Source organism: Sminthopsis crassicaudata, chromosome 6, assembly GCF_048593235.1.
Source record: "Sminthopsis crassicaudata isolate SCR6 chromosome 6, ASM4859323v1, whole genome shotgun sequence".
NCBI lineage: Eukaryota > Metazoa > Chordata > Mammalia > Dasyuromorphia > Dasyuridae > Sminthopsis > Sminthopsis crassicaudata.
Window position 1 is genome coordinate 186767474 of NC_133622.1, and position 60948 is coordinate 186828421.

Here is a 60948-nt window from a genome sequence, read left to right on the forward strand (position 1 = left end):
AGAGATTGAACCATTCCAAATTTGTGCAAGGACAGAAGGATTACCTTGGAGAGCACAACTTAAGTTGCTTTTTGTTTACAAACAAACAGATCCCAAGTTAAATTGGTTAGCTAGCTGATGTCCTAGGACTAGTTGTATGTATAATAATATTCCCTTTCTGCCATGCATTTAAGCATGTGTGGTACGGCGAATCCTAACTCTAAATGACTTCTCAAAGGTCTCTCAAAGTGAAGGATAGAAGCTTTATTCAGGCATCTCATGAGAACTAGACATCATTTTTTACTGGGGTTCTCCAGTAAAAAGGTCACTCCTTCAGAAGTCAGAGGAGATTATATAGTCACAAGCCATAAGAAATCATGACAACCCCCCTTCCCCTTATCCAGTCCATTCTCAATTAATGCCTGGAAGTAGCATGGACTTGTTAAATTTTGACCTGAATTTTATGATGGTCAGTTTCACAAGTTTTACAACTGTTTTACTTTATCCAATATGAGCAAATTCCTCAGGTAAACTGAATCCAAGTTATTAGTTCAATCTACCTTAGTTAATGATTTTATAGAAAACCATATAATCTCCTCCTAAAGAGATTTGTCTAGAAGTGAGTAATACATTAAACTAGATAACCCAGGAGAGACTTGGTTTATCTCGGGATTCCTCAACAAGGAGATTACCCAGTTTACAGATCCCTTAGGATGTCTCCAGTTCATTAGTTAGTTAGCTTCTTCTAAGAACTTAAGTAAAGGTCCAGGAGATCAACTATTTCTACTGCAAGAACAAGTCTTTTGTTCTCCTTCCCAGAGCCTTGATGATTAACAGACCCTTGAAATTGGGTCTGGAATTATCAAGTGAGAGGTCCTCATTTTCCTGGTTACACTCGAGTTTAAGTCATTGAGAAATGGGACTTGACAAAATAGGAAATAAGGTGGATTTGAAAATAGAATCAATTATTAAATGATAATTTAATAATTTTAATTTCCTTAAGGAAGTAAAGTTTTGATAAGACATGATCTGACCCTCATGGAGCTTACAATCCACTTAAGAGACATAGTAACTATTAAGAGATAGAGATAATTAAAACAAGTTAGAGAAAAAGGTGAAGTTAGAGGGGAAAAAATGATTACTGACTTGGGTATTAGGAAGATAGTTCATAGATAGGGAATCTGGTATTTAGGAACTCATCCCAGGCATATGGAATTGTGTAAACAAAAGAAGTAGGAAAGTACAGAATATATAAAAGGGATGGCAAGTACCGCAATTTGGTTGAAGCATGAAGTATCAGAAGGGAAGTATAATGTGAAATAAAGTTAGAAATGATGAGGACCTGGGTAGCTAAGTGAGCCTTAGCAGAGAAAGTCTGAAGCAATGATGGGATTATAATAGTCCCTGAGGATGTCGTTGTCCCTACTCTGGCCTTTACCAATAGAGTCTGGGATGCTCTGCCACAGGTCAGACACAAATAGTCCCTATGAACATTTGGGGTGGGCTCTCTAACTTTGTTTCTTCTGAGATAACTCAATACAGCTTTGTTCATGGACCACAGCACCTTCTCTGATGAGGGCAAGCCTTGCTGGGCAGTCCTGGGTCAGTGTTTCCTGTATCATACAATCAATTCTCAAGTTCTTAAGAGCGTTCTCCATTGTCCAGAACCCAGGCAAGCATGGCATCATGACATTGATATACTATACTGAGCAACCACATTTTGACACAATTTTCCATAAGTCCCTGTGTGGTATAGAATGCTTGACTGATAATAGATTTATCCTCTTCAAGCTGAATATTTGCTTCAACAAATACAGCAATCCCAAGGCAAAAAGACTACTCAAAGAATTAATATCAACAGAGTGGAGCGCTTCTCTGAGAGGGAACAGTTTGTTGCCAACTTGGAAGGTAAGTTGAGCCAACACACAGCTGGCAACAATGGCACAAAAAGGAGTGGGCAGTTTTCAGAGATTTGGTGTATAGCACTGCATTTGCTCATCTGGGTCAGAACACTCGCAAACAAGTTTGATGAAAATGATGAGGAAATTCAGAAGTTCTAAATGAAAAATGAGAACTTCACAGCAGGATGGTTCATCCATCCCTAAGAAGGTAGCATTCAATTCCATCAAAAGGGCAATTGGAACAGAGAGAGGCAAGATTCTTAACTCAGTAAGCAGGCAGAGGAAATTCAGTTTTATGCTGATTGTAACAATCCAAATCGGTTTTATGATGCATTGAAGGCTATTTATGAGGCCAAAATCCCTGAGGATGGCAGGAAGGACTCTCATGGAATGTGTGTTCTTAAGTGGGTCTTTTTGTTCAAATGGAATTTCATTACAGTCCCACCTGAGGTGGAGGTCATTAGAAACCCCATCTTACTGTATCCCTCAGAAAGCCAAGTTCTGATATAAGCCCTCCTTGTCCCCCAATCTCCACCCCCCACCCCGGGGTTATATTTCCCCTATTAAAAAATCCATTCATGGTATAGATTTTCTCTCAGTCCCTTTTAGGGTTAGCCAGCCATGGTTTTCTGTCTCATGGTGCCTTTCTTCTCCCACTCCTCACCGCCACTGCCTCATGTTTTTTCCGTGTCATAGCTAACTCTTTTAGGATGTTAAATTCCTTTTAGGATTAGTCCCCTGGTAAATAGTATAATCCCCTTCTCCAAGTCTGCTAAACTCCTCTATGGATTTAGCCTGCTAGTCAATGGTGTACTCCCACTTCATAGCATTTTCCTTTCAATGGTGTCTTTCTTCTGGTTAATTGTAAATAACACTAGGGAACTTGTCTTTCCCCTTGTTAATTGTTAAAACCCCTTTCCTTGCTAACTCCTTATTAATTCACATAATAAACAGCAAAACTTGATCAATGATGGACAGAATCAGCTACACCCAGAAAAGGAACACTGGGAAATGAGTGTAAACTGTGAGCTTTTTTTGTTTTTCTCCCCAGGTTATTTTTACTTTCCGAATTCAATTCTTCCTTTGCAACAACAACAACAACAACAACAAAACTCGGTTCTGCACGTTGTACCTAGGATATACTATAACATATTTAATATGTATGGAAATGCCTGCCATCTAGGGGAGAGGGGAGGGAAGTAGGGGAAAATTTGGAACAGAAGGGAGTACAAGGGATAATGTTGTAAAAAAAAGTTATAATTATAAAATTAATAAAAAAATAAAATAAGCAGCAAAACTTTGTAATCTGTGATAGATATCTTTTTATGGTTGCTCCATGTCATAAACTAAATTTCTGGCATGCTATTTTTATATAATATTCTTTTTATAATCAATTGCTTTACGGAAACTATTTCATGTTTACCACTCCTGATCCCTATTTTCATCAAAATATGAAGGGCTTTGAACGCCGCACTAAACTTGAATCCTTAGGTAATAGAAAATTGTTAAAAGATTTCGAATAAAGGAATGGTAGGATAAGACTTATGTATAAAAAAGATGAGTTTGGCTTTGTGTAAAATATAGATGAAGAGCATCAAGATAAAAAGATCTGATAGAATACTATTTGAAATTATACTACAAAAGCCATAATCATCAAAACAGTTTGGCACTGGGTAAAAAAAGGTTGATCAGTAGAACATATAATATATAGAAATATATAGAAAAAGCTTAGTGTTTCATAAACCTAAAGATCCCATCTACTGAGACAAAAACTCATTATGTAACAAAAACTACCGGGAAAACTCAAAAGCAGTCTGGAAAAACTAAATATCTCACATACAAGCTCCAGAAGGGCCCGTGATTTGGGCAGAAACAATAACATCATAAACAGATTAGAGGAACCTGAAAAACTGCCTGTCAGATCTGTGGATCATTGTCTACTAGGGGACAGAAGTTCAGGTTGGTAAAATGGACAGTTTTTGTTACAGAGAACTAAAAAAATTTTTGTAAAGGCAAAACTAATTCAGCTAAGGTTAAAAAAGAAGCAAGAAACTGAGGGGGGAAAATATTTGCCTCAAATTTCTCTGACAAAAAAGAAAATGACAGATAAATCCTGGAAGGTCTGGCAGAAAACAACTTTTTTAATGCATGCACTGGTGGTAAGACTAAAGCAATTTGAAACTCTGCCTCCAAAGGTATTAAACTACTGTTATTTGGCCTATACCCCAAAGAGATAGGAGAAAGAGGAACAAGAATATTTATAACTTTTTGTAGTGGCAAAGAATTGAAAATAGAAAGAGTGCCCTCCAGTTGGAAAACAGCTGAACAAATTGTGCTATGTGAATGTGATGTAATACTTTTATGCTATGTGAAATGATGAAGGGGGTAGTTTTAGAGAAATCTGGGAGGACTTGTATGGATTGATGCAAAGTAAAATGAGCAGAATCAGGAGAACAATTTATACAACATCAATATGAAGAGAAAGACAGCTTTTGAAATACTGATAAACACAGTGACCAACCACAACTTCAGAGAATTCATAGCGGAAGCATACTACTCGCTGCCAGTTAGACAGATGTTGGACTTGAGCTGCAGATTGAAGAATAATTTTCTAGACATGGCTAATACAGGAATATATTTTCTTTGACTATACATGTTTGTAAGATGTTTTGTTTTTCTTGCTTTCTCAATAGAGTATTGGAGGGAAGTGGGAAAGAAAGAATATAGACCTAAAAATAAAATAAAATTGAATTTTAAAAATTAGATAAGAAGAAAAAAAAAGAAGTATATTTCAATAGCATGATGAAGAAATGTAAGAAAACATGGAAGACTTGCTAAATGGGATAGCCATTGACAGAGACCATATCATAACTTTAGAGATGAGAGGGATTATAAATGTGGAATCATCTAACCCTTTCATTTTGCCTACAGGGAAATGGGCCTAGAAGGATAAGGTAATTTGTCCAAGAAAACAGCAGAACCAGGATTGGAATTCAGTTCTGTTCCCATTGCTGCACATTATCACCTTGCTTTGGGATCTTTGCAAAGCCGTCCCAAAGAAAACTATTACTTTCACAGAATCTTTTTATCTGCACTCAGATCAAGAACAACTCACCACAGCAACAAAATCAAGAAAGGCAAACGGTTTTACTAAAGGATCAGAAGTTTTAAAATGAAGAAAACATTTCATGCAAGAAAATACAAGTCCAGAAACCTATAAATCTCCCTTTGGAAACCTGCTTCCTTAAAGAAAAATAACCAGTGATGTCAGAAAGAATAACCTAGTTGTGGGGTAAAGATGATAAGTTCCATATTGAACATATTAAGGATAATGTCCTGGCAATATTCCGAGATGAAAATGAAATTGGAAATATGGGTCTTGTGATAACAGATGACATTTATGTCACCTTATGGTTTACAAACAATTTATATACATTATTTCATTTGATACTAACAATAATCCTGTGAGATAGTACATGCCATAAGCAATATTCTCATTTTACAAATGAGGAAATTGGAAAAAGAGAAATTAAGTAGGCTGCCCATCATTACACAGTCAGTAAGCCCAAGAGGTGGGATTTAAATCCTGTGCATTCTGACTCTACCGGGAGACTTATGTCAGGATTACAGTTATAGATTAAAGTATCACGTGACTATGGGAGCAAGTGAGATAATCACCAAAAATGAAGATTAAGAGAGCCAAGAACAGAACTTGGGAAAAACATCCATTTCAGCTATTTGGGATAAGGACAAACAGAAGAGACATCAGCAAAGTGGAAAGAAAATCAAGAAAGTGCTTGAAGGAGAGGAGATCATTAATGTCAAATCCAAAAGCAAGCTTAAAGATAATAAACACTGAAAAAAGATTAAACTCTTGAATGATCGTGGATCTCTGCATGTGCAGGGTTTTGGAGCTTCAACACATAATACCATATGTAAAGAAGAGCTCACTGTATTCTAAAAGAATCCCTTTTCAATTTGAACTCTGTACCTTATCCATGACAATGGTAAAAACACCTTTGGTGAGCGCCCAGATCTCTGTTTTATGTCTGAATACTAATAATCAGTGGGTCATCAAACATAACTACCTTTGTAACATCTTTCAAGGAATTTTGTAAAATTTTATCATGTGTATTATTGACATTTTATTGGAGGAAAGTCAAATGCTCCTTTATAGTCAACAAATAAGTTCAGTGAGACCTTATATTCTCTACTATTCATTCAATTGTATGATGTCAAAGAAATTTGTCTACTGTGAAATATTACTTGCAAAAGCCTGTTTGTTCCTTTCTGTCTGGGACAGCGACCATTAACTCAAAATAATTCAAACAGACTTTTCTCTGAGCCGGAGCAGAAAGCAGTTTATTCACTTCCTGCAGAAAAGGGGCTTTGCCTTCATCAGGGTATCCTAGACAGGCAACAGAGCAGGGTTTTTATACTCTGAAAGAGTTTTTACCCCATCTTGGGCCCCAGCTGGCCCTGACTCAGTACCAAGGCTCACAGTCTGTTATGAGAATCCACTCCACCATCAGGGTACAAGATTAAAAGCAGTTTTGTGAGATTAAGCAAGGACACAAGCAAGGGGGATTTCCTGGAATTGTAGCCCCAAACTATGGCAGGGGTCAGTATCTGAGAAGGCCTCATGGCTGTCCCACTTAATCCCTCTTTTTGTGTTCATTTGAGGACTTCTCACACTAATCCCGACATAATTTTTCAACTTCTGTATCTATCTCACCTTTGGGACTTCCCCTATCTTTTCAATTTATGGGTTCACATGCCTAAATCATCATTAATTGGCTGTTATAGAGGTTATAGGACATGAATTTCCACCTCTCATTACATGGCCAATCCCTGCTCCCAAGGAGCTTACATTCTTTTGGTAGAAAATAACCTCCATCCTTGATTATTCCTTGATGTCCTTGTGAGTTTCAGTTTTCTAATTTAAGTTTCATAACTGAAAAACAAAAGCCCATTAATTTCTCACAATCCCACTTTTTTCTTTTTAATAATTTGGTTTCCATATTTTTTTCTAACCCTTCAGTCACATTTGGCTATTTTTTTTTTTTACATCCCACTTCATAAAAGTCTCTTAACCCCTGCACAGATCTCCTTACACAGGATGGATAATGAATCCCTGAATTCTCTGTGAATTCTTCTGATAGGGCTGTACTAGGAGTGAAACTTTCAATCGTACCACGTGGTCCTCCTCTTCCTTCCAATAATCTTTCTAGAGTCATTTTATTTTCCCATGCCATTTCGCTAGTAGAATCTAACTACTCTGTATTCCCTTCGCTGCTTCTCTGGGGTAACTTATCCAATAATATTTACTCACCAGAGTAGGAATGACTTGAATCCAGAACTATATTTCTAGCCTTGAATTCATCAGTTACTATCCTTGATTTAATTCTTCCTGATTCAGTCTTTCTTACTTCATCAAATACCAAGGTAAAAGGAATAGCCAATTGGGTCAGGGCACAGGTGCCCGCTCAGAGCTCTGCCTCCTGCCAAGGTCTGCTTGGGGTACACTCATCCGAGAACCTGCCAAAACTCCCCTCAATGATGTTCCAGACTCAGGTACGTGCAGCTTCAGCCCCTAGAATTTGGAATCTTTCACCCTGCCATGAGAGGCAAGCTGATAGATCTCCAGAGATAAGGGGCTGGTATAAAATATGGCAATTTTTGGGAACAGGAGGAATTTACTCTCCTGCTTTTCCATATCCAAAGGGAATGGTACTATCTGGTCATGGGGCAACCTGTAGCACAGACATAGAAACTGCTTTTTGTTCAGGCTCTTTTACAGAATACTTTACCAATTCTACCTAAGCATTGGTGCTTATCACTTGCCTTAAGTCCTTAACTTGATTCCAAATCTTCCTAAGAGATCTATACCTGTTCCACGTAGAACCAACTTAATGTTTGATTTGTATTTTGCAAATGGCTTGCCCTTGTAACAAACCAAATGTTTTTCCATCTTGGACAGGGAGTTCCATAAAAACCTTGTTCTTTATTAGGACACAATCGTACCTACCTGTCAAGGCTAGCCAAGCACAAAGTGAATTGTTTATGCAATATCCTTTCCCAGTAATATTAATCCAAATCTTAACCCAATGTTTCCAAATTAAGCTTTAAATACTATTGCAGCAGGGGATAGCATTAACCTCCCCCCTTCACAGGACTAATCGACTTCTTACAGGGAACCCACTCAGAGACTTGGTAGTTTGGGGTCCACTTACCAACCAATTCTAGTTCATTCCCACAGCAAGTCTTTTAGGGTATGAGATGATAAGCTCATCTTCTGAAACTACTTCCTGCTGAGAATGGGCATTGAGCTGGCTCATCCCACAAGGTCCCATTTGTAGGGGCTTGAGGTGATTGAAAATCTAATGGATTGAGTCAGACCCCTGAAGCTGGTCAATATATCTGTTGGTGCTGGTCATTTGAAGGTGAGTTACTCAAAGTCTAGGGGGAAACAAACCTAGGAGAATGAGAGACAGACAGTCAGAGATAGAGACAGACAGAGAGACAGAGACAGAGAGAGAGAAAGGAGGAGACAGACACAGAGAGAAAGACAGAGAAAGAGAGAGAGAAAAAGAGACAGAGAGAGAAACAGAGAAAAGAAAGAGAGAAAAACAGAAAGAGAGAGAGAGAGAGGAGATAGACAGAGACAAAGAGACAGAGAAAGAGAAAGGAGGAAACAGAGAGAAAGGAGGAGACAGACACAGAAAGAAACAGAGACCGAGAAAGAGAGAGTGTGTGTGTGTGTGTGTGTGTGTGTGTGTGTGTGTGTGTGTGTGTGTGTGTGTACAAAGAGCAGAACCCTCATTCTTGGGAGGTATGCTTATATTTTTCCCTGGGGATTCTGTAAATAGTTATCAGCTCCTGTTTAGAGACTACCTTTTATCCTAAAAGCAATTTTCGGAAAGGGGGAATCCCATCAGAATAACAGGTATTCACAAAGTCCTTCATTAACAGGTCTCATTTATCTATCAAAAGCAGGATAGTGATAGAGATTCAACCAGACTTATTCATGATTCATATGCAGGCTTGAGAAGTTCCATGGCTTGGCTCTGGGATTAGAAGCTGGACTGAAGGTGTTTAAAAACCACTCAGATTTCTATAAACTTTCCCACTGATTTAACAAAACATCCCCTAAGTTACCTCCCTCCAAGAAAACTACTTGAGCACACTAAAATCCTCTTCTCTAAACTGTACAGAAGATATTTTAGTTGCAGTTTCAATAATCAGTAAAATAACAGGTCTCACAGAGAGTTGTATCACTTGTTTTTACATTTATATAAGGCTCTTAAAGGACCTTATTTCACACAGACACAAATATCTAGCCACAGATAGATGACCAGGCCAAATACTCATTTGCTGCATTATTAGATATAATGACTACATGTTTTCAGATCTAAAATAGGAAAATATTACATACTTGATCTGTGCTTCTGGCTTCTATTAACCACTTACTCTGATTATAGAAATTTGCAGTAAGAGGAAAAAACAGGGACACGATTATAATAGCATCAAAACTGATCTTTTAGGGACTCAGTCGGAAGGCACAGTTTGACAAACAATCATGTAGGAACAATCCCCCGTTAGCCAAGTCAGCTCCCAAATGGTGGATTACTAACTTAATAATTCATCAGGTAATCATTCCCAAATTCAGGACTTAAAAGAGTATCACTTATAATCCCAAGAGATTTCAACTCAATAGCGAGTTTCACTGATCAGGTTTAAATCCTCAACTATCCATCCTATGTGCCTGTAGAGCAAGAAAGCTATAGATCATATTCCTTAAGCAAAGAAACCATGAAGAACTTTAATAAATATGAGATAATTTGCTGAATGGGTTTTGAGATGACCACTTTCAGATATTTTTCCCCAGTAGGGGAAGGGTGGGCTAAACCTTCACTTTCCCAAGTCCACTGCTCTTTCCCTTTCCTCTTCCCCCATGACCTGTGGGGTCTCTCCTAACTCTACTATACTTTCTGATCCCACTTCTCCTTATAGCTAACTCTTTTAAGGGACTAAGACCCCTCAGGACCCAGCCTGCCAGCCAAGGGCTTGTTCAACCCCATGGAGTATTTCCTTTCTCCTGGCAAATGGAGAGTTCCACTGAGGAACTTACCCATTGCACCACTGAATTATTAAAATCCCCCGCTATTTCATATTTACTATTGCTAGGATTTATTCTATCCCTCCATTTTTGGGGTCCTGGTGCCAGGCAAAACATCCTGCCCCCCTTTCTCTCCCTCTCCTTCTCCCTCTCTCTCTCTCCTTCTCCCGCTCTGTTCCTCCCTCTCTCTCTCCTCTCTCTAACAACTTATGACGTTTATAATCCCTAACAATTTTAGGTTTCAATATTACAACAATAACCCCAAATAATCTGATTAGCAATTTCATAAGTCATAGCCAAATAGGCATAACATAGCTCATCACAAAAATGGATAAGAATCTCATGTAATTTACAGAAGTATTTCCAATTTTAGCATACACACCAATTGAGGAAAAAAAATACTTTATTATACCTTGAGTTTTTAACTGGATGTTCTAAGTGAGCTACCAATTGCTTTTGCAAATTAATCTTTCTTGTCCCTTGTTTTTAAAACCCCCTTTTTAAAAATCTAAATAACTTTGGATGAAATTTCATAAAACTTATACATATTTCCAGCACAGCTAACTAAATTTCAAAGCATAGCTCATAATTTTTACAAATTACCTGATACACAATTTAGAAAGCAGCATATTTCATCTATTTAGGAGATATAAACATGTGTCCTCTTTAGGTAAATTACCAGAGAACTTTGCTTTAATAACCACTTTTTAACTTCAAATCAAATCAAATACAAATTTAAACTTCTAGTAGCAATACTACAATATTAATGCGCATATATTTCTAAAATCTTATTCCCAAATGATTGAAAGTAATTCTATCATATACCATTTAAATTTAAACACACAGTAATTTAGTAATTTTTGGAGAAAACTCTTCTTCCCCCTCAAAAACTCCATTCTGCTAGACTGCCCCAAATCTCTGAAATGGCAGTAAACTATCAAAGACTGAGAGGGAGACACGGCACCTGGGAGCAAAATGGTGATGGCTCCCATCCTCCTCCGCCTAAATTGTATATTCTTCTCCATGTGGGCTGCTGTCCCCAACCCATGTGGAGATAGACCACACCTTTTTACAGAGCCCAAAGTCCCCCGAGAAGTTGGGACTTTGGGGGCCGAGGAATGTAGGAACTCATCTAGAGAAACTGAGGCTGACTCCAGAGCATGAGACTTGGGGGGAACCTCCTGTTCTTTGGAGAGGCTGGACTGGACATAAGTCCACACGCAGCGGCCCTGGCCATTCCCAGTCCTCTCTATAGAGAGAAGCTTGAAAGCTTAAGAAAAATTCAGATTACGTTGCATCAAGATGCACAAAACAAGTGCTTTTAAATCCCAAAATGGTCATTTCTTTTACTTAGTAATTCAGCTGACTGAGAAAAACAGAGAAGACAAGACACAGACTCTCACTCACCACAAACACAAACTGCTTTTTAAATTCCTTAAGTGCTGCAGAGGAGCTTTTTTTTTTTTTTTGATTGAAAGGCTCCTTAACATTTACCTCCTCCTAGCAACAGTCTTATTTTTCCCTTTTACACCTCGGGGATTCACCAGTCTGGACCGATGCCCAAAGGGCTATCAAACTATATTAAAGGTCCCTTTGAGCCAGCAGTGCCATTGCTGGGTCTGTTCCCAAGGAAATCTCAAAGGAGGGAAAAGGACCCACATGTGCAGAAATGTTTGTGGCAGCCCTTTTTGTGATGGCAAAGAATTGGAAAAGGAGTGGGGGAAAGCTGGGGAATGGCTGAATAAGTAGAGGTTTATAAGATAATAGAATATTATTGTTGTATAAAAAATGATGAACAAGCTGATTTCAGAAAGGCCTGGGAAGATTTACTTGAACTGAGGCGGAGGGAAATAAGCAGAACCAGGAGAACATTGTATACAGTAGCAGCAAGATTGGGTGATGATCAACTATGAAAAACCTAGTTCTACTGGTTCAGTGATCCAAAGCAATCCCTATAGACTGAATGGAAAATGCCATCTGCATCCAGAGAGAGAACTGTGGAGAATGAATGTAAATCAACACATGCTTTGGAGTCCCAAAAGTGTGTTTATTCACTTAGGAATCTCGTGAGAATGTAAAATAAACCTTTCTGGCGTTCATCTGTGAGTCTGTGGAGATCTTGGTAAGGTATTTTATTTCTTACAGGGGGAGGGAGTTGATGAAAGAGTAATAAGCTCTGCTTTGGGATCTCATCTCCCTCCTTCGGCACAGGTCCCCTTTGTGTTACTTGGTCTAGTTCAGCTGCTTTCTCATCTTTTTTGTTTTTTAGTGCCGTTTTCACATGAAGATGCTAGACTCCAAACGTGGTGACTTCTATCCTTGATGAAAATTTGTTAGAAAAACCTGTACAGATCTTTTACATTTTAGTCTGGTTCCTATAGACCTTTATTATCCTCAAATGTCTGTGTAGTGTTATGTTTTAGGGAGTTATTTTACACAACTTTCTTTGTATTTGTTTTTTTCCTTTTCACTGCTTTTCACTGCGAATTGGTAGTTGTCATAATCTTCCTCCATCTTTGGAAGACTGTACAAACGAGTTTATTCTAACTCAGTGCTGATCTCTACCTGGTCAAGGAGAGCCCTTGTTTCCTGATAAAAGTGGTTTACATCAATGAAACTTTTACATAAAATCATTGTAATTAGGGTAGATTACATTCTTGGATCTATTTCTCATTTTTAAGCAATCATACTGATTTAAAAAGCCCAAGTTGAAGTTTTGATTGCACACCATGACTTTTTCTCATTTTTACTCTACTAGTTTTATAATCATTTCAGTCTTTGCTCTGACGAGTTAGTGCCATGACTACACAGATAGATGATTCAAAATGGATTCCCGCCTTAGGAATAAGTCATTCCTAGCTGTTAAAATAGAATCGATCTCATTTTTGTGATGTTATTTGATCTTTGCCATATTCAATGTCTTCTGGTACTTTTCTCTACTAAAATATTCATGATCTATAGGTAAAACTACTGTGTAATCCATAAGCCTTTGGGCTCTCTCCTTTCTTACTCTGAATCATATATTCTGATGTATTTTCTGCTGTTTTTGCTGACCCGTTTTTGTGCTGAAGTCACTGAACATCAAAGTTTGCATTTGAAAAGTCTTATTCAATTCTTTTCTTTCTCTCCTTTCATTGCATGTAGCAGTAAGATAGTTGCTGACCTTAAAGCTGCTCTCCAGATCTCATCTGGAATACTGTTAGTTTTGGGAACCATTCCATGAGGAGGATATTGATAAGCTGGAGCATGTTTGGGGGAGTACAACTAAAATTGGGGAGGTTCTTGAGTCTAATTCATCTGCGTGTTCCTTGAAGGAAAAAGGGATATTTAACATGGAGAAGAAAATACTCAGGAGAGACAGCACAGTGATTCTCAAGAAGAGGGATTAGACTTTATCTGGCCCCAGAAGAAAGAACCAGAAGCAATGAGAGGCAAGTTTGGGCTTCATGTCAGTACAATAACAACAATAATCACAACTTCCCAATGATCACAGCTATTCAGAAATAGAATGGGCTGCCAGGAGAAGTCTTCATTCTCCTTAGAGGTCTGCAAGCAGACAAGGTGGCCACTTATTAGCTCTGCTATAATGAGGATTCCTTTCTTGAGGGTTGGCAACTGACAAGTCTCAAAATCATAGATTCTAACGGAATCACAGATTTTTTTTTCAGATACAACTTTGGTCCTCATTTATAATCTGAAATTAATTACCAAAATGAATGTGACTCAATATTTCTGATATGTCCATTGTTATTATAGCACAATGTCTACAAATTATCTTAAAACGATGGGATTCTAAGTCTCATCTGCTCCCTTTTCTTCCATATTATTACAGAGGCAAAAATAGGCTGTACCAAAGCAGTGGCCATTTTATCTTTTTCTTTGTTTCATCGTTGCCATGGCCAAAGAATTCATCAAACAGCCCGCCACTGAGTCTTTCTGTGTTTAGCGACACTGCTCCTCAGAAAACAGGCACCAGCTTGTGCTGCCAGACCCTAATCCCTTTTAGCACAGAAGAGCCTGCCAGAGCTTGTGCTCCCTGGCACAGACTCCAGTAACTCGGGACCCCCTCCACAGCCCAAGGAGGACTTTGGGAGGACCCAAAACTCGGCTCTTCCCACTTAAATATGCTCTGTATCCATATCATCCCTCCCTTGCAACTTCTTTTTGGGAAGGGACTTTTTTTGTGTGTCTTCTTGGTAATTGTAGGGCCTTATTCATAGTAGACACAATAAATATTTGTAAAATGAAACCGGATTTTACTTGTCCTGTGCCTTCCATGTTTTCTTAGTTTTATCATTAATTTATTTCATATGTATTAGTTTTATCTCCCTAATTATTCTGTAGTTGAAAGCAGAAACAGTATCATCTAGTCTTGTGGCACATGATATTTTTATTTGAGCATACATTACAGTTTCAATAAATACTTCTTTTAAAAATAGTTCAATGGAAAACCAACCAATATGTTATTCATATTTTTTTCATTGTTACCTGTTTCCATCACTTTCATTTCTGAATGTGATCATTTCTGCCAAACCCTCCTTTTTTCCTAACTTCCCTGCTATAGTTAAGAACACCATCATCTTCCCAATTATCCGAGCTCACAATTTAAGTGTAATCCTTGACTTTCTCACCTCCATATCCAATCTGGTGCTAAGTTCTGTCAAGACTATCTTATAAACTTTTTTTTTAAATTAAATCTTTTGATTTACAAAACATATGCAAGGGTAACATTCTATAACATTAATTTACCTCAATTTGTATAAACAATCCCCAATTAATGAGCAACTTTTCTATATATTTCTTGGCTCACATAAGAAGTGTTTCTATGAATATTTTTATATAAATGATACCTTCCTCTATGTTTTTGACCTTTGCAGTTATATGTTTAACAGTGGGTTGTCTGGATGAAAAAGTATGGATATTTTAATCACTTTTTTAAAAAGCATAATTCCAAATTGTTTTACAAAATGGTTGAACCAATTCGGTTTGACTATCAGTGTGTTAGTATGCCTTTATTTCCTTTGCTCTTTCTACAATAACTCTTCCCATTGTTTGTAATAGTTATCAATCTGTAAGGTAAAACCATAGAATTATTTTGATATTACTGCTATTATTATTAATAATTTGGATCAATTTTTCATACAGTTGGCAATATGATCCTTTTGAAAACTGTTCAAATCCTTTGATCACTTATTTTAGTGAATGACTGAATATTGAATTGAAATATTGAAGAACTGAAGAATTATTTTGGTCATAGAGATTTGCATTAATTTTTATCTGTGATATCAGACTCTTGTGAGAGATTTAATACAAATATTTTCCCCAATGACTTCACTTCTTATTCTAGCTGTATTGATTTTGTTTGTGTTGTTTAAATGATCAAAATTATTTTCTCTTTTTTGAATTTCCTTAATTCCTTTTTGTTGTTGTTGTTGAGAACTCTCCCACTAGCCATATCTTTAAGGATAAGATAATTTCATTTTTAAAAATTTTCATGATTAGTTTTTTATTTAATTTTCATGACCTTTTATATGCAGATTGCTTATCCATTTTGAGCTGATAGTATTAGCAGGAATGCTGGTTGAAACCCAATTTCTGCCAGACTTCTCTCTAGTTTTCCCAGAAGTTCAATATAAAATAGGGAATTCTTTCTCAAATAATTTGTTTATTAAATATAATTTAGCTTTATTAAACATTGGGTTATTAAGTTTGATTCTGACTTATCTAATCTGTCAAGAAATTCTTCATGATAGATGGATTGGAAAATAAGCTACATGATATTTTTCATTTTGATATGCAACTGTAATTTTCTAGAATAACAATCTTGTTCGTATTAACTCATATTTCATAATATTTTACAGTTACAAAATTTGTATATATAAAATCACATGCAAGTCTTACAACTGCCTTATGACACGGGTACACCAGACACTATTATCCCTATTTTAAATAGGGAAGATCATAGGCTCCTCCCTCCAGAATTGTAAGGGATATCCAAGGCTATCTAACTGAATTCTCTCCTTTTGTAGATGAGAAAAATGAACTATATTCTAACTTCAAATTCCTTGTTCCCTTGTGCTCTCATTTTGCCAACCCCTCACCCTAAATTAATTCTTTCTTTTTTTCCCTCTTTTTAAAAATTATTATATATTATTATTATATTATATTTTTTATTATTATTTTTGTTTACAAGATGTATCCATGGGTAATTTTTCAGCATTGACAATTGCAAAACCTTTTGTTCCAACTTTTCCCCTCCTTCCTCCCACCCCTTCCCCCAGATGGCAGGTTGACCAATACATGTTAAATATGTTAAAGTAAAATAAATTAATTCTTTCTTAGTACTTTGTATTTTTCTAAATGCATGTAAAGATAGTTTTCAACATTCATTTTTGTAAGATTTTGAGTTCCAAATTTTTCCTCCCTCACTCTTACCTCCCTCTCCCCAAGACAGTAAGCAATCTGATATAGGTTATACATGCACAATCATTTTAAACATATTTCCCTATTTATCATGTTGTGAAAGAAAAATCAGCCCAAAAGGGAATAAACCACTGCTCTGGCCTGATTCCAAAGACCAATGGATCAGTAGACCAGCTGTGAGATCACCAATGTAATTAAGGAAGACAAACTGTAGAGCCCCCAAACCTTTGCATATCAGATGGGACTTGGTCAGGTTCACCTAGCACAGTCAAGAAGCCTGCAGCACCACTAGCCCCATCACAGACAAACCCATCGCCCTACAGAGAAGCTTGGGACAATCTTCCATGTGCCCTAGAAGCAGACTTCAACCTTTAAAAATGAACAAACAAGTAAAAAGAGCTCTGACCATAGAGAACTACTATGGAGATAGGGAAGATCAGAATATAAACCCTGAGGACACTAAAGGCAAAATGCCTTCAGGTGAAGCTTCCAAGGTGAACATGAACTGGGCTTCAGCTCAAAAGGCTTCTCTGGAAAGAGTTCAAAAAGGATCTTAAAAGAGAAAATAAAATAGGGAAAAGAAATGAGAGTTGTGCAGGAGAGTTATGATAGTTTGAAGGAAAAAGCCAAAGTGTGACTGACAGGAATAGTTCCTTAAAAAACAAATCTGGTGAAATGGGAAAATAAAGCAACTCCTTACAAAATAGATCTGGCAAAATGGGAAAAAAATTCACTGAACAAAACAACTCCTTAAAAAGTACAATTGACCAAATGCAAAAGGAGGTTTAAAAAAAAAGCTAACTGAAGAAATAATTCACTAAAAATTAGAATTGGATACATGCAAGTAAATGACTCAATGAGACATCAAGATTCGGTCAAACAAAAAGGAAAAAAAAAAGAAAAAATAGAAAATGTAAAATATCACATTAAAAAAAAAACAACTGACCTAGAAAACAGATCCAATCTAAGAACTATTAGACTACCCAAAAGCCACAATGGAAAAAAACAAAACAAAAAATGAACCTGGACAACATTTTTCATGAAATTATCAAGAAAAACTGCCTTGACAGCCTAGAACCAAAGGGTAAAATCGTCATTGAAAGAATCTACTGATCTCCTCCTAAAAGAGTTAAGTCTATTATAATTGATCATCACATAATCTTGCTATTTCAGGGTACAGTGTTCTGGTTCTTCCCCCTTCACTCAGTATCAGTTCAAGTAAGTCTTTTCAGGCTTTTCTGAAATCAGCCTTATTTCTTATAATCATTTCTTACAGAACAATACTATTCTATTACATTCATATACAATCACTTATTCAACCATTCCCCAACTTGATGGGTATCCGCTCAATTTCAGAATTAATCCTTAATTAATTAAATCTACCTTCTCTTTTACTCAAGTACTGCTGAACAGAACTAGAAATCACACTAGATAAACAACAAATTTGTGTAAATCAATCTCAACTCATTGAGACAAGGTAATTCCTAACTGATTTTCTAATCCACTCATTATAGCACCCTTTCCCTCTACTCATAATTATGATCTTTACCTCCTACTTTATAGAGAAAAATCAAAGCTATTTACTGTCTCTCTGTCTCCTCTTGACATCACCTCCTACTGTTATGTCTTTTATTCCAGTCTCTGAGGAAGAGGTGACTTATCACCAAGGCTAGTTTCTCTTCTTTTATCTCTGTAGACTGCCCCACCATCATCCTTCCTCTCTTTTCACTCTTCAGTCTCTCCCTATATTGATATATTATTCAGGTCTCCTATATCCTTAAAAAAAAAAAAAAAGCTTTATTAGCTCCTACCATTCTCATCCTATATTTCACAGCCAGTCTTTTAAAAAGCTTCTAGGTTTTTTGCCTTCACTTCCTCTCCTCACACTCTCTTCTAAATCTCATGCAATCTGATTTCTGACTTCATCACTCCATCAAAATTGCAATTTCAAATCCCAATGACTTCATTGAGACACAAAAGCTTTGAGGCTTATATCACAACTCCCTCTAACAAGTTGAGTCCTCAGAAAGCAGCTGCTAAAAGTTCCCTCACTCTAGCAGTCTTAAAGAAATTAAGTAATTAGCCAAACTTACCTTTTAGAAAGGGACATCTGCTAAAGTGGAATGGGAAGAAGAGTTGCACCAAACATTCCCCTAACTTGAAAACTCTTGATTCACTCTTCCTATAATGAACAAATTTAGGGAGCACAGGTGGGAAATGGGTAATTCACACTTCCTGATCCCTGGAAGTTCTCCTTAAACATGATGCAACTTTTCTGTTGGACTCCTTGCGGAGTCTTGAATCTGCCTTTCCTCATTGTGTCTAGTTTGACCTGGACTCCTCAAGCAGACTCTACCACAAGCCATTGATATCCTGGGATAATTTCTCATCAGAAATCCCAATTCTCCACTCTTCCAAAGTTCATAAGGGTCTTCCCCTAGTCCAGGTGGGATGGGGAAAGCCCAAGTGCTCTCCTCAAGTGATTCCTTCCACTAAATTGCCAATCTCTCTAATGCCCAATTCCAAGCCAGCTGGATGGCTTTATAAAGCCCCACAGCCATGACCGCTTCAGTCAATCCAAATATATTTCCTGTGGGATATCACTGATTTCATCCAATGGCCTTCAAAGATTTGTCATTTGAACAAGGATTTTTTGGTACCTCTTCTAAAGTCTTTGATTCATTGAATCAGTAAGCTTTCTTGCTTGGTTAAAGTATCAAAGCATTGCATACTTCTGTTACTTTAAGTGGGATGGAGTGAATGGGTGATTAGTTCATTGAATCAATTGATTCTCACCCTCACAAATTAATTACCAAATCTAGATTCCCCCCCCCCCCCAGTCCTCTTCCTTCTTGACTTCTCTAAGGCATTTGATGCTGTTTTATCATCTCCTTATAGATATTCTCTCCTCTCTGTGTTTTTTTTTTCATTATATCCTCTCTTGCTTCTTTCTCTTCCTTCCTGTTTGACTATTCCCTATCAGTCATTTTTTGCTGTTTGATCACTCTCCCTGTCATATTCACTAAATGGAGTATTCCTTCCCACCAAGGCTCTGTCTAATTCCTTCTTTTTTTCTTTCCCTCTCCATTTTCTCTCTTGGTGACTTTCTGGAAATCGGTGAGATCACCAAGAGAGAAAACATTTTACACACACACTTTTCTATGGTATAGGGTATTTTCTATTACATAATAATATAATATTTTATATATAATGTTTTCTTTTTTGGTAACCTTCCTAGTTTGCATGAGAAAGAGGTTGACAGAGGAGCGGGGTATGAGAAACCTACACCCTCTCCTAAATTATAATCCCACACCCTGGCCCTCTCCTACCTTTCCAGCTTTCTTATACATTAATTAAATATACTCAATGGTCTAATCCCATTGACCTACTAGTTCTTCACACATCACACATCATATCCCATTTGCACTGGCTGTCCTAGAATGTGTCTAGAATATTTTCCCTCCTCACCTTACTTTTTTTTTATTATTTTATTTATTTATAATTTTTTGACGGTATATATGCATGAGTAATTTTTTTTATAACATTATCCCTTGTATTCATTTTTCCACATTTTCCCCTCCCTCCCTCTACTCCCTCCCCTTGATGACAGGCAATCCCATACATTTTACATGTGTTACAGTATAACCTAGATACAATATATGTGTGTAAATCCCATTTTCTTGTTGCACATTAAGTATTGGATTCCGAAGGTATAAGTAACCTGGGTAGATAGACAGTAGTGCTAATAGTTTACATTCACTTCCCAGTGTTCCTTCTCTGGGAGTAGTTGTTTCTGTTTATCATTGATCAACTGGAACTCACTTTACTTCTTAGAACTCATGATTTCTTTCAAGAATCAGCTCAAGTATCTCCTCCTGAAGTCTTTCCCAGCTTTCCTCTCCTAGATGAGGGTGCTCTCTCCCTAAACGCCAAATATACTGAATATGTGTTTTTATATACTCATATACACACATGTCTCGCCTGTTAGATGTAAGCTCCTTGACGGCAGTGATTTTTTGCTTCCATCTTTGTATTTTCTTGCACCTAGTAGTTGCTTAATGGGCTGTTTGGCTTATTGATAAGTAAATTACTTAGGGTCACTGGATAATAACCTTATCTCTTCCAAAAATTCTAGCTGAATTTGTGCCTACCCTGCCTTTTTCTCTGAGGCACTACTTGCAAATGTTTTGATGTCATCTTTTTTTTTTTTTTTTTTCTGAGTTGATATCTTGAGCTTCCCAGCTACCTATGCTACCTGCTTCCCTTTTTCTATTTATTCTTCTAGTCTGCTTCCCAACTTTGAACTCTGGTTACAAAATCAAAAGCATTATAGATTTAGAACACTGTAATTATCTGGAAATTTGGAATGCAGGGCTGCAACGATCCCTCCTTCTACAGGTAGTGTTCACCTGTGTGGCTACTTAGTATCACAGAGGTAAAGACCAGACTTTCTTGAAGGACAACCAGTGTTGTAGAGATAGCTGACCAGATTCCCTGACATCCACCTACATCCTTCAAGGGTAACATGTTTTCTTGACACAAGATTAGAACAGTAATGAGCAGGAAAGTTGAACTTTTAAAGTGGTCTGTCCATGGCAAAATTTGATGTATGCCTCCTGGTCTGAACTTTTGAAGTTTCTGACGAGGGTTTTGGTTTGACCAACAGTAGAAAGCTGCTGAATGTTAGGGGAACGTTATTTCATATAATTTGGATGTACAAGTAAGACATCTATACAAATGGAAAGGGAGTGAGGGGAGCAACTAACACTTCAACCTTACTCATTAAAACTGTTCAAAGCAAGAAAATTTTACCAAGAGAGGGAGAAACACACACATACAAAGACACAGAGAGAGAGAGGATACATTTTACAAAAGAGGAAAATAAAAAGAGAGGAAATTAGAGGAAGAACACATTAAGGGAGGGTTTAGTCCTAAAGCAAACTCTTAGAATGTACAAAAATATCTATTAGTCTTTTAGAAGTATCAAAGAATGGGATTCTAAGATGTCCATAAATTAGGGAATGGATGAACAAGTTATAAAATATAAATGTGCTCAAAGAATTGATGAAGGAGAAACCAGGAAAGATTTTTATAAATTGATACAGTATGAAAAGAACCTAAAGAATAATTTATATTTTGATAAGAAATTGATAAAAGATATACAAAATTATGGGTTCTTATCGATGTAATAATAAATATTGATTCCAGAGAACTTACGATGAACCGTGGTCTCCAGAGATGAAGTACTCAGACTACAGAATGAGACAATATGTTTTGGACATGACCAATACAGAAATGGGACAGTTAGGCGGCACAGAGAATCTCATTTTCCTGGGTTCAAATCTGGCCTCAGACACTCACTAGATATGTTCCTTAATCCTGCTTGCCCAGTTTTCTCATCTGAAAAATGAGCTGGAGAAGGAAATGGTAAACCCCTCCAGTATTTTTGCCAAGAAAACCCCAAATGGGGTCATGAAGAATTTGATATGATTGAAATGATTGAACAACAAAATATGAAAATCTACTTTAACTATACACGCTTGTATTGGGCTTTGTTGTTCTTTTGTTCTCAATCAGGAAAGGGCAGAGTAGAAGGATGAAAAGTTAGATTTTTGTGCTGATTGAAACAAAATATAATTTAAATAAAAATAAAATGTGATCTATTATTATAGTTTGTTTCCTAACAAAGGACTTCTGTGGGTTTAGTAGGAAACTTTAGGGAGCCTTTCTTTTGAATAACTCCCTTATGACAAGGGATCATTAGACACAAAAAGAGGCCTTTAAAAGAACTTCCAGCCATCTTCAAGATCTCATGTGACAGGAGATCGTAGGGTAGACCTCTGTCATTATGTGCAGGCCGGGGATTCTGCGAGCCTTAAGGGTAGGTAGGCCATTTGTCATCTTGAAGAGAGATTCTCTCTCCTCATGTGCATTGTTAGCAATTGCCATAGGAAACTCCTAACATTTTTAGGGGGGGTTCTGTTGTTCTCCCAAAGGAGTCGTTTTAACTCATTAAGCTAGCGTGGTAACCCAGCGTATTTCAAAGTTTTCCTGTGAGCAATCTCACGGAACACTTAGTTTGAATGTACTTTACAGCATACACAAGAGCAAGCTGACCTTGGCAAGTTGAAGTTAGCATTCATTAAGCTTCCCTTTAAGACAGCCATAGGGCAAAGCCATAAACTTCCATCCCACTGAGAGACCAAAGGCAGGGGCTGTGACTGGGGCTGTGTGAGGTCTCTGGGTTAGTTAACATCTCTGAGCCTCAGTTTCCCTGCCTAGAACAAATAACAAGCACCTTTGTGTGCAGCATTGTCCTCAATGTAAGAGCACTTAGAGGAAATATAAATAAAATTGTATTGTACAAATATAAATATATGTGTATAAATATATATATATATATGTGTATAAATATATATATATATATATATGTGTATAAATAAATAAATATATATATATATATATATATATATATATATATAATTTAACAAAGATGGGCTGCTTTTTGGGGGATGAGTCTCCATCAGAAACTTTTCTAACCCTAAATGCTTCATTCCTCCTCTGCTTATTCCAAATCTGGGATTACAACTGCAACAAGGCTTCCTGCCAAGACAGTAGGTGCATAGGAGTGTGATCTGAGGGGCACAAAAGGCCCTTTTTCTTTTAAAAATGTGCCTCCCACTGGCTCTTCACCTTCCATTATCATGAAGAGTTGAGGGGGGGGCTGAATGGTATTTTCTAGTGTTTTCCCCCATATAATTGTGAATGTGGCAAGTAACAGTGTGTTGCCTGTGAGACTTCACTCTAGGTTAATCAAACTCCTTGGGGAAATTGTCCCCTGGAGACCAAATTTCCTTTGCTCACTTTCATCCCATTACTCCATTATGCCCCAAGGGACTCACTCAGGAACAAATTTTGCTTTTTATTTTGAGTCTGGTTTCTTTCATTCCTCACAGATGGTTCCTTTCTAAGTAACTATCATGTGGAACTCAAGACTAATTCTTTTGGGCCTGAATGAATATATGGGCCCTGGTAATAAGTCCAGCTGGTTGAATTTATGAAGGGGGAGAATTTATTTCTTTGGATTTGGCTGCTGACCCCTTGATAAGTAGTAACGTAACTGACATTGGGTCTTTCGCTCCTCTTCCATCCTTCCTTCGGCTCTTTCTCCCTCTCGGTCTGTAGCATCAAGTAACCCAACCCTCAGACTCATCCAAGCATTCTCCGGGAAAAGATCTGAAACTCATTCATGGAAGGGAGCATGACTGTAAGTTTAATAAGCTCCAAGGGACATGGCATTTAATAAGCGAAAAGACCTCTGTGGGATCAACTCGAAAATACCAGGTTTAGGAATCAGAAGATCCGAGTTGAAAGCCCAGCTTTGCCGCTGGTCAGCTGTAGGCCCTTGGCAAGTCCTTCAGTTTCTTTAAATAAATGGACTCCTTTCTACTTGAAATGGTAATAAAAACTTAATGATTGCAGAATCTGAAACAAAAGCAACAGTTTTTGTTAACTACATTTCAGGTATTTCAATAGGCTAAGAGGGCAAACATCTCCAGGGGAGCAGGATTTCTAATGCTACTGTATTGGTGGATATCTACTTAAAAGATGGGGAGACACAGGCCTTCCATGGCTTACCTGATTCATAGTACTACATGGGTCCCCTAAGACCTCTCATTCCCTATGACATCACTTTTTCCTGACCCCAGATCCTTTAAGTGAATTGTTCTGAATACACATTCTACAGAGACTTATACACAAGTCAGGATTATCCACAAGAATCCCACAGGATGAGAATGGATGAATTTCACCCTGCATGGATGGAGAAAATGGACAAAGCAGTGAAGAAAAGTCTTTAGTTGCCAGAAGGATTGGAAGTCATTTAGTCCTCCTGAACTTAAGAATCACCCTACAAAATCCCTGACAGGTGGTCATTCAACTTTTGCTTAAAAACTTCCAGTCATGAGGAAATGACTACTTCCTAAGGCAATCCATTCTCCATTTGGATAGCTCAATTTCTAGGAAGTGTTTTTCTTAAATCATCCTAAATCTGTCTCCCTGCAGCTGTCAATCGTTGTATTAGTTTGGCCCAACAGAACAAATCTATTCTTTCTTCCACATGACGGCCCTTCATATATTGAAAAGAGGTGTCATGTTCTATTTAAAATAGATATCATCTCCCTCTCTTCCCCAGTGCTCAGAAAATACAATTCTAACATTTAGGGAAGGATCCAACAAATTCAACTTTTTTTTTTCATTGCTATACTTCAAGAAAAAAAGCCAATTTCTATTTTCTGTTCTTTTCATCGAGTTCTTCCTTCATAATCATATTTTTCCTTCCTCCTCTCTGCCCATCCAAACTGGGTCTAGTCTTTTTCTGTTAGGGATCTCTTGATTATCTCAACCTCCTGTGATAAACTGATTCTCACAACTATAGCACACAAACACTAGGCCACATAATATAGTATTTAAACTCATAGAATTTTAGAGTTGTAAGTGACTTTAAAGTTTAAATCCTGCAACAAATGAAATATTAGAATATTCTTTAAGTAATTATATATTTCATGTTTTTATAGACCACAATTTTCACATTTTAAAAATAATTTTTACATAGTGATTAAATCTGTGTTACTCATCTCTACAAAAAATTCCTTAAGGATATGGACCGTACCTTATGTATGAATTCCTTCTCTTTCCTTGCATCGAACACAGAACTACATTTGTATTAATAACATATTACAAAACACTTCAAAGTTTACATATTCTTTCCTTGAAATCATTAGTTAGTGCAAATATTATTATCTTCATGTTACAAATGAAAAAGCTGAGGTTCAGAGAGGGGAAAGTGACCTAGGTGATTGTGACTTAGTGGTAGCAGAACCAGGTCATAAATCATCAATGAACACTTCATGATTGATGTTTACCATAAAGAAGATTGTATTTACTTGATTACTGAAAAGCATTTATTATGGAGTTCCTACTTTATTAGGACCCTATTCTATGAAAGCCTACAGAGAATATACGGAGAAGGAAAGAGTGCACCTCACTCAGGGAGGCAGGGTCAAGGAGAAGAAGACTTGAACTTGTTGGAAGGAAAAGCAGGAGCCAGAGGAGATGGAGAGCTCAGAGATGGGGGAAGAGAAAAAGAATGACAGATATTCATCCTCCAGCTAAATTCTAGAAGAAGCCAGAAGAGGATGTGACCCAGAGGAGACACAGGTAGAGACATTCACCTGGACAAGAAGAGATTATTCAAGCTCCAAGGAGTGAAAGGGGAGGAGAGTGAGAGAGAGGGTTGGTAAAAATTTTTAAAAATCAGCTGAGAATACAACAAAATGACTAGGGATGGAATGGAACTTAACAACTGTGAACCCTCGGGAATTCAAAGCAACATTTGAAAAACAGATGATTTCTATTGCTTTGATTAAAAGCTTTTTGGGGAAAAATATTTATTATCAGAGGACGCTGAGAAATATAAAGTGCTCAGAAATTTACTAGCACACACATACCTCATGTGCAATGAAGGGATCTAGAGCACTCGTTCATAACCTGTGGGGCTGCAGTTATTGAGAAGGAGCTTTAATCCATGAGCAGCAAAACAGCACCAGCCATCTCCTTAAATGGCTGTAAACTGAACGTTTTACAGTCAATTATCATTTATGAAGTAGCTACTGGGTGCCAGACACTAGGTCCAGACACATCCCCATCAGGATACAAAGAAAGGCAAAAAACAGTCCCTGCTTTCAAGCAACTCTCAGTCTAAGGGAAGACACAATATGTAAAAGAACAATCAAACAGAAGGTTTATAAGATAAATTGGGGGAATTCTCAGGAAGAAGGCACTAAAATGAAAAAATAGAAGGTGGGACTTCACCTGGGACTTAAACCAAGTCAGGGAAGCTAGGAGGCAAAGGAGGGAAACTTCCAAGCAAGGGGGACAATTTGTGAAAACACTTGGTTTGGGACAGAGAGCATCAAGGAGGCCGAAAAGCTAGGAAGGGCCCAGGTTGTGAAGAGCTTCAAAAACCAGAGGGTTTTAGATTTGATCTTGGGGATCAATGGGGAGTCCCTGGAGGGAGGTGATATGGTCAGATCTGGGTTTCAGGGAGATCACTCTGGCAGCTGAGGAAGGATGGATTTAGGAGACAAGAGACCAACTAAGTTTTTTGCAATGCAGTCCGGCATGAGGGGATGACGGCCTACTTCAGCTTGGTGGCAGGTCAAAGGAGAGAGGAGATATATTACTATTTCAAAATATGTTGATGTTATTGTGAGTAATAAAATACAAATTTACTTTAAAATGTTAATAAACATGTGGTAGATTTATCTATAGTATTTTCTTAATCGATGGATACTAGTAATATCATCTACTATTATGTAGGAGTATGAAATTTGTTTTTATATTTTATACATTTCTCTGGAGTTTAGTTTATTACTGAGGATTAGTAATATAATGCTTTGTTCTTTCTCTCTGGCTGTTATTAAGTTTCATTATCAGGAAAATGTAAATAATCCCTTCAAAGGACTTGTGAGGATCAGATAAGATGATGAAGCTATTACTTTTATCCTCATCATGCTTATTTAGGCAATAGAAATGCCTAGCCCCTAAAATGGATGATAAAAAGCACACACAAAAATAGTTTGATTCATCTCTGTTTATGAGTTATATATTAAGTCACCTCTAAAGATCAATAGGAAAGAAACCAAACATGACCAAGTCTGGCCTTAAAAAATCCTTGGGGGAGGAAAAGAAAATCAAAATAAAATTATAATTCCAGATAATGAACTGATTCAACATCTGTAGTTACTATTTTCCTATTGGTACTTTTTAAAAAGTGTTTTTTAAGATGTGTGCAGTGGTCTGTGTGGCCATTGTGTTGTGTCTATGTCACTAAGATCAGTATGAGAAAAGAGAGAGCATTTAGTCCAGTTATCCTAATCTACAACTCATGTGACTGTTCACTCCTGTGCAGTCTTGTTAGGTTATCTCTTTGTTGTTTACTTCAAGCTAGGAAAGTGTATATTAACTTGCTGAAGGCTCTGGTGGCAAAGGCAATCTTAAGGATAAAAATAGTATCTAAATATTATGACAAAAAAATTGATCATATTCCACAACCTACCAGAGTTATCTCAAAATACGGTGAATTTTTTTTTTTTTTTTTTTTTTTTTTACCTTGGTGAGTTACCTATAATGGAATATGCAAGTAGAGGTTGGATGGTGTAGAGGGAATTCTTATATTGAATGAGAGAACTCTCTTCTAACTTAAAGTCCATGATTAGTCATCATGCTCTAATGCATCGAGCTAACCAAATATACCAAAATATATAGTACAAAGGCTAAAAACACCTCTTATGCAAAGCCAATATGTTTAAAGCTGCTATTCTATCGATAACCAAATCATCAGATCAATTGAGATAAAGCTAGAGCACTTTTTAAAACTATGTCAACTACAATGATTATTTTGTCATTATGCCAATTACTGAATAGTCTTTTAGTGGGGTTTTCTGTTTGGGGGGCCCTTTAATTAAAGAAACTTGAGATCACTGAAGATAGTTGCATTAGTGCAATTCTGCTGCGAAGATCTTTTTGCTGCTGTTGGGGGGAGAAGGGAGGTTGCTAATTAAAATCCAACCTTTCTTTGGATGATAATCCTTTTCACTTGTTCAGGACTTCACAAAGCCCTTGGGTTTACCAGAGTGGGCTCCCTCCTCATCTTAATAGATAAACTCTATGAGCTGCTGTAGGGAAAGGAATTTATATCTGGCTGATGGGTTCTCTGGAGATGACTCTCTATGTACTTTGTTAAGACTGATCTTCAGAGGGAGATAGCCGACAAAGACTTTCCTAGTTGGTAGAATTACTGGAGCCATTGTTCCCTACAAATCACCTCTGAGAATTCAGGGGTCCCTTTTTTCTCCATGAGGTAGAATTACTGGAGCCATTGTTCCCTACAAATCACCTCTGAGAATTCAGGGGTCCCTTTTTTCTCCATGAGGTAGAATTACTGGAGCCATTGTTCCCCACAAATCACCTCTGAGAATTCAGGGGTCCCCTTTTTTCTCCATGAGGTAGAATTACTGGAGCCATTGTTCCCCACAAATCACCTCTGAGAATTCAGGGGTCCCCTTTTTTTCTCCATGAGGTAGAATTACTGGAGCCATTGTTCCCCACAAATCACCTCTGAGAATTCAGGGGTCCCCTTTTTTTCTCCATGAGGTAGAATTACTGGAGCCATTGTTCCCCACAAATCACCTTTGAGAATTCAGGGGTCCCCTTTTTTCCTCCATGAGATATCAGAACAGAATTTGAATGGAGATGTATCCTCTGGGCCCTGTCAAATGTGCATGGAGAAATTGGATTAGGAATGAGGAGACCAGGGTTCCAGTTGTGGGTTAGTCATTAACTGTGGCACCCTGATTAAGACATTTCCCCCTCTCTGGACTTTACTTTCATTATCAGGAAAATGTAAATAATCCCTTCAAAGGACTGCTGTGAGAGTCAGATGAGATGATGGATGCTGCTATTTTTATCATCATTATGCTTATTTAGTCAATAGAAATGCCTAGGCCCTAAAGTAGTGGATAAAAAGCACACACAAAGTAGTTCAGTTCATCTCTCTTTATGAGTTATATATGTTAAAGGCTATTTTCTTAATAATATACAAGACAATAATTGGGGAGATACCTGATGTTTCTTCTTCAGAAGATGAGATTTGATTTTTTTCCCCTTTGACTTATATACATTTTTTTTAAATTTGGGGGGCAGCTAGATGGTGCAAATCTGACCTCAGACACTTAACACTTCCTAGCTATGGGACCCTTGGCAAGTCACTTGACCCCAATTGCCTCAAGAAAAAAAATTCAAGACAGCTTAGTTGGTAATGTCATTCATTGCTTATTTTTCAAAGTGAACTAGTTCATTTAATAATGAAAAAAATTTTATACATTTGTTATCAAAATCAACTTCAAGTATTAACAATTACTACATATGTATATATGTGCACATATATATGTACATATATATGTGAGGTTGGTACTTTTTAATGCTAATTTGTTTGGGCATGAACATGGATTTCCATGATCAAGATTAAGGCCCATCGATACTGAGTTTCAAAGCAAGTACACTGGGTGCCCTACACTGGGACCTCCTACAGTGGGGTTTTAGGATAGGACACTCCTTTTGGACAAAACAAGAAACAGAAGCGTATTTACGCCCCATTCCCAAGATGACTTCTCACGGCAGATCCGAGGTCAGCACAGTTGGATCCGTGACAAATTTGCCCGAGCCTCTACTCTCAGAATGACCCAGAAAGAGCACAGTAAGAATTCAGTTCCTGCAAGCTACAAGTCTCTTGAACTTTGAAAATACAAAAATAATTAAGACAATTAACCCTAGGTGAAATGTAATGCGTCAGTGTTCCAGGAGTTGGATGGTGTGAATCTCCTCCACAGTTTATTTAAGTACCTAGTCTTCAAGAGTAGCTATAGCTGAAAATCCATCATCCCTGGTGAACCTGGCGATGAGACAAAGAGTTATACAGCCTCCTCCTTTGCCCTGCCCGCAGTGTGGGGCCGGCCTCGGCTGGGGGATTGATGATTTTCTGCTTCCTGATCATAGTCCTATTTCTTGTGCTGGTTCAGCTTTCTCTTTCCCTTTTTTTCTGAAATATTCTGTCTGTCACATCCTGTGAAGGGGCAACGTAAAGCAGGAGAGGATCCGTCCATGGCGGGATCGGGCCGGCAGCACAATCTGGTGAGACCCTAGCTAGACGTTGGACTTGGAGATGATCTTTTCCAGCAGGTTCATCATGCGCTCCTGAAGCTGGAGGCTCTGAACCTGGATGATGTTCTGTTGATCAAGGATTCGCCGAACCTCCCGGCAGGTTTCTTCCATCGCCCGACTGAGTTTCTTTTGCTCCTCCAACATCGATTCCATCAGTTTGAGTTTTTTCTTTTGAAAATGGCAACTCTGTACTTTCCTTTTTTTGACTGGTCTTTCTTCTGATCTGAAATAAGGGGAAAAATAAAAACTAGTGAAATGTTTTCTCTTCTAAGGGATTAAGTCATTTGGGATTTGATCATTCATTCAGTTCAGTTCAACTCAAAAAACTACTATATTAAGAACTTACTATTTACAAGGTAAAGTGTCAGATGGGGGAGCTGCTAAGATAAAAAAATAGAAGAAGTCCTCACCCTCCAGGTGTTCACATACTATATAAGGGGAATATAGTAGTACACAAGCAATTGCAAAGTATACAAAGAGCAATAGAAATTTGCTTTAAGACCGAAAATGAGCTCAATAACAAGAAGAACCAGGAAAGATGGCAATTGAGCTCTGCTTTGAAAAAAAGTAGGTATCTTACAAAGTAAAAATGAATACAAAATACAAAAGATTTTGGGGGAAACTTAGGAAAAGCCATAAGGGAAGAAGATTGAATACTATATGTAGGAAACATCTATCTGGCCAGTTTGACTGGAATAGGCAAGAAAGGGGAATGACATAAAATTAGTCTGGAAAAGGGAGGTGAAAGCCAGATTGTGGAAGCCTTTAATTTCTTGATTAAGGAGTTTGTTTGTTTTAACTTAGAAGTAATGGGAAGCGAGTAATCATTTTTGAATGGGGGCATTAATGTGGTTAGAACTATTTAGAAACGATGGAGAGTATTTGGAGAAGAAAGAAGGCTCATTAGAAGACTATTTCAATGGTAAAAGGTAATGGGCATCTGAACCAGAATAGAGACAATAAGTAGAGATGAGAGTAGAAATCAAGAGATGTTGTGGAGTTATGGTTGACAAGACTTGGCGACTGAGGAGATATGAATAAGGGAAGGGAAGGGAAGTGTCAGGGAGCCTTCCAAACTTATGGTTGTCTCCTCAAAAGAAATGGAGACATTTGAAGGAGAGCGACTTTGAGAATGAGTTCTATTTTGGACATGTTAAATGTCAGACTGAAGAATTTGTATTTTGTCCTAAAAGCAATAGCTCCTGGAGATTTTAAAGTAGATGGTTTAAAGTACAAGATTTCATGGACTCAGGATGGCTCCATTAGAATCAGGCCATAACCCCAGAAAGGATTTGGCCATTGAGTTCTTTCTACCACTGCTTTAACTTTTAAAGTTTTAATGAAAGACTGCCCCCATTTTAAGAAAATTTGATATGAGGAACTAGATTTACAAATAATATGAAAATTGGAAATTATCAATATTTCCACAGAGTTTTCTTTGCAAAGGATTCATGGCAAAGTTTCTTTAGTGAGAACAATAGTTTAGAGCTAGAAGGAACCTTAAGATTTTTTTACTGAATTTAAAGTGATTCCCACTGCAAAAAATCATTTTCACAGAACTTTTCAGGACATCTGTTAAATAAAGTAACCACAATGGACAGCACAATAGAGAAGTGCTGTTTCTCTTTGGAGATTATAAGACATATGAACTGGAAGGAGCTAGCAGGGTGAGGGACTGTGCAGGTTAGGTTCAAATGAGGGATCATTATCCAATCCCAGAGATGACAACAGAATAAAGTACCCAGTTAGGGATCAGTTTTATAAATGGAGGGTCACGAGTTTATGTGTACATGATTTTACTTCATGTATAATCACATCTATTGAAGGGATTTATTGTATCAATTCTATTTATTGTATCAGTCTTTATGGTATCAATTCACAATATGGGCATCTGTTGCTGCAAAAATACAGTCACAGGCTACTCTCCAGCTGAATCTCTTGTTCAAAAGATCAAGGGAGAGAGCAGAAGGAATTTCTGAAGATGCCACAGACAACAGTACAGTTTTGGAACTACCATATTAAAGATGAATTATAAAAAAGGTAACAAATGGCTTATAGTTGGGAGGAAAAACAGAAATGCATAATTTCACATATAATACCTTTCTTGTATGTTGAAATACTCTTATTTGTAAAAATTAGTGTTGATTGTAACATTATTACAACAATAAATGGAAAAAAATATTTTTTAAAAATAAAATAATAGGAGGCAGCTAGGTGGTGCAGTGGATAGAGCACCAGCCCTGAATTCAGGAGGATTGGAGTTCAAATCTGGTCTCAGACACTTAACACTTCCTAGCTGTGTGACCCTGGGCAAGTCACTTAACTCCAGCCTCAAAAAATATATATATATAAAAAGAAAAGAATAAAACCAAATAGGGATAGGCCAGTAAGATTAACTATAAACTTTAGGGCTCAAATGGATGTAGAAATAACCACTTCCCTGAGTGAATTAAATTGAAGTTTAATCCATCTGGCTCACATCTATCTGCTTTCTTGAATTTCTCCCTGACTACAGACTAACCTTGCTTGCTTTGTCCTTTGCAACCTAGCACTTGACTCAACTTGCTCTTCTGGATTTTGGATATGCTTCTCGCTTCCAGTTTCTTTGTGTTTGTTATCTTGTGGTAATGGACTTTTATACCTTGTGCAGCCCCATTTTGCCTCTCTCTGGTCTCTGCCTGCCTTGATTGCTACTTAACGATAATTCATCCATTAGTTCTTACTCCTTGCTAATGGAACTTATTGTTGTGGATTACCCCATCTCGCCACATTCAGGGAGAGCCCTCTAGAAGCTAAATTTCCCGAGTTCAGCCCTAGAGTCAGTCAAGGATATGGACTCAAAAAATATACTTCTTATGCTTTCTTTCCCTCTATCTCAAAATGTTTCACTTTCCTCCTTAAGTTAATAATTAACAGGTCTTTAAAAGATAATCAAACTCATTCTAGAATGAAAACCAAAGCAGAGTTTGACAAAATACAGAAGCTATAAATGGTACCAAAAGGTCTTTAGGGAGTGAATCTATGGTAATTGTTAGCAAGAGCTCCTTTTTCAACCCTATACCTCCTCAGCTATTTGTCCCTCTTTACTCATATCATGAGAATATTTTTCTAAAATTCATACTGGTTTGAGTTTTCCATCCAGGAAGAAAGATGATACAGTATTCAGTGACCCAAGCCAAAAAGGTGGAAAATCCACACCTGCCAGAAAGCCCGGAGTAAAGGCATCCTTAAAACCATATTTTGAATAGAGGGAATGAGGGAGAACAAAGAATCAAAGATGACTCAGATAAATGAAAATTGAACCCATAGACACTGTTGAAATAATGTGAAGAGATAAGAGGGTCCAGAACACAACAGTGGAGGACAGCTATGGTTGGACAGAAGATGAATGAAGTAGTAATCAGCTGAATAGGGGAAGAATCAAAAAAGCAGAGAAAGTAGAGGAAGGTCAACAGGGTCAAAATCCTCAGAGAAGTCAGGATAAAAGGGGACTGAGATAGGACCAAAGCATTAGCAGCCCTGGTCACTGATGACAATTGAGGATGCTCCAATGAAGAGAGGGAGAAGGAAGTCAGAATGTCTGAGACTGAGAAGTAAATGGAATTCATGTTGACTATGAAAGGAATGAGAGACAATAACATAGTTTGAGGGTCAAATTCAGGTTTTGTAAGGATTTGGGGGGAGAAGGGGAGTTGTGTGAGTTGGCAACAGGCTAGGAAAGATTGATGATGTGGAGGAAGACAATCATAAAAATTCAAAAGACTTCCATGTGACAAGGAAAAGATGTAATCAAGGACTCACGTAGAAGAGTAAAATTTGGCAAGGAGAAAGTCTCTTTCTCTGAGACTATAGCAAAAAAAAAAAAGGAAGTGGGAAGTGATGAAGGATTCTGAAGTTTCAGAATAGGGAAGAAGAAGTAATTCATAATGGATGGTTTCTATTTTCTAAATAAAATAGAAAAGTGGGTCCTTTGTGGAGTAGGAATGAGAAGATATAGAGGGCTTAGAGGGAGAAGAGATAATTTAAAACAGCCATTAGGGGAAATAAGATAAGAGAATTAATCAGGAAAGAATAAGCAGAGCACTATGCAGTAGTTAGGACTCAATTGATATTAGATAATATAAATGTGTTGTGCAATCAGCCAGGGTTGTATGACTTTCTTGAGTAACATTTAAAGGGAGGAAGAAAGGGAGAGAGACAGAAAGATTTCTTAAGGTCTATAGATTGTCCAGAAGAAGCCGACCTACATTGCTAGAGAGAGCAGGATTCTGACCTGGGAGTATTCAATGAAGTTGTTGAGGGGTGAGGAACCCTAAAAGCGATGGGGGTCCCCAGGCTGGTGAGGCAGCTTTGCAGTCCCAATCTCCAAGGGAGGTTTTTGGCAAAAATGGGTTTATTTCAGTCACAAACTATTTCCCTACATTTCCCGCTTCCAGCTTAGGAAGATAGTGAAGTCTGGGGTACAGAGTCTAGTTTTTTATTTAGCCTTTTATGGTTTGGGGATTAGGGGCTAATTTCCAAATCAATAAGGGTGGTGATTGTTTCCCAGACCAAAGTGATGCCCAGAACAATTGGAAGGGGGAGTTTCCCGTGGGAACCTGGTAGTTTTCCCACAGTCAGGAGATTCAGGTGGGTGGGGATCACTTTTAGGAATTTCCCCAGACCAGGTGGCCCTCTTTCCACAAAGATCAGAGGGACACAGAATCCTACTCCATCAAAGTCACAGGTCCAATCTTCTTGATCTCAACTGAAAACTAGCTACCTAAAACAAATCCTCCCTCTGCCCTTTCCCAGTTACCATGATTTTGCCCCACCTATTCCAACATTCCAACATGCCCTGCATGCATTTAGCAGAAAGTTCTATTCACAGAGATCTTTTTTTTTTCCATGCTATTTATAACACAATAAATATATCTTTGTGAAGGATGTAAAAAGAAAAATCCATTAAGTGCTTCTAGGTTTTGTGGATCTGGAAGTTACAACATAATTGGGCTTTTACAAAATAACTGATTTCAGCATCTGTGTACCCTATACAACACCCCATGTTGTCACTCCCACCATCTGTTTAGACAGCAAACATTCCCCCTCCTCCCCCATACCCCTCGAAGGGAACATTTCTTCATGACTATTAACTGGTGTCCCACTCTCAGGGAAACTAGGTGGGGCAGTGGGCAGAGCGCCGGACCTGGAGTCAGGAAGACCTGAGCCTCAGACACTTACTTGCTGTGTGACCCTGGGCAAGCTACAGAATACTGAAGCCTATTTGCCTCAGTTTCCTCATTTATCAACTGATCTGGAGAAGGAAATGGCAAACCACTCCAGTATCTTTGCAAAGAAAACTCCAAATAAATCACAAACAGCTGAACATGACTGAAAACTGAACTATACGCGTAGGTGGCTGAAATACTAATAGGCACCCAATGAAACAGATTTGGGAGAGCACATTAATCGACATGAAGAAATCAGGTCACAAGTTACAAAGGTTTGCCTTTATTACATGAGGACTCGAGGACTTCACTTTTTATCACTTTTTGTCAAGATAAAATGATTCTGTTATGTGCATGGGACTAATTGAGTCCAGGACCATTCCTACTTACTGGAGAGTCCAACTCAGTAGGGTTAGGAGAGGTCTTGGACTCAACTAGTCCCACCCAGATAACAGAACACTTTCTCTTAATTCCCTGGGGGTGGGTCTCTCAGGGGAGAGTTAGTGTTCCCCCCTCAAAGTCAGAGAGAGAGAGTTTCAGGGCTCCCCTCGACACCTTCACTGGGGGTTTGTGTTTGAGGATTTTGTGAGTCCAAAAGGAAAATAGAGGGGAGTGTTAATTATTGCTTCTGGTAAAGGGGGAAATCATTTTCCTGGTAGTTTTTTTTTTTTTTAATCAACTCCTTTAAGTCCAACCAACTCCCTTCTCTTTACCGAGGAAAATGAGGCACAAAGAATTTAAAAGTGTTGCCCAGAATCACACAGCCAGTAAATGTCTAAGGCAAGATTTGCACCTGAGCCTTGGCAAAGTCCAGCTCCTGTTGGCAATTCTCTAAATAAAACCTATAGTAGTTTGTCCTCCATTCTCCAAGAGGACCAGAACATCAGGAAGGTGATATTTTATTCCCAGTCTTATTTAGCTGAGACTCAAATAGAGGTCTTCTGACTCCAGACTGAGTGTCTTTCCAATATACACTATTTGTTTTCTCCATTTAAAAACAAAGTAGGTACCCTAGAGACAAGGAACTGATCCAATTGGGCTTGGAGGTCCCTTTCATTCCCAGGCAGAAGAACAAATATCAGAGCAGAGACCTTAATTTACAGTATCAGTGGGAGGGCAGAGCAATAACACACATTTAAATGTACTAATGTGGTCCCAGAAATCTGAGGCTTTCAAACAATCAGCCTATTAGGTGATAATACTGTGGGTAATTAGGCTAGATTAAGTGGGCAACAATTGGTCATAAATCTCCTAACTTTTTTGCTCGGCTTTCTCTTGTTTTCCCTCTCTCTGGGTAACTGTAATTGAATACATCTTTGGATTGTAAATTATATTTTTTGCCATCAGCATTGGAATTTTAATTTCCAAATCTTTGTTGGAAATCTCCTCGGTGTGGGGTTGTTTATTGTGTTAATAATAGGGAGTTGAATCAATTATGTATCCCACTGTCCAGGATCCAAAGACTGTCTCTAGGCATATTTCAATAATTGCTGAAAACTCAGGAATTCTTGCGCTTTGACTTTCAGAAAGTTCTCCTGGGATTTCAGACCTTGCTGATGCTCCTGATGCGGAGACTGGGGCTGACTGAGGTTAAGTGACTCACACTGCAGGTAAGTATCTAAAGATTGGACCCAAACAGAATTCTTTAAGGGGTCAACATTAACCTGAAAGTACTCTCCTGTGGAGGGTTTCATGATTCGTCCTAGGCCCTGCATTGTCCAATGTTTTTGCCTGTGAGCAGATAGCACAAAGCTGATATAGACAGCTAACATGACGTAAAACAGAGACAAGATCCAAAAAGATTGCAACAGATTAAAGTGATGGATCAAACATAAAATGAAATTTAATAAAGATAAATGTAAATATCTGCTTTTGGGTTCAAAAAATAATTAATGCATGTATAGAATAAAGAAGGGCAACTAGAGTACAGGACTTAAGCAAAAAGTTGTAAAGGGCTAGAACTGAGCAATGCACTTGGATAATGGAGCACGTGAGACTAATTGCCAAGTGGACAATTCTCTATTAACATGTTTGAAGGATGACCCTCCCCAACTATTCTGTGCTGGCTGGATATGTGGGACAAAGAGGGAGAAGTGATGTGTGTGGGAGGAGGAGGAGGGGGAAGAGGAAATTGAGACGCTGACGCTAAGTCAGCCTCTCCTGGCGTTTGAGGGAGGAAGGTGTGTGTGAGATTGTTAGACCTAACCCCTGACCCTGACCGTAAAAGATCAAGAATAAAGATGTTAGTGATCCTGACTCTGGCTGATTTCTGGGAAGACAGAGTGCCAGCAAAAAGTAAGGGGGGAGATATCAGTGGACTATAAAGTTTATGACTATGGCAGCCCAAACTAAAAAACTTTAAGTTGTATTAATAGAACCACAAGGCCCAGAATAAGGGAGGTGATAATCACAATATATTCAGAATATTATGTTCAATTCTGAGGACATTTTAGGAAGGACAATGACAAAGTGAAAAACATCCATAATGGGGAGTGTAAGATGGTACTAGATCCACTGAGGGTGTTGAACATGGAGAAGAACTATGGTAGACATGATAGGAATCTTCAAGTATCTGAAAAACTATAGAAAGTCCTTCAGAAGGAAATCAGCAGAACCAGGACTGTACACTCACTGTCTACAACTATTTCTTTTAGAAGGAAAAAGGGAGATAGCTACAGGGCCAAAGGGGACAAGATTTCATATAGTTTTTTGTTATAAGTTAGAGGGTAAGATTCCCCCACCTTGGGTTTTTTTTTTTTTTTTTTTTTTTTTAGTATTTATTTTGGTTGTCCTTAGAGACTAAACATAGGAGAACAATTTGGAACTCTGCTCAAAGAACTAGAAACCATGCATCCCCTGTGGTCTAGCAATAATCCTACTAGGTCTGTATCCCCAAGAGACAAGAAAAAAAGGGAAGAAAAGAAAAGGACCTATATGTATATAAATATTTATAGCAGGTCTTTTAGTGGTGGCAAAGAAATGGAAATTAGGGGGAATGTCTATCCAGAAATGGCTGAACAAGTTGTGATGGAAAACTACTGTGCTGTAAGAAATGAGGAGCAGGATGCCCTCAGAACAACCTAGAAAGGTAAACTGGTGCCAAGTAAAATGAGCAAAATCAGGAGATCTTGGATACAAGAACAGAATTATTGTATGATGATCAACTTTGAATGACTTAGCTATTGTCAGAAATACAATGATCCAACACAATTCTGAAAAATTTATGATAAAAAATACTATCCATCTCCATAGAACAATTAAGCGTCTGAATGTAGATTGAAACACACTTTTTCTTTACTTTTTTATTTTTTTGGAGGGGGGAGAATTGGTTTGTTTTCTTAGACAATATAACATGAAAATGTTTTGCATGACTGTACATGTATAATGTATATCTAATTGCTTGCCTTTTCAATGGGGAGCAGGGGAGAGGAAGAAAGGAAAAAGAAAATTGGGAACTCAAAATTTATTTAAGACAAATAATAAAAATTATCTTCATAAGTAATTTGGGAAAAATTTAAATAAAAAAATGTTCATGTTCAAATGATAGAAAATTCTATCCTCCATGCTATACACATATTTATTTTATGACAGAAAAGGTTGAATGCATTATGGTGAATACTCAATATTTATACTGGACCATTAGACAGAGAAGTAATAATTTTAAAACCTACCTACATCATTCAAATGCCTTAACCCAAGCTTTTTATATGAGAAACTTGAAGTGAATAATCTAAAGAATCGTGGTCTTACAAGGAAAAAAAGGCTAGATTTATTTTGTGTTTTACCAGACTCTAAAATTAGGAGAAAAAGGTAGAAATTAAAAGGATAGATTTCCCTTCAACCTGAGGAAAAACTTGCAAATAATGGGAGCATTTAGAAGAAAGAATAGATTGTTGCCATGTAAGGTAGTGAGTTCCTCCTCCCTGAAAGCATTTTTTAGCAGAAGCTGAATGTTGTAGAGTTATTGTACTACACATGGCTATGATAACTAAGGATCCTTCCAACTTTGAGATTCTACCTTACTAGGTGATCTTCTGTCTAATTTCCTGTTCCTAGAAACTAAAGTCATATTCAGCTCTTTAAACTTTAAACTTTCCAGGTAGATGATGATGAGCACAGTTTACGGATCAGATACTCCCTGACTATTCCAAAAGAAACAACAGGGCAGGATTTGTACAAGGATTATGCAAATTACAAGGAAAAACATAGGGGGAAAAAAAACCCCATTACGGGCCTAAGTTTTCTCATTATTGTACCTGAATAAGCTCTTTTGATTAGGCAGAACAGCAACCTCCTCAGTCTTGTATACGTTTGGCATATAGTCCCCTAAAGTGATAACATGTGTCATAAAATCAAAAAATGTAAGCTAAGGAGCCCTCTGAGAACATTTAGTCTAACTTATTCACTTTACAGAGGAAACTGAGGTCTAAAGAAGGGATGGAAATGGCCCACGATCACCAAGTGGACCCACAGTCCAGTCACCTTCCTAATACTACCTCTTGTCACAATGGCCTCCTCATCCTTTTCCCAGCCTGTCTCATTCTTCTAGGGCCCAGCATTCCTTCCTCTATACCATGCCATTTGTCTAAAAAGGGGGACAAACTGGGAGCAAGGCTCAGTGGGACTGGAAGCAAGGTTCAGTATGGACCTAATGGTGCAGGGCAGGGAGGGGACCTGAGAAAAAACAAAAATGAAGTAAAGGGACGTTGGGGAACCTTAAAAACAAACACCATCCACCCCATTTAGCAGAACATTAACTGCTGTTTCATTTCCACTTTACCTCCATCAATCAGATCCCCAGTGACTCCCAAAGTCCTTAATATGTACTGACTTCCAGCCCTGGAAGATGAATAAATATCATTTCCCACAAAAGCCCGCGTCAGCCAGGTGTTTAAGGAGGCTGAAAAGGAAAGCTGCGTCTATAGACTCCCACCAGCACCTCTGCTGGGAGTCTGGCTGGGAGCTGTTCATCTCCTTCTGACTCCAGGTTCAGAAGAGAACCTTTCCAGAGCCAGCTCTCTTTTCTCTGAAGCCTTATCTCCAAGAGCAAACATTTACCCAGAGGATCGTCATTTTTTTCTGTTTGCATAGTTTATGAAATCATTATTCTTCTCAGCAAGGAAACAAGGTTTGCAGTTCATTTGCAGCAGGCTGCAGAGAACATTTTTTCTTTTTCTTTTTAGATTATATAATTCTGTGCCTTTCATCTAGGGGAATGACATAAGCCTTATTTGGCTAGAAATTATTCTCATGGTTAGAATCCAGAGGGAATAGCAACCAGACAGAAAGGATGCCTTTAACACTGACCAAATCTAAGCTGTCTTTCCAAGGGACTGGGGAGAATCATCCCCTTATGGATGAGCTCTAGAGAGCCATCCCTAAGGTATACAGGTAGCCAAAAGGCTCATGGGATCCCAGATCTGGGACCTTCAAGGTCATCCAATTCACCTACTATCCAAACAGAAATCCTCTCTGTTATCTCCCTGACAAGTGCATCATCTCATTCCACCTGAAAACCTCCAGAGAGGGGAAACTCCGCTGATCACTAGATCTAAAACTGAAGGAACTGTAGAAGTCATCTAGTTTAGACTCATTTCATCCTTGAGGAAACTAAAGCCCCCAAAGATTAAGGGACTCTCTCCAGCCAGGTTGGAAATCACATAGACCGGATTCAGATACTTGTCCTCCAAAGCCAGTCTTTAATTCATTCTTGGAAAGCTCTGCCAGAAAGTTTTCAGACTCTCTCCAAACCCATCCTTCATTGCTCTTACTTCTGCCTTCTGGGTTCAAGTAAAATAATTAGAATTTCTCTTTCACAAGATAGTCCTTCAAACACTTGAAAACAACCATTCTGTTCTCTCCCTCCTAAGCATCTCCATTTCCTCCAAGTGATCTTCACATGCTCTTCTGGAGGACAGCACGGCTATTACCTGCCCATCCTGGATACTGGTATACTATTATTAATGGGCCTTGAGAAAACATTCCTTTTTTTGGCTGCCAAGTTGGCTATTATTAAACTTACAATCCCATAAATCTCTCAAGATTTGTTGTTTTCATTTTTCGCACAAACCTTTTCCCCCTCATGTATTATACTGGTACATTCGATTGTTTTATTAACCAAATGTAGGACTCAAATTTTTATCCTTAACAAATTTTTTGTTAATTTCCACAGCTTGAGCCTATCCTTCTGAGATCTTTGTATATCCCATTTCTACAATCCCAAGAATTGAAAATGGATTCTGGTTGATAAATTATCAAAATGAGCTTGGCAGAGAGGAGATATAAGAAGACATTTCCTGCAACTAAGAACAAAGCCCAGTGATGCTCTATGGAAGTCCTCACTTTATGTTGTCCTTGACTCATTATTCACCATTCTTTAAAGCTGGTTATTCAGCAGCGTCCTCCAGCACAGGGACCTCGGAGGCATCTGAACTAACACATGGGGAGGATGTGACCACACGCCGGAGGGCTGACTACCAAGGCTCCTGAGGCAGCCCACTGCAGCTTTTCCGTGCCCTAACTGTACAGGTTTTCCCACCAGCAAGCTCAGACCTTCTGGGGCCAGAAACAGTCTAACTCCACTCTCGAAGGACAAATCTTCTAGCCCTCAAGGACAATTTTCTGATTCCTATCAGGCCTTTGCTTTTTCAAACTAAACGTCCTTCAGCTGAATCCCATGTAGCCTGAGGGCATAACCATTCCCCTGCGAAGACACTTTCCTTTGGACACTTGACAAGCCACCGGAGTCCTTGCTGGGACAGCAGCCCTATCTCTGTTACTCTGAAGCAGTTTCTTCTTGCATAACATTGGACTAAGCCATTTCACAAACCCCTTCAAGTTCTAAAGGCTCCAACCCAATGGTTGGGAAGTAGGAGAGAACATCAGCATCCATCTGCCACTGGTCCCCCACAATCCTCTGGGCCCTGAAGTCCTGGCAGGGTGGTCCAAAGCATCCATTTTGTGACAGCCATAGGCATACAAGGTATTCTCTCTGCAAGACTCCTGGGAGCAGTGAGACCCCAGGGAGCAGAGAGACCCCTGGGAGCAGAGAGACCCCTGGGAGCAGCGAGACCCCTGGGAGCAGAGAGACCCCTGGGAACAGTGAGACCCCTGGGAGCAGAGAGACCCCTGGGAACAGTGAGACCTCTGGGAGCAGAGAGACCCCTGAGAGCAGAGAGACCCCAGGGAGCAGAGAGACCCGAGGGAGCAGTGAGACCCCTGGGAGATCAGGCCCCGAAGAACTCCCTATCACTCCCCAGAGATATCAGACTAGGAGGAATGTCTGCAAGTCTCCATGATGCTGGCTGAAAGGAGTGGCGAACGGACAAAACCAAATGGATCTGCCCCGTCTGGAACGTCAAGTTCAGTGTTTTAATAGGAATGAAGGCAGCATTTTTTGCCTTATAATCTAGGATGAAAGAGAAGGACAAGGGACAGGCAAGGGTCTGATCATTCATTCAACAGGAGGCAGGGAGCCCTGGAGACTCCCCACTAGGGAAGCCTTTTACCGCCATTTAACTGACTCTCTTCTCTCTCCTCTCCAACGTCCTCGCATTCAAATTTGGGGCACATGGCTTGGTGCTTGCTTTTGTTCTGCCTCATGTTATTCTCTGATCATACAGGCTTTTTTCCTCTATCAGATCATGAGTTTCTCTTCCTCTATCCATCACAGCACACTCGTAGGAAACAATGAATGTTCTCAGTAAAGATTTGATAACTCAGTTCTTGGGGTGGATAAAGAGAGTGTGGGGAGGGGACGGAAGGAAGGCAGAGGAAGAGAGAGAAAGAGCGAAAAAGAGAGAAGAGAGACAGAGAGAAGAGAAGAGAAAAGAGAAGAGGGGAGGGGGAGAAAAGAGGGAAGAGGGAAAGAAGGGGCAGGGAGAAGAGATGAGAAATGAACAGACAGATCCATCATTAGACCTGCAAGAGAATTCAAAGCTCATTTGGTTGATAGTTTTATAGATGAGGACACTGGGGCGCAGAGAGAAGGGATTTCCTAAGCCTCACAGGATGTAAATGGGACAGCTAAGATTTAATTCTAGATCTTGTGATTCATTGATCCCAAGAGACAGCCCCGTGATTGTACAGAGAGGAACAAGGGTCAGACTCTTTCAAATCGCACTGACCATTAAGAAGTTGATCTCATCTACCTGAACCTCTGGGTCTGGGTTCAGATACAGAGGATGTCTGCACATGGCATTTAAGCCTTTTCAGAATATGGTCCCAGCCTCCTTTCTAGGATTATCTCCTTCTGCTTCCTTTCATGTACCCAAAGTCTCAGCCAAGCCGAGTTACCCTTTGCGAATTTTGCACTTTGTCCATTCCTTTTCATTTGACGTTGCTGTTACTTGGATTGCCCTTCCTACCGCTTCTATTTATCCTATTTCTATCTTCAAGGCTCAAGCTAAATGATTCCTTTTCCACATGAAATTTTCTTGACTCCAAACCAGAAATGATCTATCTCCTCTTTCTCTGTTCTTAATAACATAGTACACTTTCCACTTAAACGTTATACTTCCATTTTCTGTCTTGTACATTTATGTAAATGTGTCTTACCTTTCTACAAGACTGAAAACTCGCTGAGAGGAAGGCCACGGAGGAGGAGGAGGAGGAGGAACTATATTTTGTACTTAGTAATACCCACAGTGCCGAGGGCCTTCCCCATAGTAAGCTCTTAGTGACTATGACAGCACACCTGCAAGACTCTCCCCTCTCTCTCTCCATTTCCCACACCAACCCAAGACCCTGTGGAGGTTAGGCCCATCTGACTGGTTTTGTGGGATTAGACACCAGGGTCTTTCCAGCCCCGGGTCACCTGGACTCCCATGTCCCCTTCTGTCCTCTTATAAATCTGACCTGGGAAGCCTCTATTTCTCTATATCAGCACTTTTGCTATCTTTTGGAGGAGTTGGAAGGAGTTAAATATGCATTAAATATATATAATATATAAATATATTTTAAAATATATATTAAAATGTAAAGGCACCAAGTTCCTTAGGTAACTGCTGAAGGAATGAAGCAGGACAAGCTTTTACCTCCGTCCAGCTCCTCAAGACTCGGCCCCAGCAAAACCCCCACTTTATTTACCCTTTTCGGGGTTTCACGGGCTACGGATCATGGGCCTTGTAAGGAAGCTGAGACAACTGGCTTGAGGGGGCACGCCAGCCCTCAGCGGCCACAGCCAGCGATGGTACAGAGAAATTTGCCAGGGATGTCCAGACAGATGGTAATAATAGAGTCCACTTAATGTAGCTGACAAAGCACAGGTGTGATCTCATTCCAGCCTCCTGACACAACTGTAAGGGGCGCAGAATAGCAGCCCCCTTTTACAGAAACGGGCTCCTAAGGATTGACATGTCTGAAACACTGAAGGTGGCGAATATTCCCAGTGGCCGGGCTGGCCCTTTTCCGCTGTGGAAGGGGGGGATTCCTAGCACAATTAAACAGGAAGACACCTTCGAGATCTAGTTCGACTCCTTCATTTTATAAATGGGGAAACTGAGGCTCGCAGGGCTCAGGGTCACCGCCCATCGCGTAGCCAGGATCCCCCTCAGCTTTTCTGACTCCCCTCCCCAAGCGCGGCGCTGCTGGGGAAGAGCCCCCACCCCGGCCCACCCGGCCCCCATGCTTCCCTTCCGCCTGACCATCCTGCTCGGAGGGGAGGGTTGGAAAAGGAACAAATGCAAACACTACCTTAACTTAAAAGAGAGTAAGCTGGAGGAGCTCTCGGAGTGGTCTTCCTCGTAGCACTCCTCCCTTCCTTCATATGAATACTGGTTATACGGTAAGTACAGAGGGGTGGACTTAGCGGACGGCGAGAGGGACGCCTCGGTCTGGGACGTGGAAGGCCCCGGCTGCTGGCTCTCCTGCAGTTTCACGTCATTGTATTCAGTGACTTTGGACAGTATTCTATCAATGGTTATATAATAAGGCCAGTCGGGTGGAACAGACTCGCTATCAGTCATGCATTTTAATTTCCTGCAACGAAAGACACACAACAGTGAAGCGTGATAACATCTGCACGGGACACACACAAACATCTCAGGCTAGCTTTTCACACCTCTCTGCTGGGGAACCGGCCCGGTCCCGTGTCTTCCACTGAAAAAGGAAACCAGAAAACCAGCCGGACGGCCGGGGCCAGCGGAACCGGGTCAGGAAAGCCCAGGCAGGAGCCCATCTGGGAGAAATTAGGGGCAAACTAAAGGAGATGGGCTTTAAAAAACTGGGCTCCGGGTCCTGAAGAAGGCTAGACTTAGGAGGACATCGGACTCTGGGTTCTGGATTAAGTTAGATCTTAAAAATAGCCCAAAGAATCCCAGGCATCAGAACGCAGCTTTTCGGTCATTATTTCAAGGAGCTGTGGCTGTGTAGGTCGGGCTCTCTCCTCACCAAATGGCCCAGACATCAGTCAGCCGTCTACGGGAGGTGCCATGGCTGGAAATCTGGAGGTGAGCCCCAGACATATAGTCCAATATTTTATCCGCAAGGGCTGGTGCTGGGCTTTTATAGCCCCGGAGAGTTCGGGGCCACTTCCTGAGCACCACCAGGCTTCCAGGAAGAGCTCCTGCCTCAGTTCTCCACAGCCTCATCTTAAAATATTGGGAGGATAAATTGCCAGTTAAAAGAGAAATTTCAGAGTCTCTTAGAATTATCCTCTGCCTCCTGAAGTCTCTTGATAGATGTCTGAAATGCTAAAATTAGGGTTCTTTTTCTTTAGCTAACAGCTTCTAATATCTATTAAAGTAACGAAAAAATGAAGATAATAGCCCAAACTGCTCTATGTGAGCAGTTTAAAGTAAGGGACGGGTAGGAAGAGTTAGAAGGACACTGACCGACTCTCCTGAAGTCGGGTGGAGGGACGACTAAGATCTGGGAAAAGGACCCAGAGTGGGGAGGTTGAAAGCATGAAGACATGTTATCAGGTTCTAGATTCTGAGAGGGCTGGTCTAGCTCTCCCAGGTTCTTAAGGTTCTGAGGAATAAAAGGAGGATTGGTAACAATTTTTTGAGTTACTTAAAATCAATTTGGTCAAAAGAAGTCTGTGAACAATCTGTTAAATTTCCCAGTGTGGTATTATCTGAGCTGGCTCCGGATTTATCCAGCTATCAATTATTCCTTTTTTCATGCCTACCAAAGTTTAGAAGAAAGATTGGCACTCAGGAAACCTGAGATCAATTATTTCCCCTCTTTGGGACTTAGTTTTCTTCTGTAAAATGAGGACTTTGGACTAGCTGACTTCTCAAATCCTTTTCATCTCTGATGTTTTATGAGATAGTCCTAGGATGATGAAGGATGAGAGAAAAGATCATGAAAACTCTGCTCCTAATCTCTGTGGCCGAGAAATAGCTTTGAATTCAACGGCAACGCTGGTTTATATTCTGAGAAGCTTCCCAGCTTGACCGGGATGTCTCATTTCACCAACTAGACTAGTTACACAACCTTGGACAAATTACTTTCCCTTTCTGGGATTTAGTCTCTTCCTCTCTATAATCAAAGGCCTGGAGTATCTGATCTGTAACATCCTTTCTGGGTCTAGCGTATTATCCTGTGAGAGCTACATAGTATGTATGATTTGAGAGATACTTCGACTTTCCTGCCTCTAAACATCTTCCTCACCAATTTGCTATGACACCTAAAATTCAATTAGTGGTCATCCCTCTTGATTGTGTCCCAAGCTTAAATACAAATCTCTGGATGGTGGAAGAAGGAGTAACTTAACAATAAACCATTCGTGCGTCAATCTATATAAATTAGATGTTCAATTCACTTCCCATAAAGTGTTCTCCTGTGCAAGTCACTGGCTACAGGGGACCTGGGCTTGAATCTTGGCTCTGCTGTATAAAGTCTATGGACCTCAGTTTCCTTATCTGCCAAACGAGGGGGTGGAACTCGGTCAGCTCCAATGCCCTTTCTAGATGTAAATCTTAAATTTCCAAAATTTGACATGCACGCTAAATATACCTTCACTTAAAGTCCTGATAAGCCGGACAGAACCCTTCTGCAGCTTCTTCTGTGAAAAAACTGGTTGTCAATCACTGCTCTTTAGGTCATTTGTGAATCTACAAATGGTACTACCATCACATTGGCCATGGCTATCCGTTTTACCCATAAGGATACATGAGGAACTTGTCAAATGCCCCGCTGAAATCCATATACGGCTACTCCTAATCTTCCAGAAGAGAAAATCAGGTTAGCATGACAGGAGTTGTTCTTAATGAACTCCTGCTGATTGGTGGTCATAACCACTAGTGTTTCTAACCCATCATAAAGAATTGCCTCAATAATGAGTATTAGAGCATTGCAGGAATCACAGTCAAGCTCTTGGACAGTGTTAAAAAACCCACCTTCCCTTCTATAAAAATAGAGCTACGTGCCCATCTCCAGGCCTTCAACTTTCCTCCTGTCCTCTGTTGTTTCTCCACCTGCCAGTTCTTTTAGTACTCTGTGCCTAATGGCTCAAACTCATCCCAAACGATTCCGAGTTCTGGGGAGAATAAACTAGGGAAATACGAGAAGTCCCAAGCACGTTCCAGCCCTGATGCCGACACTCCGAGACCGTGGCCAATTCATTTCCCTTCTTGGTGCCTTTGCTTCCTCTTTAGGGACAAGCTGATGTACTATGCTAATGGGGATGGACACACACACACACACACACACACACACACACACACACACACATGCAGAGATGGAAATACTTAGAATAAGACACATAAAGACGGGGGGAAAAAACAATAAGACAGGACAAAACATCAAGAAAGGATCAAAATGAGAACTACCAGTCAATAAATGAATATTTATTAAGTGCCTACTATGTGACAAGAACTGGGGATATAAATATGAACAAAAGAAAGAGTTCCTGCCCTTGAGGAGCTTACAATCTAATGGGGAAAAACAACTCAAAAGGAGCTGAAAAAGCTGGGACAAATCAAAGAAATCTCAAAGAAATGAAGAGGAGAAAGAATAATGAAAGACTATGAGATAAAGGAAAAAAAGAGGCCAAAAGCAGAAGGAAAATACCAGGGTGGTTGGCCATTTCCTTCATTTTACAGATGAGGAACTGAGGCAAACAGGGTCAAGTGACTTGCCCAGGCTCAAGCAGGATGTGAGAAGATCTGAGTTCAAATGCAGTCTAAGATGCTTACTGGTTATGTATGAAATCACTGCAGCGATGTGCCAAAAACTGCAAACTTTCTGCTAAGAAAGTCCCAAATAAGGCCATGAAGAGTTGGATATGACTGAAGAAAAAAACAAATAACTGAAAACAACAAAGTTCTCAGCTCTCTCTTGAAGGGAAGGCGGGCTAATCGCTGATCAGAGCAGGTGTAAAAGGGATTGCTTCTCAGACATGAGTGGGATGAAGTGATCTCTGATGTCTTATGAAGCTTAGGTTTTCTGTAATTTTATGATAATCTGGATTAATCCATCTAACTGACCCCAGCATGACAAAGGGCTCCATTGCTACCACTGGCCATGAATCAGCCCCGATACTGTTCTTTGGAATTTGTCCATGAACAGCTGTTTAAGGCCTAAGTACTGTAGAGGGTACAGAATGACCAATTAAGTGTTTTGTTTTGTTTTTACTATGTTGGGCAGCGGGGTACAAAAACCAAAATGAAATAGTTCCTGCCCTCATGGAGCTTTCATTCTATTTGGGGAAGCACACAAAATAAAAACATGCTAACTATGAGACACTAGCATTTGTGGATCGGGAAAGACATCCTATATTAGGTGAGGTTTGAACTGAGTCTTGAAAGAAACAACATATTCAAAAGGGAGTTAGGAAGGCATCCCAGGCAGGTGGGACAGCCAGTGGTAAGGTACCAGAGACAGGAGGAAGAACCTTAAAGAACTTCTCTCTCATGGAGAGCCAAGACATACATCATGGAAAAGGTGACTGATGAGATAAGTGTTCTAAGTTTAGGACTTTAGCTAAGTTCCTAAAACAAATGCTTTAGGAACCAGGAGAAAGAATGGATTTGGAGCTGTGGGACTCAGGAAAGAGTCTTAGAAGACTTGGGACTTAAGCTGGACCTTGAAGGAGAAAAATTCTATAAATTCAGTAAAGTGGGAAAGCCTACGTGACAGCTCATCCTTTATGCAAATTAGAGAAATAATACTACAGAGAATACAAAACAGAGAAAACAGCTTAACAGAGTTTTTTCTAGAAGCCCCATAAAAGTCATGAATGATAAAAGGTTTGCATCAGAGTTCTTGCATTATTTACCACTAGATAATTAATCCTAAAGGAATCATAGCTTATGTTACCATCATATTAGATATGTAATTATATAAGTACATGTTATGCTATATATGTAATAAATATGGAAGAAGCTTTCGTAGAAATTCATCCCTTCTTATCTATAACTCTGATCATAATAGAAAGAAGCCTTGTGAATGTAAACAATGGAAGAAAACCATCTATTACTAATTATGCCTTGTTGAGCATCAGTTCACTTAAATCAGGGAACAAAACCCTACGAATGTAGTACGTATGGGGAATCATTTGGGGGAACAAAAGCCATAAAAGAATCAGAGAATTTTACTTAGTGAAAAGAGCTCTTGTGAGTATCGTGCATATAGGAAATATTCCGTTATCTCTTCCTTTGTTAAAAGGCAGAGACTGTAGATAAAGATTTAAAAAAGAAGAAAAAGAAAGAAAGATTTCAAGAAGTGACGAGAGAATGGGAAAGCCATCTCAAGGGTAACAAATAGAATAAGTAGAGAGAGAGAAATATAAATGGTATCGCAACTAAGTGGGCCAATGGGGGATTCCATCTTAAGACATCAAATATCAATGCTGTGAAGACAGCTCCCAGCAATAATGGGACTCAGGACTCTTGACTCCTGCCTTGTAGGATTCTTACAAACTCGTTTTCTAGATGAGGGAAATTTTTTGCCAAGAGTAGTCCTGAGTCTTGCACGAAGACCCCAGGAACTGAGAATAGAGCTTAGAGCGCTTAAATTTTTAAATGTTGTCTCAATCTTCTTTCCAATGTGTTTTGAAAGTAGTGATAACAAAGAAAAGGGCTTTTTAAATGCCTCTTCCCAAAGGGAAACTTTCTAGGGGCCAAATCTTATTGGGGGGGGACGAATTCCTTCCTTCTCAGGAAAGTATATGGGAGGTTTCAGGGATGCTAGTTTACACTCCTCTTGTCTCCAATCATACAGTTCTCTGTGAGTCAGGACCTTGGAGATCACCCAATGCAATCCACTCTTAGTATTCATCAATCCTGACTTCAAAAGAACTAGGATTTCACTGATGGGAGCACTCCTTATACTCATTAGCAAAGAGTATATTGAGTTGCTTCAGATTATCAACCGTTAGCCAAGTTTTAGATGATAACACAATGCTTTTTTATATAATGATAATACCAGCCCTGAGTTAGAAAAACAATGTAACCTAAAGACTTTTGTGCTGAAATTGAGTCCTATAAATAAAATTAGCTAATAGTACCTGTAATACTACAGATTATGAAGTGATTAATTTGGGAGAGTGACTTGTATTCTAAAGAACTTATTTCTACCACTTAAAATCTGTGTAACTTGGGCAAATTAATCTATCTCAGCCTCCGTGTTCTAATGTTTAAAATGGGGGTAGCAATCCTTCCCCTGCCTCCCTCAGAAGATTGTTGTAAGAAGAAAATTAATGCAATAATGGACACAAAAGCGCCCTGTAAGCTATTAAGCACTGTATAAATCTGAAGTATTATTACCTAGTTGCTTGCCACAATGAAATGCATGCCGTAGGCATTTAATATCTGTTGAATGAATGAACAATGAGTAATAACAAAGTCTAATAAGAAATTGAAAGACCTCCCAGCATAGACAGAAAGCTGACGATGGACTGAAGATGTGTTCCAAGATCCACCTCAGATGCAGACTGTCCAAATTATAAATTTCCCAACAGGTGTCCATCTGCGGTGTTTGAGGGAGTTTTCATACCAAAAGTTCTCTATAATAATGAAATTACACATGGTTCAAAAACATCAAACATACCAAACAAAAACAAATTAGAGCAGCAATAAACTGACACCGATGTAATTACTGTCTATCTGGGAACTAGTGGTCCAGGAAAACCATCCTGCTTTCAAACTTAGGACCAAGTCTATAATATAGAAAAGGATTATCTTATCACATCAAGGGGAACAGAATTGAAGAATGCTTGTAAGAAAAGAATGTTAGTCCAATTACCTTGATTTGATTGATTAGATAGTAGCATCAGCTAAAAATATAACCCTTGGTTAACTTTGGGAAACTGAGTTCTGAGAAAGTCAGAGGGAAGACAATCATTTAATTAAACACTAAGTGGCAAAGGAACAGCTTTGTACAGAAGACAGCACTGGAGGCTGGGGGTTGCAGCTTGTGTGCCCAGTTCTACCATCAATTCAACTTGCCACAAACCACTCCAACTCTGTCTGCTTCCTGACCGCTAAACAAGAATCCTTGCTCTTCTCTGCCTACCTCAAGAGTTCAATGAGTTAATTCAGCATGCTTCTTTGAGTTAAAAAAAATAATGTCCACATTATTTAAAGAAAGGAAGAATATAATTACAAGCAAACCATCTTTAAAACAGAACAATAAGTCAAGAACTTGAGAAACCTTCAGTATCCTGAGTCAGGATAGGTTTGTGGGAAGCTCCGTTAAGGTTATTTTCATAAATTGAAGATGCTCTCAAATAACATTCTTAATAATCTTGTGGATTGTAATTTATGAATTTATCTTTACCTCTGGCGACCTTCTTTCTGTTTCCAATAGCTTTTCCCAGTTCAAATTAACAACTGTTGGATCTATCTCCCGTTGAGGTCCATATGATTCTTCCCCCCAGTGTTGCCCCCAGCCCTGCCCTGCTGCTGACCACATCCAAGGCTCAGGAAATGTCTGGTGCATGACTGAAGGGATGAATTCAGTGAGGTATCCTGGGAGAAGAACAGGATTTGGCTGCCTGGGCTCAATCTCTGGGTTTTCACAAATGACCACAGGCACTGGTTTCACCTTTCTGAGCCTTACTTTGCATCTGTGAGGTAAGAATTTGGAATAGATGCCAACCAGGGCACAAGCTCTAATTCCTATGATCCTTGCAGAAAAAAAAAAACAGCAGATTTACAGTGAGAGCAATGAGCTCTGAGTCATAACTCTGAGGCTTACTGGCTATATATTTTGGATGTCACTTCCTTTCTGGGCTTTGTTTTTTCCATCTAAACTGAGAAAGTTGAACTAGATGCTACCCAAAGTACTAAGCAATTCTACATGGATGACAACTAAGGGAGGGAGGGAAGGAGGGAAAGAGGAAAGGAAGGAAGGAAGGAAGGAAGGAAGGAAGGAAGGAAGGAAGGAAGGAAGGAAGGAAGGAAGGAAGGAAGGAAGGAAGGAAGGAAGGAAGGAAGGAAGGAAGGAAGGAAGGAAGGAAGGAAGGAAGGAAGGAAGGAAGGAAGGAAGGAAGGGAGGGAAGGAGGGAAGGAAGGAAGGAGGGAAAGAAGGAAGGAAGGAAGGAAGGAAGGAAGGAAGGAATGTCTAATATGTACTAGACATTGTACTAAGTACTTTTTAAATATTATCCAATTTAATCTTCACAACTCAATGAAACAGGTACTATTATTTAATTAAATAGATGATGAGACTCAATGTAATTACACTAAATAAATGAGGAAACTGAGGCAGACAGAGGTTAAATGGCTTGGCCAAGATCATACATTTAGTGAGTAATTGAGGCTGAATTTGGACCCAGGTATTCCTAACTCCAGATTTGTAACCCAGGGTTGTAAAGTCCCCAGTGAGATACCATTTGTACTTTAAAAAGCATAAGTAGTACTATTATTATTATTAAACTATGATTTCTTTAGTTAGGGCACATAATGAACATGAAGCCTGTGGCTCAGAGGGACAGCATCCTGTCGATACAGCATCTTTGTAATTCTAGCAGGGGGTATGTTCTGTCCCCATTCACAATTGCCTAAGTAACCTGAAATGTTATGTATTCTTTAGAAACGTGCATTCCCTTTGAAAAATAAAACAAAACAACCACAATTGTCAGCGTGGAGCCCACCTGTCTAACAATGTCTGTTTCTCCTCTTCTGATATTCCCCATGTTTAGTTAGTGCCATATTTGTTTGATATTTCCACTTTCCTTCAGGAATGGAAACAGAATTTCTCCCTTGAGGATTTTGAAAAAAGCTTTCAGAATAAATAATGAATAACCTCACTCAGACACCAATCATAGGCTAGAGAAAGAGAGAGGGAGAAAGCAAGGACAGTACTTAAGTTGTATGTCTCCAATGAATTATTGAATCTGAAAAGCGAAAGCTGGTAAAATATTCAAATTTCGCTTTCAGCAGCTGTCTTTTGCACTTAGCCACCATTCCTTGAAAAACTGAAGGTCAAAGATTGCAGTTGCTTTAATTTCATAAAATTTTGGTGAAAAGTGGCACCAGGCACCAGGCTTAATTGCAATTGTATGCAGCCATGAACAGCTGAAAAAATAAGTCAGACTTTAGCCTTTTTTCCACTCAAATCATGAGATGGTGGTTCAGATTTAACATTCATTAACATTAATTGACTTTAATTCCTTCAAAAATGGAACAGCTGCATCCTGTTTGAGGGACCTTTTTCTGGTTCTGTTGGGGGAAGGGAGAGAAAAATTTGCATATTCCCTTAGAGCCCATGGTTATTTGACTGATTCCTTTTGATGTTCTAAAAAAGATAAAATAAAATCACTGAGCTATTTAAGTTTGAAAACTGGCTCCTCAGTAAGCCTGGTAATTCTCCTAGCATTTTAAGGTGACATGGGGTATTATTATCTGGATCTGATGGCCCAGGAAAGTTAGAGCCTCCGGCACATGCGTGGCAGTCAGATTTGAAAGGTGACCTATAATTTTTCTGTGTAAATGAACTATAGCCACTCAGTTGTCTGAGTTAAACACCGCAGGTATGCAGATAAAGTCCATAAGCTCGGAAAAATAAAAGAGACCAGCGGAGTAAAAACAGAACTAAATTTAGAATAATAAAATCTAGGTTCAAATGATGTTTCTACTTCTCATATAACTAGTCCAAAACCCTCATGTTACAGCAGAAGAAAGTGAGACCCAAGGGAAGGGTGGGGGGGGGGATCAGAGGTAAAATCTGAACCCAGATTTTCATTCCTTGGTTTCAGAATCAGTGTTCTTTCCATGAAGCAGGAGACTTAATAGTATCAATAATAATAATAATAAATTATTAATCAAAATAAATAATAATTTCAGGTCTTAAGCCTTGTATTTCTTGTTTATGTTGCTTGAAAGCTCATCAGTCAAAGGGAACAGCATCTATCCTTATTCCTAAATCCAACCACTGACCTCCTTTTTTTACAGTTAGCTAGAGGGCCAGCTCCCTCTGTAATAGGGGACCCCTATTTCCTCTATGATTTCTCCGGAATCAGGGAGGGATCTGTAGTCTCTGCATTAGCAAAAGTCTAATGTCTAGATCAAGGGAGGTGATCTGCACTCTGAGTAGGTCAGACCATGGTCACAGTGGCAAGGCAGATGCCAAGACGCCCATACTTGGGAGCCTCTGGTGTCTCCCTGGCAGCTGAAGGGAGCATGAAGCATAATCTGAGGCAGGCTAGAAATAGTGAGTTGAGGTGAATTTTCACTTGATCCCTCATCCGTCAGGGCAGCTAGCCCCAGAGTGGATTCCCAAAGTTGAGTGGACTGACCAGTTCACCTAGTTTTTATTAAAGTATTTGACAAAATCTTTCTTGCTGCTCTTGTGAACCAGATGGAATGATATAGAGAGCACTTATAATCAAAAGGATGTGAAACTGGTTGAATGGTCAGTAGTTGTTAATGATTAGATATCAACTTGAAAGGTCTATATAATGGAGCGTTCCAATGCTCTGTCCTTGTTTTGTGCCATTTTTATGAATGACTTTAATAAAAAACAAAGATAGCCTACTTATCAAATTTGCAGAGGTCAAAAACTAAGTTGCACCTAACCCATTAGATTAGTAGCACATTAGTCATTAGCTAAAAAGACTTATGGACTACATCATTGAGTTGAATCGAATAAGAAAAAAGTGGAAATAAATGTTAAGTCTTACATACGGGTTGAAAAATTGAATTCACGGATACAATATGGGGAAGAAGTGACTAGACTGCAGTTCCTCCAAAAATGATTTTAGTATATTAGTGGGACGTAGGAGTCAACACTATAATATGGCAGTCAAAAATACAACAATATCTCAGGTTTTGTTAAGAGAAGCAGAATATTGAGGACTGAGGAATTAAAAGTCCCTTATAAAAGAACAGGGGACATTGCACCAGAAGAAGAGAAGACTTGGTAAATAGAGGGGATATTTAGAGCTGTCTTCAAATATCTGAAGAATCATGTTCTACTTGGCCGGAGGGTAAAGAGGGGTAAGGGATAGGATACAGGTTTGGGGTTTGCTGTTATTATTGTTTTTTTGTTTTGTTTTTTGAGGCAATTGGGGTTGTGACTCACCCAGAGTCACACAGCTGGTAAGTGTGTAAGGTCATATTTGAACTCAGGTTCTCCTGTCTCCAGGACTGGTGCTCTATCCACTGCAATCTTGCTGCTCCAGACACAGGTTCTTAACTTGGGATTTGTGAAAATTTTAAAAAGATTTGTATAACTTAATTTCAGAATAAGTGATTGCTTTGTAATTTTTTCTATTTTGTTTTATCCATTTAAAACCATTATTCTCAGAATAAGACTGCCAAAGGGGTCCAACCCAAAAAATTCTGGCCAATAGTAACATCGCAGCAGATTTGAAGTCTATGGAAAGAGAAACTTCTTAACAATAAGAGTTATCAAAGTATGGTGAGTTGCCCCTCACAAGAGACGAACCACTTGCTAGATAAATTGCAAGGGATGCTAGCTGAGATCTCTATTAAATCTGATGTTCTATAATTCTGATTCTCACTTCTCCTTTTTTCTTAGGATGATGAGTTTTTTGAGCATCAGGGACACATCACAATGACCAGAACAGGAATGGTACAAAATCCAAGGCTAGACCAAAATCCAGCAGCAGCAACAATACAGGATTTTGATTTTCTCCCCTGGCCATTCTATGATGCTTTTGTTTGTTGGGAACTGACAAATAGTGCACATTCTGAGGTCAGGAAACCAGCTCCATCACCCAGGAGCCACTCACTTAACTGCTCTGATCTCAGTTTCCTCATCCGTAAAAGGAAAGATAAAAGCTGTATTGTCTATCTCACACATTAATAATGGAAGCTCTTGGGAGACCTTAAATTGGTACAAAAATGTGAGTCATCATCATCATTACCTTTCATGACAAAGAAAGGCTGGGTTCCATCTCAAAAGCTATTTGTCGACCTACGCGAGCAACATGAAGCCTTCCAGTCCTGCAGCAGAGTCTCCAGATGCAGGTGAGCTAAAGGGCGCAGGCCCTTCCTCGGTGCCCTGTAACTTCCCTTCCACAGCTCTGCCATGGCGGGCAAAGCCAGGACCCACACAAGTCAGCAGGGAAGGGCACTGAAGCATTTCTGGCCGAGGACGTTTGACTTAAGAGTCTCAGTCTGTCCTAGGGAAACTGCCTCTGGAGAGCAGCCTCCTTGTTATTCCTCTCCTCTGGAGCCCTTCTCCCTTCTTCTGCCTAATTACCCATCCATCTGCCAAGGTCTAAGGCATCTGCCCCCACCCCGGTGGGTGCCCTCCTTCAACAATCACAGTCTATGCCGTTCATTTGGCTTAAGAGACAGTAAGGGCATTTCCCTGCCAAGAGTCCCTGAACAAGTCACTTAATCTCTGATTTCAGTATTCTCATGTAGAAACTGAGTGGACTATTCCATCTCTGAGATCATAAAAAATGACAGATTGAGAGTAGAATGGTCACTGAATTCAACCTCCTTATTTTTCTCGGAGAAAACTAGACTCAGCAAAATTAAAGTTCACCCACCTGCGGTGGGAGTCGGATCTTCCTCTTTCCAGCTGTCCCCCACTGCCTCTATTCAGATCTAAATCCCAAGAGGAAGCTACGAACCTTTACTTTGGTAGAGCCACCCTAGGAAGGGAGAAACTTCTTCAGGGCAAGAAGTGTTTTCCCTTCTTCCATCCCTAGCTGGCCAAGAAGCAGAATCATGGAATTGTAGAGATGAAGGAGTTCTTAATTTCTCCTCAATTGAATTGAGCTGAACTGGACAAGATGGTATTGGGGAGGATGGAGGAGAGGGAGAGAAGGTTCTCTTAACTTAGCCTGCTTGGTTAAAACACCAAATTAAGCCCTCTTTTCTAAAATGATTGTTTTAAAAGTGAGAATAGGGGGAGGAAGAGAGGAACATCTTCCCAATGTGAAAATCAAAAGGCAGAAAAATGACTTAAACAGAGTTGTAAATGACCTTGGAGATGAGCATAGCTGATCATTGGCTTGAAGATCTCTAGTGAAGACCACCTCCAGGGGGGACCTGTTCTACTTCTGGACAGTTGGTGATTTATTTAAACCCACCTTAACTCGGAGCTTTTGCCCATTACTCCACTTTCCCCTCCCAGGAGGAGTAAGACAATATAAGCCTTCTCCCCACCTCTGCTCCTTCAGATCCTTACAGGCATCTATCATGTTACCATCCACTTCTTGACCTCCCATGACTCCCTTCCTGAGGCTAAACAGAGAGTGAAAGGATGCTCCTGCTCGCACTGAATACGATGGTGATGGCTTCCAAGGCCCACCTGCCTTGGCTCACACAGGTAACAAGCGGAAGAGCCAGGCCAGGTTTCCATCTCCTGCCTAATCCAGGGCCCTTTCCAAGGTTCTACAAATGGCCCGAGATGATATCCTTAATTCATTTCCCGAAACCCTTAGCATTCACTGCATGGAGATGTGGTCCTAGTCTTGGGGGCACCGAGAGCCAAGCGAGGCTGCCTTTGAGTCCTGGCCACGGGGTGGGAGAGTGCGATCCGGGGACCCCCGGGATCATCACCCTTGACTCATGCTTTGGCCCTTCCTATCTCCAGCACAAGAAGGGGACAGTCCCAGGTCCTTCCTCTTCTGCCTCTAGGATTGCCCTCCAAAGTGTTCCAGCCACTCAATCTGGTTCCCAAGCCGGCTCTGCTACTTCTGTGTGATACAGACATCCTTCTGACCTTCACTTTACTCCTCTGCAAAGTAAGAGAGTCAAATGAGAGTCCAAAGCTCCCTCCCACTCTGATGAGCCTTCCCTCCCCTGGGCCAGAGGGAGACAGACCTGTAATAAGTGGTGACACAGGAGAGTAGGGGAAAAGAGACCGTTGGAACTAAAAATCCTGTTTTCCTCTTCCCTTTCCCCTTAGTCAGGAGTGGGAGCCGACAGGGCTGAAAATAGAAAGCTAACCATCAGTATTTCTAGATGATAATGGTTTTTATTACTGTCACTATTAATAAATTAATAAATCCCTGAACAGTTCTTGCCTCTCGGAGAATAAAACAGCCAGGAGCAGGGGACGATTTTAATGCACAAATTGTAGGTTTCCTCCTAAGTTGCAAACATTTCATCCCTAGACTTGGAATCCCTGAAATCCTCTCAAATCAACTTTCCTTTCTGGTGGAAGCAGTCTCTGCTCGCTTGTCCCGCCTCCCTCCCCCAAATGCCTCTCCCCTTCCCCCACTCTTTTGGGAACAGCAGCCACAGTGCACAATGCTAGGACTCTCTCTCTGCCCCCTACCTCTGCAGAGAGCCGGTCCTCTGGCCAAGGCTGCTTTTAATCATGATCCAGCCTGTCACTCAGTAAGGAGGCATCCAGTTTTCCCCGGCCCTGCAAATCAGAGCCCCTCAGGCGGCCCAGATCCAATCAAGGGCTGGGATGGAGCACTGGAACTTTTCCCCATCTCCGCCTCCCCCTGCTCCCCCCACCCCGGCCCTCTCTTCCTTACCCCAGGAAAGCCAGGCCTTTTTTTATAGCTCAGAAGATCGGGCAGCCCGAGGCTTCCAGACCCCAGACGGGGAGCCACCTCCCAGAGGCAGGGAGAGGAGCCTCGAACTCAGAGCCAAGCGGGCTGCGGCCCAGCAGCTTGCTCTGGGGCTGCTTCCCTGGTGATGGGGCCGAGGGGAGGCCGAGGCGAGAGGAGCACACCTGCCTGTGGGCTCCGGGCATGCGGAGATCCGGCCCTCCCTGCCCCTTCCCGGCCTGCCCCTGGTCAGCTCCGGGCCCCTCCTGGCCAGGCCGGGGCAGGGAGAAGTCCCAAAGGCAGAACAAAGGGCTGCGGCTTACCTGTACTGGAATGTCATGTTGGTGATTTTGATCTTAATCTCTTCTCCGTGACGGTGCTCCCCAGTCATCTCAAAGAGTTTATTAGCCATTTTCTCATAAACTTTGGCATTCCGCTTAGTTTGTTTCAATTCATCAAAAAATTCTTCCCAGACCAGCATTAAGCCTCTCATCTCTGCGTCCGTCCAGTTTCTGGCCCTCCTGTGTTTCTCAGTCTGAGGAGAAACAACATAACTAGGGATTTCTGCTGCGGCCATGGCTGATTGACCTAAAAGGGTTTTTAAAAGAGCACACTTAATAGAGGCAGAATTTTTAGCCCAGGTTTGGGTCGTGCACGACGTGGCGAAGTGGGCAAAGCATTTGAATGACAACAGCCCATGTGAAACCTTTTTGCAACAGCTTGAAGCTTGAGTGCACAAAATGGGGCCTACATCTGACAGGCAGGAATTTAGTTAAAAGCTTTTAAACAGGGAAACGTCATTTTGATGTCACGTTTCCATAGCAACAGAGCAACTGCATAAGCTACAACAACAAAAACCTTTTAACTGAAAGCCAAAGAATCAGGACAGAGTTGACGGGCCATCAATATTAAAGCTTTTAAACACTTTAAAAAGGTTTAACCAAAAAAAGCTACTTTTAAGTGTCGACTTCTTTTTTCACTCCTCTTCCCTTTCAGGCTCATGGTCTCCTCCTAGGGGGTCAGGAGCTCCCTGCCTGGGCTTTTAAGTTGTTTCTTGACAGACTCTCCAGGAGGCAAAGGATGAGCCCAAGAACAGGCGCACATCACAAAGGCACGCACAGGCCCTTTTACACTGCTCTGTTAGACCAGAGAAGCCCTCCCCATCCTCGAAGGAGAAAAAAGACTTAAAGTGGAAAGAAAATGGGAACCGTGGTAGGGCAGGCCCAGCTCTACACTGAGTGCTCCGAGGCCCTGGGACAAGTTTCCCTCCACGGCTTGCTCGGTTTCCTGAGAAAATCAGGGGTTCACCATTAGCTGATCTCAACGTCCCGCTCCAGTCCTGACACCGTTAGCTTTCAAGGCCTGGCGGACTCAGTTTTCCAGCCAAGCCCCCCAGAGAGAATATTTCTAGTGTAAGAAGGGGAGATTTCTGCAAAAGCTGAAGGCCTGCGGAGGCGAAGGGACTCAGACATTGAAATGTAAAAAGGAAAGCCTTCAGATGCAAAGTAGATATTCCACCCTCTAGAAAGGCTCCCGGGCTTGAATAGCTCCATTGCCCAGGAAGGGGCCACTGAGACAATGAACTTGCCTCCGGGGCATGGGCTGCTTTGTCCCACGCTCCTCATCAACATACGATTCTCAAAGGATCATGGGAGGTGCAAC

The 60948-nt window shown here is 39.8% G+C and overlaps 1 protein-coding gene across 1 annotated transcript; it reads right to left on the reverse strand.

The window, feature by feature from the left end:
- Nucleotides 1-27585: 27585 nt before the first annotated feature.
- On the reverse strand, nt 27586-60230 carry MSANTD1 (Myb/SANT DNA binding domain containing 1). The gene is made up of 3 exons (XM_074273799.1): nt 59610-60230; nt 45105-45389; nt 27586-30427 (listed from the first exon to the last, which is right to left on the reverse strand). Exons 1-3 carry the CDS (start codon nt 59861-59863, stop codon nt 30187-30189), a joined length of 780 nt encoding a protein of 259 aa, XP_074129900.1. The 5' UTR covers nt 59864-60230; the 3' UTR covers nt 27586-30186.
- Between the last annotated feature and the right edge of the window lie 718 nt (nt 60231-60948).

Excerpts from the sequence above, each read along its gene's own strand:
- MSANTD1 (XM_074273799.1), bottom strand. The coding sequence starts at position 59,863 with ATGGCCGCAGCAGAAATCCCTAGTTATGTTGTTTCTCCTCAGACTGAG. Across the intron at positions 45,390-59,609 it reads AACATGACATTCCAGTACAG|GAAATTAAAATGCATGACTG; the intron begins GTAAGCCGCAGC and ends CTTTCGTTGCAG. Across the intron at positions 30,428-45,104 it reads TTACTCTCTTTTAAGTTAAG|ATCAGAAGAAAGACCAGTCA; the intron begins GTAGTGTTTGCA and ends CCCTTATTTCAG.